The 72,089-nt window shown below is 36.0% G+C and overlaps 2 protein-coding genes across 2 annotated transcripts in view; one reads left to right on the forward strand and one right to left on the reverse strand.

Annotated features, from left to right (window-relative positions):
• The first annotated feature begins 13,841 nt into the window (after positions 1-13,841).
• On the forward strand, positions 13,842-41,461 carry LOC121421602 (potassium voltage-gated channel protein Shaw-like). The gene is made up of 5 exons (XM_041616356.1): positions 13,842-14,619; positions 16,709-16,867; positions 36,037-36,928; positions 38,327-38,614; positions 39,969-41,461. The coding sequence occupies exons 1-5, from the start codon at positions 14,170-14,172 to the stop codon at positions 40,037-40,039; spliced, it is 1,860 nt and encodes a 619-aa protein (XP_041472290.1). The 5' UTR covers positions 13,842-14,169; the 3' UTR covers positions 40,040-41,461.
• A 20,400-nt stretch (positions 41,462-61,861) lies between these two features.
• LOC121421889 (nuclear receptor subfamily 1 group D member 2-like) overlaps positions 61,862-72,089 on the reverse strand; it is a 17,145-nt gene continuing 6,917 nt past the window's right edge. Inside the window, exons 4-8 of the mRNA XM_041616690.1 lie at positions 71,540-71,727; positions 70,297-70,381; positions 68,325-68,417; positions 64,408-64,677; positions 61,862-63,363 (exon numbers count right to left, since the gene is read on the reverse strand). Coding sequence (XP_041472624.1) covers positions 62,828-63,363; positions 64,408-64,677; positions 68,325-68,417; positions 70,297-70,381; positions 71,540-71,727 — 1,172 coding nt within the window. The 3' untranslated portion in view covers positions 61,862-62,827. The remainder of the gene's footprint in view (positions 63,364-64,407; positions 64,678-68,324; positions 68,418-70,296; positions 70,382-71,539; positions 71,728-72,089) is intronic.

The raw sequence follows: 72,089 nt of genomic DNA on the forward strand, positions 1-72,089 counted from the left end.
AATTCGATCACTCGATCCATCCCTCAACCGAGCGGGTTATCTTTGCGGTTTGATCTAACTTTCGATTGCACAAAGAGATCATCTACTAACTCAATGCCTACGAGCTTTGAAAATATTTCGCCACTCCAGCACAAGATAGAGAAGATCGTTAAAAAAAAACCACAACTTAACAGCTGATGTCGTTTCAATAGAGTGTACAAACATATTAGAATAAACAATAATATAAATGATAAATCGTTAGATACACATAAAAATGATAAAATCACCACAGAATCGATTTTAAGTATACTTAGAAACATTTAAGCTAACAATTATAAATATTTTTGGGTAAAAAGTCAGGGATAATTTTGCTCTGATTTTTTTTCTGTAAGTGGTATAATTAAAGTGAAGCAATATCAAGTCACATGTAGAATCGATTACAAAATATGTTCAGATCATATTGCGAGATTTTTTTCCGTATTTTTACACTACAATCTACATTCATTTGTCGGGATTTGATTTCCGTAAAAATAAATAAATTTCTGGATTAAAATCTTCCACGCATATATTTCTGTAGGTGTATTAAGTTTAAAACACGACTTTAAAAGCAAATTACTAAAAATTTAGATATCTCCAGTCTTTTCGCCTAACCATGTAAACGTTAATACCTTGGTCACATTTCCTCTATGGCGGCCGTATGGTGAGTCGAAAACAGCCGTTTTATTCATTTTTATTCAAACCACCTATATTTAGCTGGTACAAAAATGTTAAAACGGCTGTTTCGACTTGCCGTACGGCCGCCGTAGAACAAATGTGACCATGGTATTAAGGACAAATCCACCCCACCAAAAAGTTGATTTGAATAAAAGGAGAAAAATCAATTTAATTCAAACATATCAACTGGTACTGTTCCCAAATATTTGAAGATTGCTAGGGTCACTCCCATACACAAAAGTGGAAGTCGAGAAAATATGAACAAATATCGTCCAATATCTGTATTAAATATATTTGCTAAAATACTTGAGAGATGTGTGTATAACAGGGTTATTAGTTTCATTGATGAAAATGATATAATATTTGACAACCTGTATGGATTCAGGAAGGGGCACTCCACATCGTCAGCTGTCTTGGAGCTCACACATAACAAAACAATTATCCTATATGCACATCCGGGTTAGTAAACAAATGAGGGGACTGACATTGCAAGTTTATTCTTATGCTTGTTTGATTTTTCCCTTTTTAATCAAATCCACTTGTTGCTAGGATGGATTTAACCTTTAATACCGTCCGTCTACCCGGGGGGCCACTTCCATTGACGAGTCGATACCATGCGCGACCAAAAAAACACGTAAAAAGGATGTCTTTTTCATGATAGGGCACGTACGTACGTAACGTGATAAGGGTGTCAAAAACACAAAAATAATGAAAAAAGGGTATCTATTTCGCTAGGAAAATTACGTGTTTAGGGTCGAATTTGCGGGGATGATTAAACAAAATTAAAATGTTTTATAAAGGATGTCCTTATTGCCCCCAACACTTCGTGTTTAGAGTCCGATTTGCGCGAGGTGCAGAAGGTGGGGTTGTAGTAAACCAAATAAGGTAAAGCCGACAACCGAAGGACCCGTAACAATAAAACATTCCTGTACTTGTTTAGGGGTTCATTTCAGGGAATATTTGCCAAGAGTATCGTTTTGTTTCCAATACAGTACTTGTTAAGGGTAGGGTTTCACACGCCAATACTTGTCAAGGGGTGCTTTTCAGAATATGGAAATTACGTGTATAGGGTGCTTTTCGAGACCCAATGGTCGCGCATGGTATCCACTCGTGAATGGAAGTGGCCACCCGGGGTCCGTCTGTGACGATTTTCAGCACCCCCTTTACAAAATGGGCCAATCCAGACTTTCGCTCTCTTACCCCAGTACACCTTAAAATTAAAGTGAAAGTAGAAAATACGGTTTTTTTATTAGTAGAAAACATTTAATTCGATCACTCGATCCATCCCTCAACCGAGCGGGTTATTTTTAGGGTTTGGACTACCTTTCGATTGCACAAAGAGATCTACTTCTAACTCATTGCCTACGAGCTTTGAAAATATTTCGCCACTCCAGCACAAGATAGAGGAGATCGCACAAAAAGAAATATATCATTATACAGGTATGTTGTACCAACAGAAAGTAAGAACATATTAGAATAAACAATAATATAAATGATAAATTGTTAGATAAACATAAAAATGACAAAATCACCACATAATTGATTTTAAGTATACTTAGAAACATTTAAGCTAACAATTATAAATATTTTTGGGTAAAAAGTCAGGGATAATTTTGCTCTGATTTTTTTTCTGTAAGTGGTATAATTAAAGTGAAGCAATATCAAGTCATATGTAGAATCGATTACAAAATATGTTCAGATCACATTGCGAGATTTTTTTCCGTATTTTTACACTACAATCTACATTCATTTGTCGGGATTTGATTTCCGTAAAAATAAATAAATTTCTGGATTAAAATCTTCCACGCATATATTTCTGTAGGTGTATTAAGTTTAAAACACGACTTTAAAAGCAAATTACTAAAAATTTAGATATCTCCAGTCTTTTCGCCTAACCATGTAAACGTTAATACCTTGGTCACATTTCCTCTATGGCGGCCGTATGGTGAGTCGAAAACAGCCGTTTTATTCATTTTTATTCAAACCACCTATATTTAGCTGGTACAAAAATGTTAAAACGACTGTTTCGACTTGCCGTATGGCCGCCGTAGAACAAATGTGACCATGGTATTAAGGACAAATCCACCCCACCAAAAAGTTGATTTGAATAAAAGGAGAAAAATCAATTTAATTCAAACATATCAACTGGTACTGTTCCCAAATATTTGAAGATTGCTAGGGTCACTCCCATACACAAAAGTGGAAGTCGAGAAACTATGAACAAATATTGTCCAATATCTTTATTAAATATATTTGCTAAAATACTTGAGAAATGTGTGTATAACATAATAATTAGTTTTATTGATGAAAATGATATATTTAACAACCAGTATGGATTCAGGAAGGGGCACTCCACATCGTCAGCTGTCTTGGAGCTCACACACAACAAAACAATTATCCTATATGCACATCCGTGTTAGTAAACAAATGAGGGGACTGACATTGCAAGTTCATTCTTATGCTTGTTTGATTTTTCCCTTTTTAATCAAATCCACTTGTTGCTAGGATGGATTTAACCTTTAATACCGTCCGTCTACCCGGGGGGGGCCACTTCCATTGACGAGTCGATACCATGTGCGACCAAAAAAACACGTAAAAAATATGTCTTTTTCATGATAGGGCACGTACGTACGTAACGTGATAAGGGTGTCAAAAACACAAAAATAATGAAAAAAGGGTATCTATTTCGCTAGGAAAATTACGTGTTTAGGGTCGAATTTGCGGGGATGATTAAACAAAATTAAAATGTTTTATAAAGGATATCCTTATTGCCCCAACACTTCGTGTTTAGAGTCCGATTTGCGCGAGGTGCAGAAGGTGGGGTTGTAGTAAACCAAATAAGGTAAAGCCGACAACCGAAGGACCCGTAACAATAAAACATTCCTTTACTTGTTTAGGGGTTCATTTCAGGGAATATTTGCCAAGAGTATCGTTTTGTTTCCAATACAGTACTTGTTAAGGGTAGGGTTTTACACGCCAATACTTGTCAAGGGGTGCTTTTCAGAATATGGAAATTACGTGTATAGGGTGCTTTTCGAGACCCAATGGTCGCGCATGGTATCCACTCGTGAATGGAAGTGGCCACCCGGGGTCCGTCTGTGACGATTTTCAGCACCCCCTTTACTAAATGGGCCAATCCGGACTTTCGCTCTCTTACCCCAGTACACCTTAAAATTAAAGTGAAAGTAGAAAATACGGTTTTTTTTGTTAGTAGAAAACATTTAATTCGATCACTCGATCCATCCCTCACCCGAGCGGGTTATTTTTAGGGTTTGGACTACCTTTCGATTGCACAAAGAGATCTACTTCTAACTCATTGCCTACGAGCTTTGAAAATATTTCGCCACTCCAGCACAAGATAGAGGAGATCGCACAAAAAGAAATATATCATTATACAGGTATATTGTTCCAACAGAATGTAAGAACATATTAGAATAAACAATAACATAAATGATAAATTGTTAGATAAACATAAAAATGACAAAATCACCACAGAATTGATTTTAAGTATGCTTAGAAACATTTAAGCTAACAATTATAAATATTTTTGGGTAAAAAGTCAGGGATAATTTTGCTCTGATTTTTTTTTTTACTGTAAGTGGTATAATTAAAGTGAAGCAATATCAAGTCACATTTAGAATCGATTACAAAATATGTTCAGATCACATTGCGAGATTTTTTCCCGTATTTTTACACTACAATCTACATTCATTTGTCGGGATTTGATTTCCGTAAAAATAAATAAATTTGTGGATTAAAATCTTCCACGCATATATTTCTGTAGGTGTATTAAGTTTAAAACACTACTTTAAAAGCAAATTACTAAAATTTTAGATATCTCCAGTCTTTTCGCCTAACCATGTAAACGTTAATACCTTGGTCACATTTGCTCTACGGCGAGTCGAAAACAGCCGTTTTATTCATTTTTATTCAAACCCCCTATATTTAGCTGGTACAAAAATGTTAAAACGGCTGTTTCGACTCGCCGTACGGCCACCGTGGAACAAATGTGACCATGGTATTAAGGGCAAGTCCACCCCACCAAAAAGTTGATTTGAATAAAAGGACAAAAATCAATTTAATTCAAGCATATCAACAGGTACTGTTCCCAAATGTTTGAAGATTGCTAAGGTCACTCCCATACACAAAAGTGGAAGTCGAGAAAATATGAACAATTATCGTCCAATATCTGTATTAAATATATTTGCTAAAATACTTGAGAAACGTGTGTATAACAGGATTATTAGTTTTATTGATGAAAATTATGTAATATTTGACAACCTGTATGGATTCAGGAAGGGGCACTCCACATCGTCAGCTGTCTTGGAGCTCACACATAAGATACACAACTCTATTAATAACAAAGAACATACTCTAGCAATATTCATTGATCTCTCTAAAGCCTTTGATGTTATTGACCACTCTATTCTGTTAAAAAAACTAGATTACCATGGAATAAGGGACTTGCCACTCAAAATAATGTATCACAACAAATTACTACATTTAACAAATGTGAGTCAAGCTCCAGGACAGTGCGAAATGGAGTGCCCCAGGGTTCAGTCCTCGGCCCACTCCTTTTTCTGTTATTTGTAATGATATACCCAAAGTTCAAATATGCTAAATTTTGTGTTATTTGCTGATTACACGTGTGTCTCTATGTCTGGTAGTAATGCTGATTTTCTGTTTACAGATATGAATTCACAGCTTAAAAAGATCAATGAGTTGATATCAGTCAATAATTTAATTGTGAATACTTCAAAAACCAATTATATGTTATTTAGTACATGCAGCCATAAGATAGATAACTTGAAATTATACTATAATAACTTTGAAATTACCCAACTTCACAATATAACATTTTTAGGGATTTATTTGGATGACAATTTATCTTGGAATTTTTCATATTAAACAGATCTGTAATGAAATTGCCAAAAAGATTGGGGTAATAGCTAAACCTATTTTTTCCCAACTTCATTTCTAAAAATGTTATCATGCTTTTATCAAATCGACCATTAACTATGCAGTGATTGCATGGGGATTTACAACTAAAAGAAATATACAGAAAATCTTTACCTCTCTTAAAGTGCACCTCTTTTCCAACGAAACAATATCTTACCGATTCAGAATATCATATCGTTACAGACCTCTTTATTAATGTACCAATGCCACAACCATAATGTTACCTATAAGTCTCTTCATGATTATTTTTAAATAATTATACTTGCTTATATAGCGCTTAATACTTACTTTGTCAGAAGTCTCTAAGCGCTCTACAGTATATGCAGCATAATTACCCTGGCTTTAGCAGTGCAGCTGTTACGCGCGCTGCGTTTCAAGGAATAAATTCCTGCCAGGTACTCATTTACCTCACCTGGGTTGAGTGCAGCACATTGTGGATCAATTTCTTGCTGAAGAAAACTACGCCATGGTTGAGATTCGAACCCACGACCCTCTGTTTCAGAGTCCGGAGACTAATCCACTGGGCCACAACGCTAAATGAATAATTTGTATCACTCATATCAAACTAGAAATTATAACAGTTACCACACTCCTTTGCCACGTATAACTTTAACTAGACGATCTGTTTTTTATTTTATTTTTGACCATTCTTTTGGAACTCATTATACCTAATTCTTTTCAATTATCAAAATCTTTAAATCAATTTAAACGTGCATGTCTCCAAAACAAAGCACTTTTAAACACGGCTTTCCATTTATTGTAATGATTTTTTTTACCCCCCCCCCCCTTCTTTCTCTCAGACTTATTTGTAATTATGTTATAATTATGATTATATTGCTATTGTATCTTTGTTTGAATGCTAAAAAGTTGCTTCTGAATGTCACTCCGGATTTATTCTTACACTGTAAAAACTGTGGCGTTAAAACTGACACCAATTGGTGTTGATAGAGGAACACGCCCTGAGGTGTTAAAAGAACACCCTAGAGATTGAACATAACACCAAAGAGTGTAAATGAAACGACCATAGGTGTTATAATAACACCTATAGGTGTAAAACCAACACCACCAATTTAACACCGGTGTAAAATAAATGGTGTGGTCCTCAATGTACACCGGTTAACACCACAGTTTTTGCTGTGTACTTTGGGGCCAATTTATACAAGCAGTTGTGCTTTCTTTGACCCTCCACGTCTAATATATCTCTTAATGTCAATGATTTGTATATATGTATATTTTTAACTGTTCGAAATGAATTTGAATTCGAATCTGAATTTGAATTTGAATCTGGATTTGAATTTGAATTTGCATCTGAAGCTGAATTTGAATTTGACTCTGAATCTAAATTTGACTTTGAATTTGAATCTGGATTTGAATTTGAATCTGGATTTGAATCTGAATCTGAATTTGAATCTGGATTTGAATTTGAATCTGAATTTGAATCTGAATTTGAATTTGTATTTGAATCTGGATTTGAATTTGAATTTGAATCTGGATTTGAATTTGAATCTAGATTTGAATTTGAACTTGAATTTGAATCTGAATTTGAATTAGGATTTGAAAACCGACTGGTTATAATAGGGGGTTCCGCAACCACGACGCAGACATTTTCTGGAACGTAGATCAATCTATTGTAAAAAACCCTTCATTACAATAGAGTTAAAGTCTTTCCTTGACTCTGGACAGACGACAAATTTGCAATTTTTCGCGAGCTCCTATTATCTTACCATGATCACCTGTCCCAGTTCACCATTCGACGACAAAGACCTCATTTCTTTTCAATGTGATATGTCGGGCATTTTCAATAGATTTTGTTGCGTTGTAGAATCCATCCCGGTGGGTGTTTCATAAAACTATTCGTAAGTTAAGAGCGACTTTAAGAAAGACTGGTGATCCCTTCTTGTGGAAAATGGTATATTCATTGGCGATGGTTAAATGCATAAGACAGGTTCACCAGTCGTTCTTAAGGTTGCTCTAACTTACGAACAGATTTATGAAACGGCCCCCAGGACTCCCCATCACGACTGTGAAAACTCACAAACATAATTATCTCAAACGCCGTAACACAACGGTAGAGCGATTAATCGCTAAATGAAATGACCACTCAAGATCCTCGTTGCATGCGCATTTTGCTAAGTAGACTTACTATGAACCAATCAGAATCGTCCTTTGAAATTAGCGATCAATCGCTACGGAACCCAGGGGCCATTTCATAAAGCTGTTCGTAAGTTAAGAGCGACTTTAAGAACGACTGGTGAACCCTTCTTGCGCACTGAACCATCGCCAATTCAATATACCATTTACCACAAGAAATGATCACCAGTCGTTCTTAAAGTCGCTCTTAACTTACGAACGGCTTTATGAAACGGCCCTCAGGACTGATGATGATGTGTGTATGACACGGAGTCAAAAATGCGGTATAATAGCTTGCCATATTTGCATGTGAAAGAGCACGGAGTGACACGCAAGAGAACGAATCAATGAGAAACACCTGGCATGCTTTCTGCAGGTGAATTTGAAGAGCGCATGCGCTAACCCAGTCTCCCTCTCCCACCCACGCTCCACTTCTCTCCCTGTCTCCCACTCAATATCCCCTCTATATCCTCCCCTCCCCCTCGCTCTACCACTCTCCCTCGTCCTCTCCCCTCCCTCGCTTTCAACCCTTTCATCTCCCTGCCTGTCTACCCCCCCTCTCTCTCTTTAAACCATCCCAACCCTCTTTCAATTTACTTTACCCGAACCCCCACTCTTCTCCTACTAATTTACAACCCTTTTTATTTTAAATGCCTTTCTGCAATGAATAATGTATCTAACATAGACCTTAACGTGAAATTTCATTGCAGAGACCGGGGGAGCGTTTCATGAAAGTTGTCAGCACTGACAAGTTGTCTTTCTCCGACAGTTACCATAGTAACAGTCTGAGAGGCAAGTGCTCACAGCCAATCAAAATTAAGTATTTCACTGAAATTGTCAGCACTGACAATTTAGTCAGTGCTGACAACTTTCATGAAACACCCCCAAGTCTTTACTAGCCATTATGATGAAAAATCATTGTCAGACAAATTTGTCTGTCAATAAGAATTTTCCTTTTTCATCATTCGTTTGTTTTAATGACATTTCCATCTTAAATGTTCTTTTATTTTATGATAATTGTTCTGGTGTGTTGGCTCAGTTGGTAGAGCGTCCGTCTCACAACCGGGAGGTCGGGAGTTCAAACCCCGGCCGCGTCAGACCAAAGACGTTAAAAGATGGGAGTTGCTGCTACCCTGTTTGGCGTTCAACGATTAAAGGGATAGAGCCTCGTCGATCTGGCGCTGCACAGTGGCTGCCGGGCCCACGATCAATTGGGCAAAGCAAATTTTCGGAGTATTTCATTTCATGTCTATTTCGAACAATGAATTATGGATTTTCATTTTAAGTCAGTTATTTCTTGCTCTAAGTCACAGTGTAGACCATCAATCCCGTCCTTCTCCAACTTTTTGGCTATTTATTTATTTATTCATCGATCGTATTAATACTGCGTAATTGACCAACAGATTATGCTTTTAATAATTTTGTTCGACATTATTTATGGTCTTTTTCTTTATCCACACCGCTGCACTTCTGGCTATTGATGTGATGAAATTATTGGTCATTTCACTATTTTTCATACGTTATCAACCTAAAAAAAACATCACAAGTAAAGAGAGTGCTCCTTGGTAAACACACGTGAACCCATTTGCAGTTCTGCCAGTACACGACTTCTTTGGATATAGCAAATACGATCAAAGCATGTAATAGCTCCATGATCAAAGTGAAGTGCCCTTTTTAGTTAATGACTTAATTTTCGGAGTGGACGAAATCCGTCTCGTTTCACACCGCTCGAAATGAGTTTTGCGCTTCCAAGGAGAACGCCCTCTTAATCATAGCTTCGTGAACTTGACATATAGTTCAAAGTCATAATGGGGGCCCGTTGCAAAAAGAATTGCATTTAAACACAACTATAAAATATCAAATGCAAGTCACTAATTCGTGTATTCATTGGTTGAAAATCGAGTTGCTATTGATTTTATTTGGAGAATCTCTGTGTGAAACAGGCTCCATGATCATGCACATGCATGGGGAAAGTTGAGAAAGCGTCAGAGCGGAACAATGGTTTGTACGATAATAATAAAGGGGAATGAAACCTTTGGAACAAGTAGGCTTGTGTGGAAACAGAAAAATCAAAGAATAAGATAAAAGAGAATTTGAAAAAAAATCGGAGAAATAATGAGAAAGTAATGAACATTTGAATATTGCGACCACTATTGCTCTGAAGATCCTCCCATTGACAATGCGACAAGGATGTGTGATGTCACATGTGAATAACTGTCCCTTTGATGGACACTAAAATACCCCCAAATGTATCTTTTTGCTCTTTCTTATGGTGATACAATCTCTTTATCCATAATGTATTCTGTGAAAATCTGTATTGCATACCCGCCTATGTAAGGAATACATGATCTACTGATAGATGTGATAACCATAACAGAGGCAGTTCAAGTGAAATATATACAAAAGTAAGGGGAAAGTTGTTCACATGTGACATCACAAATCTTTGTCGCATTGCCAATGGGAGGATCTATACATTAAAATGATGATCCAAACTTCAAATGCTTAATTTCTTATTATTTATTCATTTTTTCTCATACTTTTGTTGATCTGTTTTTACTGTTTTCAAAGAAGCTATCTTGTTCCAAACGTTTCGTTTTCCTTTCAAGAGAGGAGTAGATGGAAAAAGGATTCGCCTCGAACAATAATTCGCATGATTATAATCCTTAGCCAAGACTCGAACACCAAATAAATACTTGTGATTTTCATGTTTACGGCAAACATCTGTAAGGGGGAATGATATGACCAAATCTGAAAAGTAGCATCAATCTAAGATCATTTATTCTATTTATTCCGTCTTCTTTATACAGGGTAGCCCTTTCAATATCGAGTATTGTTCTGCCAAGGGGTCCAGTCTGTACAGATAAAAAACATTAAAATACACAATAAAATTACAAAGTAAAACCTAACGTTATATACACAACATATTAGAATTAGACTTTGAATTTTATTATCACATTGATAATATTAATAATAATATTAATAATAATAATAATAATAATATAGGGTATTTATATTGCGCACATATCCCCCTTGTTAGGTGCTCAAGCTAGGCGCTCCTATATTACCCGGCTAAGCTAGGCGTTCATAGCGCACACAGCTTTTTAAGGAATTGCTTCCTACCGGTACCCATTTACCTCACCTGGGTTGAGTGCAGCACATTGTGGATCAGTTTCTTGCTGAAGGAAATTACGCCATGGCTTCACACATTCACGTATATACATCCACACACACCCACACACATACGCAAATTTAAATATATTACGTGAACAAAAAAATTCAGAAAACAACAACGATTGAACCCATGCTATCAAAATGAATGGTGCCTCAAACCAGAGAGCTGCAACCCCTCCCCCTGAGGGGGACCCGACCCCCCCTGCACCAACCTCTGACGCATGATGGTAGTTTTAACAAGACATTTGTAAACTGACAACAATGTGCGGGTTTAAGCCAGGTCTAAGTGATTGATGCGCCGACGTTTGATGCCACATGGAACCCATGAAGGTATAAATGACTGCAGAGCTCGGTCAAGTCCCGCACGTGTGTTTCCAAGGTTTTCTCAGAACCATCAGATCTCAAGTTGAGAGCATCTTTAAAGGACAAGTCCACCTCAACACAAGGTTCATTTGAATAAAAAGAGAAAATCCAACAAGCAAAACACTGAAAATTTCATTAAAATCGGATATAAAATAAGAAAGTTATGACATTTTAAAGTTTTGCTTAATTTCACAAAACAGTTGTATATAGGCACATCCTTATTGGAATGCAAATGAGGAGACTGATGACGTCATCCACTCACTATTTCTTTTGTATTATATCATATGAAATATTCTAATTTTCTCCTCATTGTCAACATGTGGAATTAGCATTGTTTTATACTATATGGTTCAGTCATGTTGGTCCTTATTGTCAAATCTGTAAAAATAAATGAAATATTGTATAATTAAAACAATGAAAAACGAAAGAAATATTGAGTGAGAGACATCCTCGACTGTCTCATTTGCATGTCATGAGTTGTGCATATCACAGTTTTGTGAAAAATAAGCAAAACTTGAATATGCCAGAACTTTCTTATTTTACATCAGATTTTGATGACATTTTCAGCGTTTAATTAAATGAAAAATTTCCGGGGTGGACTTGCCCCTTAAGGATTGACGCTACTCACTGGAATTAATGACTGTTTTAACTTACACTTAATTTTTACTTTTATCTTTCATACTCGTAGTAGTAGTCGTTAGTAGTAGTAGTAGTAGTAGTAGTAGTAGTAGTAGTAGTAGCAGCAGTAGTAGTAGTAGTAGTAGCAGTAGTAGTAGTTAGTAATAGTAGTAGTAGAAGTAGTAGTAGTAGTAGTAGTATAGTAGTAGTAGTAGTAGTAGTAGTAATAATAATAGTAGTAGTAGTAGTAATAGTAGTAGTAGTAGTAGTAGTAGTAGTAGTAGTAGTAGTAGTAGTAGTAGTAGTAGTAGTAGTAGTAGTAGTAGTAGTAGGACTTTATTTTCTTTTAAAAGAAGGAAAAGAAGAAGGGGAAGGAGAAAAAGAAGAAGAGAAAAAGGAAGAAAAAAAATTAGGGATTACCTCTATTTCAAATGTTGTGTTTTTTCACTTTTGATTTGTCTCATTTCTGACAGAAAAATATATTTCAAAGACATAATCATACAAAGGATGATTATATATACATCATAAATATTTGATCACGTTTTGCTCGAGTCATTCAGTTCGTTCACACCCCCTAATGGTTGTTTAATACACCATGTTGGAGTAGAAGCAACACCAGCGAAACGCCCCCATCAGACATGGCCAAAGCCCAAGCAGCACATACACTGGTTTCCAGCCGAATGAGAGACAGGTGCTCTTCGTGTTACAAGTCATCGCTATGGTGACACTAGTATTGACCAATCAGGTGGCAAGATGTCGGAGGAGCGGGCATGGGTTAGTTCTCCCGCCGGCCGCCATCTTGGATCCGTCAATATCTACGTTAGATATTGGATAAATAAACTTTTATCGGTTTTTGTACTCTCGTCTGGAATTTTCTCTCGCGTAATTACCAAGAATTTCGGAATATATAATTATGGATATATTGTTGCATTTGCTTTGATTGTTTAACTTTATTCACACTAAGAGTAATATTCCTGTGGAATTACATTCTAGTGGTGACATTTTTGAAGGATTTTAATCAAGAAAATTCACTTTCATTAATGAATATTTCGTGGTGCGTATATGGCCTGCGGGTGTAAACTTCAGTCGCGTTTCGTCATCGTATACTTTGTGCCGAGCTGAAAGATTTTAAGAAAGGATCTTACCAAAGTTTCATTTCTGTCATATTTCTCCAATAAAAGCGTAACGATTTATCAAAAAGTGCACCGGTTGGTAAGCTGAAAAGTTTAAAAAGGAAAACGGTTTATAGTATACTTCGAATTCGACACTACACTTCGTGTTGTTGTTTTCGTTTTGTTTGAGATAAAGAAGATAAAACGTCCCTCAGGTTCAAAGTACAAGAAGAAATTCATCAAAACAACCCTGATTGTTTTGCCAAAACTGCCAAAACATTATAACAAGAAAGTACAATTGAGTTTAAATAATAATAGTTCACTTTAGATACTGACGCGTTAGCTGAAAACATATCTGATAAGAATCATATATAGGTTCATAATCTAAACGATTTATTGACAAGGCGCTTTACAAAGAAATCTTGACATATAAAACTACAACCATCTGAAGTTCAGCTTTCTCTGTTTCTTTTTGTTTTTCAAGTGCGCCCGTCATAATTTATGAAGGTATGAATTGATTAAGTGGCATCGCAAAGACAACCAATATCTATTTGATATTTGGGTTGTCTGTTCAAGTTTATGACATTGATGACGCTCGAAATTTAATCCTCCAGCAGCCCATCAAATCGTAAATATTAGGCTTTCTGCCCTTGTCTACCCGACTCGTTAAGAATTGCTGGTAGCTTCGCGTCGAAGAGCGGAGTTGTTTCTTTGCGACAATGCGGTATTTACTTCGAATTGGTTAGGCCTACATTTCTAGGAGTATTTTTGGTGACGAGTACGGTGGAGGTGGTGGTGGTGGTGGTGGTATTGCTGGCTATTTGCAATGGAACGCAGCAATATTGATTATGTAATTGTGGATTAAAGCTGGTTATATACCATTCTGGGATTATAAATACTTCAGTAAGCCTCTTTAACAACTCTCTTATGGATGTGAAAGTGTATTACTATCTGATGTACATTTTCTGGGTCGTGTTTGATAACATAGATCATGAATAATAATGTTTCATTCTCAGTCGTTGAAGGAATCATGGTCTGATTTAGAGCACTTTATATAGAGAAGGATCCGTTTTGATTACTACAAAAGAAAAAAAATAACATCTGAGATAAATTTTGAGGAGTTATGCATGTCGCATTGGATAGGGTAATGGAGGAAGACGAGGATGGCGAGTCGGCGGTTGAGAGACTCGTCTCCATGCGGGCAGCCCAGGCGGCTCAGGACAACAAAGTCCGTATCAACGTCGGCGGCATCCGCCACGAGACGTACAAATCGACGCTGCGCAACATCCCCGACACCCGCCTCGCGTGGATGACGACGGTCTCGATCACGAATACGACAGCGGATTACGACCCGATCACGTGTGAGTTCTTCTTCGACCGGCACCCGACGATGTTCGAAGCGGTGTTGAATTACTATCGAACGGGCAAGCTCCACGCGCCGAGCAACGTCTGCGGCCCGGCTTTTGAGGAGGAACTTCAGTTTTGGGGTATTGATGAAAAGCAGATTGAACCGTGCTGCTGGTCGCATTACACCCAGCACCGAGATGCGCAAGAAACACTGCAAAAACTACAGGTAAACGGTGTTATGTTTCGGTGTTATTTGGGGAGCACTGTAAAAACTGTGGTGTTAACACTGATACCAGTTGGTGTTTATAGAGGACCCTGAGGTGTTAAAATTACACCCTAGAGATTGAACATAACACCAAAGAGTGTAAATGTAACAACCAAAGGTGTTGTAATAATTTAACACCGGTGTAAATCAACTGGTGTGGTCCTCTATGTACACCGCTAACACCACAATTTTTGCTGTGATGCTTAGTGTAAGGTGCACCCAGAAAATGCAGAATGTCAGTATACTTTACCCATGAAAAAATACACTAAAATTACAGGTTAACTATGTTATGGTTCGGTGCTATTTTTAGGCTAAAGTGCAATTAACAAAACAAAACATACAATCGCTACTACATAGAAATGGTGTTATGTTCAGTTTAAGTTTAGGTTTAAGTGTTAAGTGATATAGGTTATTACCCATGACAAACAACCGATTCAGACTACATGTATTGAGACGCAGTTTTTTCATAAATACACAAACTGTTAAGTTCTTCTTGACCATGTTTTATTATAGGCATAATTTCCCCTTTTGATTTGATTTTATTGTTTACTTCTGCAATTACATCATTCGTATATAATACATTTTCCATAACATAACAAACATAGTATATTGAGAACTTTTTTTGGCATGAATTATAACTAAATGTACTAAAATTATCATTACAAACAAAACTGATCTCATACCAAATTAGTTAACATTTACAATTTGCAGGAGAAGGATTGTCATCATAAGCAGATTGCTTGAAAAAATGACAACCCCAGGTTAGAACTCATTGATTAATACAATACATTAATACAGCAGAATCGATAAACAGTTCATTTCATGAAAAACAGCAGTAATGTAATTTGAGCAATGAAGATGATAAGGATGAAGATGATGGTGAAATGGTGAAGATGAAGGCGATGGAGAGGATGATGGTGATGATGCTTTAATGATGACACATCGACACAGAAATTTTACTTCAAATATTCTGATATCAACATAGATTTAACGTTTGCCTTAAATGAGTAAAGAGACGTGGATCTTTTTATAGATTCAGGTAGAGAGTTCCACAAATCAGGACCATGGTGTCTTATGGATCTCTGCGCAATAAGCAATTTGGGGTTGATTAAATGGAAATTAGAAGAGTTCCGCGTAGGGTATGAATGGATAGATGTGTTCATAGTATAAAAATTGTGGAATGAAGGTGGGAGCATGTTATTTACGTATTTGAACATAAGCAGTAAGCTTTGAAATGAGTTTATGTCAAAAATAGTTAGAGTCTTTAGTTTATGGAATAATGGATTTGTGTGTGATAAATATTGCGAATTAGTACAAATTCGAATTGCTTTTTTCTGTAATAAGTATATTATATTAATTTTAGTTTTTGCACACGTTGCCCAAACTATATTGCAGTACGATATATACGGCAATATTAATGAATTGTATAGTAGAACGAGTGTAGTATGAGGAATTATGTTTTTCATTTTGTAAAGTACACCTACGTTTCTGGAGATGTTAGTAGTTATACAACGTATATGTTCATTCCAATTTAAATGTTCATCTATTGTGACTCCTAAAAACTTTGTTTCTTTTTTCCTTTTGAGTGGAATATTATCTATGCTTATGTCGTATGGAAACTCAGTAATATGTGAACTTGTATGCGTAAAATACATAAAGTTTGTTTTGTCTATATTAAGTGAGAGCCTATTACATTTAAACCATAAAGATAGTTTAGGTAATTCACGATTAAATGTATCTACTAAAGTTTCTAAACTAGTGTTTGAACAAAAAATGTTTGTGTCATCGGCAAATAATACAAATGATAATAAAGGCGTTACAGTAGTCAAATCATTAATATATATAAGGAAAAGGAAGGGGCCAAGGATCGATCCTTGTGGAACTCCGCATTTTATTGACTGAAAGTTAGAAGAAATATTGTTGGGAGTGACATATTGTTTTCTTACCAACAACGTGGTGCCAGCGACATTGCCTTAATTCAAGAGTGTAAAGAACACATCATGACACCGTTACCCAGTAAAAATTGTTTGTCTTATACTGTCTTATCCAGGGTGCTGGATTTGAAAGCGAGGAGGAGGAGGAAGAAGACGTAGCTAAAATCTTCGGAATCGAGGAAGTTTCAGAAACAGAGAAGAACCAGTGGTACAGGAAATGGCAACCCAGAATATGGACCCTCTTAGAGGAACCTTACTCTTCCCGAGCGGCTTTGGTAAGAACAAAGTCTCGTTTCGCTCCGCGGCGCACGAGGAATACAAGAACACAGTAAATGTATTGAAAACCTCCGTCAAATGACAATGAACAGCTGGGAGGTCTGTGTCGAAAATTGGTGAACAGGAGCGACAGGTTCGTCCTAAGTTTCGGAGCTGACGAAAATTGCAAATATGTCCTTCGTCCATAGTCCAGGACGACACTGCTGTTTTGATTGGGCAATTTCCGACAAAGACTTCTTGGTTGTTCATTGTCATGAAGGCATTTGGCGATACGATTTTATATTTCTTGAATCCGTCGTTCGCCGTGGAGCGATAACTCTCTATATGCTATGTAGTCACACCAACGAAACCTACTCCAATAAGACCGATGGTATGTCATTGGTAATAACATAATAGCTTTGATCGGTCTGAAGTCGGTTTCGTTGGTGTGACTGTAACCAAAACCGACTCCAAACCGACCGATGGTATGTCATTGGTATAATAACGTAATAGATTTGATCGGTCTGGAGTCGGTTTCGTTGGTGTGACTGGAACCGAAACCGACTCCAAACCGACCGATAGTATGTCATAACGTAATAGCTTTGATCGGTCTTGAATCGGTTTCGTTGGTCTGACTGTAACCGAAACCGACTCCAAACCGACCGATGGTATGTCACTGTTAATAACGTAATAGCTTTGATCGGTTTGGAGTCGGTTTCGTTGGTATGACTGTAACCGAAACCGACTCCAAACCGACCGATGGTATGTATGTCATTGTAACGTAATAGCTTTGATCGGTTTGGAGTCGGATTCGTTGGTATGACTGTAACCGAAACCGACTCCAAACCGACCGATGGTATGTCATTGGTAATAACGTAATAGCTTTGATCGGTCTGGAGTCCGTTTCTTTGGTATGACTGTAGTCATCTGATGATGTAGCCGATAACCAAAACATTTCATTCATTCTCCTAAACTAGAAGTGCTTCTTTCGACACATCCAGCACTGAACGCGATCGTTTAAAAGCATACTCGAATACGCAGTGCAAATCATAATTTGCAGTGTCGGAAAGGAGCATTCGTTAGAATGCATTATACAAGAGTGGAAGTAGTCTTGTATTCACATCGACTAATGACAATAATGATTTAGTACGCCTATTACTATTTTGTTAGAAGTGATGACGTCATTTCCAGTTGTTATTATGATGACATTGCTCGAAAAAATGATTAATTAACTATTCATCCCACTAGCGTATTAATCCCCTAAAACACCTCAAAGGGAATGAGGTCATTGTCCGTTTATATTATGATGACATTGCCCAACAAAATCAAAGAAGAAAAACAAAGCAAAAAGGAATATGTATTTCGTAATTGATAAATAAGGGAAACAAAAAAATTATGTTTATTCAATTTATTTCGATTCTTTTATTTCATTTCCATTCCATACATAATACAAAGTAATATAATGTAATACAAATCAAGTACAATTTTACAAAAGGGCATTCTTACTTCGTAAAAAAACAGTATTATATAGATCCACTAAAAAGCAATGCTTGTAAAGTGTGAATCCGACTTGGAAATGAAGAAAGTATAGTCGACTTATTCTTATATGCGTACATGTATGTATTACAGGAAATAAAAAGAGAACAAAAGAAATCATATTGATGCAAACATAATTACTGAACAAATGCAAAGCTTTTCACACAAAGAGGTCTTTATTGTAAAGGATATGTTGCGCAAAATATAATTAAAAATTCATCCCCTAGCGTACAATATTAAGCCCCTAAAACACCGATGACGTCATTGTCAGTTGACGACATTGCCCGACAAAAACATAGAAGAAAAACAGAGCCAAAGGAATATGTATTTCGTAATTGATAAGTAAGGGAAACAAAACACAATATATATATATGTACAAATACAAAAATATGATTAATTAATAATTCATCCAACTGGCAAACGATTTCAAGCACCTAAGACCACCTGCTCGACTGGTGGCTATCGTTTTATCATCATAATAAGGTCGTGGTACCGTTTATTTCCATGTTGGTCAACGATAAAACCCTTCAGGAATGGGGTCTCAATGACCACTTAAGCAGAAGTGTCGTTCGAGTGCTTATTGGTATTTAAAGAGATTATTAGGGGAGGCTTGCCAAGACAGTATTTCTTTTTGCTGCTGATGACGATGATGGTGTTGATGATATTGATGATGAGGATGCTGATGATATTGATGATGATGATGATGATGGTGGCGGTGATGGTGGTGGTGATGAAGATGATGGTGGTGGTGGTGATGATGATGATGATGGTGATGGTGGTGGTGGTGATGATGGTGGTGGTGGTGGTGATGATGGTGGTGGTGGTGGTGATAATGATGATGGTGGTGGTGGTGGTGATGATGATGATGATGGTGGTGGTGGTGGTGATGATGATGATGGTGGTGGTGGTGGTGGTGATGGTGATGATGATGGTGGTGGTGGTGGTGGTGGTGATGATGGTGGTGGTGGTGGTGATAATGATGATGGTGGTGGTGATGATGATGATGATGGTGGTGGTGTTGACGATAGTGGTGATGATTATAATGAATATAATGGTCACCAGTGTGTTGGCTCAGTTGGTAGAGCGTCCGTCTCACAACCGAGAGGTCGATAGTTCAAACCCCGGCCCCGTCAGACCAAAAGACGTTAAAAGATGGAGTTGCTGCCGTTTGAAGTTCAACGGTTCAAGGGGTGGAGCTACTTCGATCTGGTGCAGCACCTTGGCTGCAATTTATAGCAATGATGATGATGATGTTGGTGACAAATGAAATATTAACTTTTTCATTTTACTATCTTAACCTTTCCCTTTGTTTGATAAATAATTTAAAAAGCGCCTTCACGATATTGAACACATTTTTTTTGCCCGTTTCATTCTTCTGCGTAACACTGAGAATGTGGCAGAATGTGAGGGTGTGTGTGTAAACGAGTGAAAGTGGACTCCATTCATTCATTTCAACTCTTAATTGAAATCGCTCTCCCGGATACGAAAATATGTACACAATCTGCATTTAACGCGCCATTTTCTCACGCTCTAATGGACCCTTTGACACGTTTCGCGCCAAAACTCCGGCAGAGACTTTGACAAAATGTCGTCTGCAGCCGAATTCTAAGCTGAGCATAACCCATCGTAATTCATATAAGACATATTCCAGGCATGAAAATATTGAAATAAAAATGATGGAGTGGTAAGATCACATATAGCTCATTGAATCCTTCACTCGCCACATCCTAAAATATTGTTCCTACTTACGAAATTGATAGATCAATTTATATATTTTTTAATGTCCGCGGTGGTAAATGTTTCCTTTTTTTGCAGCAATAACTATTTTTGGGGTGAGAGGGGAGGGAAGGCTTGTCGAAATGCTTTTTTGTATCATACTCTTAGGCGGCGGAAGCGGGAGGGAACGTACCCCCCCAAAAAAAAATTAGGTGGGAGGGACGACCCCCCCCCCCCTAATTTTTTTTGTTGGTAACCCTTTATTTTGTATTTATTTTTGCTTGTCATTCAATTTTTTTTCCTGCGTCCCCCCTAAAATTTGTGGTTGATAACTTTTTTTTTCGCTTGTCAAAAAAATGTGTGGTGGTCGCCCTAAAATGTTTGGTTTCCGCCGCCAATGATTATAATTATAATAGCTTACTACTGCTGCTACAACTACATACTATTACCACAACTACTACTACTACTACTAACTACTACTACTTATCCTCCTTCAACAACTACTACTTCTACTACTTTTTCTCATTCTTCGACAACAACTACTACTACTACTACTTCGACTGCTACTACTACTGCCGCTGCTGCTGCTGCTGCTACTACTACTACTCCTACTACTACTGATGCTGCTGCTACTACTACTACTACTCCTACTACTACTGATGCTGATGCTACAACTACTGCTGCTGCTAATACTGCTGCTGCTGCTACTACTACTACTACTACCACTACTTCTACTACTACTGTTTCTCATTCTTCTACTACTGGTTCTACTTAAACCACTTCTAATACTACTTTTACTTTAATTAGTAATTTCTAAAATAACTTATTAAAATCTAGAGCAAAAAACTAGTACATTAAAACCGCGTGTTCAACATGTTTAAATCTGCACGATACCAATCGTTCAATATCGTCCATTACTTATGCGTGCAATATGACGAGTACAATATTTCTGCTTTCCCAGTCTTCGTCATTCAATATATGATATGAATATAATTTTGAAACACGAGAATTTGATCAATGAGTTATTCACCCCCCCCCCTTCCTTATCATTTACAACTAAACCAAATCTAGTTGTATGTAGTTATGCTGGTAAGTAAATTCAGAAGGAAAAAAAGGTCACAAACGTACTCAATGGGGTAATCCAGGCTGAAAATAGATTGATTTGAGCAGATAAAGTAAAATCAGCCAAACAAAACACTGAAATGCATAAAAATTCGATAAGGAATAACAAAGGAATAACAAAGTCATGACAACTAAAAATTTTGCAATATTTCGGTGAAACCGTACTAAGCATGTCTTCATGAATATGCAATGAGCAAGCTGATGATGTCATATTCCTACTTATTCTTTTGCATTAATATAAAATCAATTTTAATTTGATTTGATTTGATTTATTGTTTTCTTCTACATTCATGACTCTCGTATACAATACAATTTTCATTACGTAACAAACACTCAAAAAAATCGGTAATTAATTTTGGTATGAATAATAAAGAAAAAAAAATAAAAAGGTAATTCTAGACAAACATGATCTCTATATACCAACAAAGAAAAGTTAACATTTACAGTTTGCAGGAGAAAGATTGTCATTATAAGCAGATTGCTTGAAAAAAAAATGACAACTCCTGAATAAAACCCATCAAATTAATTTTACATTTATAAAATCCTCTACGAATGAAACAATGAGTTGACTGCTGATGTCATGGGCAAGACAATCTTGGCCATACTTATTTTGTTATAAGGTATCATACACACACATATACAAAAAATTATTATAAATTTATGAAATAATGATAAATAAATAATAATATAGGATTGCTTCCCCTAGCTCCAAAACCTATTCTGAGTTTGTAAAACTGATCCAGATCACATTATTGATATCTCAACAACCGGTGAGTGACTTTACATGAGCATCTTCATTCTATGTTTGGTGTTTGGTGTAAAAATTGACCTAACACCAACACCAAAATGTCAACGCTGAACTTGAAATCACCCAATATGAAGATTAAACTTTTTTAAATTTGCTATCACCATTATATATTCATAACAACTTGACACTCAACTGTTCAATATCAAGGCAGTCTTCCACATTTTCTGTTCTTCCATGTATTCCCTCTCTTCCTTTTTCTCCTTTCTTGACGGTTTTTATTCTCATTGTATTTTTTCCTTTGTTTTTGTTAGTTTTAAGTGATACTTATTAAGTTTAAAGGTGGTTCAACCAGTCAAGCTATAGGCTTATGTTGTCCTGTCTACTTTTCATGTTTTATATACGATTACATATTATCCATGCAATCTTATTTACATTGTATTCATATTGTGACATTGAAAGCATGAATGAACGAATGAATGAATGAATAAATGAATGAATAAATAAATATATATATATATATAAATAAATATATAAATAAATAAAGGAATGAATGAATGAAGAATGAATGAAGGAATGAATGAAGAATAAATGAATGAATAAATAAATAAATAAATAAATAAATAGATAAATGAATAAGTAAATGAATGAATGAATGTATGAATGAATGAATGAATGAATGAATGAATGAATGAATGAATGAATAAATAAATGAAAGAATGAATAATTATTAATAAATAGATAAATAGTCTATCACCTTACTCCCAGATAGACGTTCGCATTATATCTATATACCATGTATACTACATGGTTGGTCTATATGCTACAGGAAATCTGCACATTATTAATCAGGAGAAGATAAAAAAATGAGGAAATGAATAACTATTAAAAGTGAGATAAGGATTTTGAAACTAAAGAAAAATAACTCCAACACTAGCTTTGCGGTAAATTGCAGCAACGGTATCTGATTATTTGAGAAATCAATTTATCAACGTAAGAAATAAATTTTCACATTTATTTCTATTTTATCTAAATTAGATATTGGAGTTTGTTGGGCAATTTAGTAACATAAGCTAGTTAATTCTCGTATAGCTAGGAGAGAAAACATGCGGGGGTGGGTAGGGCAAAGGAAAGTACACTGTAAAAACTGCGGTGTTAAAACTGACACCAATTGGTGTTAATAGAGGACCACACCCTGAGGTGTTAAAATTACACCCTAGAGATTAAACACAACACCAAAGAGTGTAAATGTAACAACAAAAGGTGTTGTAATAACACCTATAGGTGTAAAACTAACGCCACCAATTCAACACCGGTGTAAAATAACTGGTGTGGTCCTCTTCGTACACCGGTTAACACCTCAGTTTTTGCTGTGTATAAATAGCCAACATGGCAAGCTGAACCATTTAAAAACGTCACAGAATTTGCAAAACTATCTATATAGGCCAATCTTTTACCCTCTTTTTCTATTTGCCATGGGATTTGCACTTTCATGGATGTCATGTATAATATTGACATGAAATTTCATTCACTACCGCTCCTATATAAAAATGAAATCCAATCCTGGAGAAATCATTTGATCATATTGACACTAGCAACATGTGTGCATGGTTTTGTGTTGACTTTGAAGGAAAATTGACAAAATCGACAACAGATGTGTTGCAAAACAGAAAAGGCAGCTCTTTCATTACTATATAGGCATAGCAATCACTCATTTTTTTTCATTAATACCATTTCTTTCTGTTAAAAGGAGGACTTAGCCCCAGTGACAAGTTCTTATATTGATAAAGACAGTGAAATGATATATATGTATGAATGGAAGTTTGAGAATACGTCCATAAAACAATATATATATATATATATATATATATATATTCTGTGAAAAATTCAAATATCAGCACTATAGTGCAGTCACTATACAAGCATATATATATATATATATATATATATATATATATGTTTATCAATCAATATCATGTATTTTCACATTTGTATCACATTTGTATTTCTTCTCTCATACGTGTACTGTATATCAAAGCAATAGCTTTGATCCAGCTGAGGCATGGCGGCTTGTCATTGTTCAAAACTCACCTTCACCCGACAAAGGAAAATATAATTGGTATAGTGTCGAAAATCTGTCTGACGGTCAATCGGATCGGGCTCAGCGTAGCCACTAACCCGTCTCTGTGGTCTAGTGGTTAATGCACCGGTGTTCAAAGCTGGGGGCCCGGGTTCGATTCCCGGCAGAGACATTTTTTCGGCATCACCAATTTTTCCAAAGGGTAGATAGCTCTGGGGAACCATGATTTAAGCTATGCCTACAATTGTTCTCTTCATCCATTTCTTTATATATATATATATATATATATATATATATATTATATATGCATAACTTTAGCTTTGTGAATTAACATGTGAGCAGTCAACACGTAACTAATTATCATGTACATGTAGAGCATTTATAATGTTTTACGAAGTCTGTTTATGTGTCGGTATATAGAGATGCAATAATTCCATATTATATTATAAATTAAAATCACATGGAATAATCCACTTATTTTGAAATATATGATGGATTTTTCGCCAAACCTAGATTAGATTTCAGTTCAGTTCAATTCAACTTTATATATTACATTACAGACGCAAATCTGTAGAGAGACTGGCAAATATGAAGTTTAAAGAATATAGAAAACACAAAACAAATAAACGCATTGCAAATTAACAAAATATAATCAAACAAGAACTATCAAAATTACAAAGAAGGTAACACACGAGTCCAATTGATGTTGCACTTCAGGTTACACAATTACATGAGGGGTAAAAACAAATAGGCCCTAAAAAATAAAAAGTGAAAACAGAATGACCGAGACATGTTCCTCTCATTCTCTGTTTTCATAAAGCCCAATTTTTTGCGTGAACTCTTAATTCTTTTTAGTTTTAATGATTTTAAAATTTGAATGACACACCACTTATAATAACCATTTTCAACCAAACTTACTCTGAGAAGAAATTAATTTAAGTGACTTTTATAGTTAGTTGAGTGCAGCTAAAATGACCTTTTGAGTAGCGTTTTTTTTTATTTCGAATGACCCCCCCCCCAGTTTTTAATATTCCCTCCTCCCCCTAATTCATGTAGTCACCGCCCCCCCCCCCTTCCTTGTTATTCAACCCTATTTTGCCGTTCTTCATAATATGGTCAAGATTGTCCTACTTTACTTTTAATTACATACAATTAAGATTACTATATATTTATCCCAAGGGACTTGCCATTACAAGCTTTGCTTTTTAATAAGTCCCTCATTTTCATTTTCACATGCTAACTGTAATCTATAATTTGTCTTATCATCAAAATGTGCTTGGAACAAAAAGAATTATATATACTCCGACTCTTTCCTACAAATTGGTTAATTAATTATTGAAGTATTCTTTTGACACTTATATTCTATGTACATTCAAAAACATATGTTTATAATTATGTTTGTTATGTTTATTATCAGAATATGGAAGTGAAATAAACTAAACTGAACTGAATTATAATTATAACGCTTGGAAGAATTTAAAATTTACTCAAAATATGAACTACCTGATAAATTTAGGCCATGATTTCCTATTGTATATACAACACTGATTAACATAAGAATGAGACAAAAAAAAGAGTATGAATTTGATTATAAAGGAGAAGGAGACGAGATGATTTTTAAAGAAAATCCGGAAATCGGCCGTTGCTATTAGAATCGTATCCGGTACGTCGAACGAGTCCTTCCCCGGCACCTGCCCGAGGTGTGAGAGCCATCGAAAGGGTAGTGTTGTAGTCGTTTTGCATGTTAGCGCGGGGTTCATGTTTTTGCTCCCTGCATGGACTTTCGGCATGGTCGTAATCAGGAAAAAAGTTTAAAGACTGTCTTGTCTCAGATTTTTTTTTTATTTTTTGTATGGTTCCAGAAGGATCTTGCTTCTTTTAAGTGAAAAAGTTTTCGCGCCCCTTTATAAATTATGTCCTAAAACGACCCCTTCTCCGTTTTTTCTGATCCTACTTGTATTTATTTATTTTTCTTTCATTTATTTATCTGTTTATTTATTTATTTCTTAATTTACCTATTTATTTATTTATTTATTTATCTATATCTATATTTATCTATTTATTTATACAGTCTACGAGGTCTAATACTTGTATTATTTTTAATTTGTATTTTCTTTATATATATATATATGTACACATATATATATATCAACCATTTGTAAACACATTTTTTATTCAGCCATTGGCTGTCAATGTGTCTTGTTTTTGGTATAAATTAACCATGGATATATATATATTTATTTATTCATTTATCGATTTATTTACTTAGTTAGTTTTTATTTATTCATTTGATTAATTATTTATATATCTTTCTTGATTATTATCCACTGTGATATTTCGTGACATAAACACCTTTATTCGGGAGTGAAGACCTTTTTTATTCCTCGTCAATTTTTGTTATCTCAACAAAAATGTATCCCCCATTTTGGGAAATCCTACATCCACCCCTGACTACATTTATGCGTATTCATTCTACCCCCCCCCCCCCTCAGGGGCCGCGGAACCGGGGGGCTGGGCCCCCCACACACACTTTTTTCCCATTTTCCGTGTACAAAATTTGAAAAATGACCATACGATTGTGATTTTTTGCATGGTCAGCCCCCCCCCCCACTTTGAAAACCGTTCCGCGGCCCATGCCCCTCCCACATTGACACACCCTTCGCCGTCGTATAATTCTCAAAATATGGAATTCTATTAACAAGACATCGACAAGATAATTGCTAATACACTCTAAAAATGAAGTGCTAATTCAGCTCTTAAAGAGCGTGTATAGTGACTGCACTTCGGAGTGCTGATTTGTCTAGTTCAAATTTGAACGAGAAAAATCAGCACTCCGAAGTGCAGTCACTATACACGCTCTTTAAGAGCTGAATTAGCACTTCATTTTTCAGAGTGTACATTTTATTTGCAATAGTACGAATATACGCTCGATAATGAAAAATTATTATTATTATAATGAATATATAATCATATTTCATTTCTTGTTTTGCCCTATGTACTTTCTATAAATGTTAAAGTCACACTCGTGAACGTACCGACTCCAGATTGATCGTAATACCTATTACGTTATTTCGAATGGAATCAACGGTTAGTGCCCCCAAATTCTGTTTCGAGAGGTCAAAGCGTGATAATTGGTGTTAGTTTAGCGAGCTAAGCGAACGAGCTAAACACTCAATGAAAAAATATGAAAAGTTACTTTTTACCGCCAAAGTTAATTCTTGGTTTATGAAATATTCAAGTGATTGGTTTTGATTACAATTTGACATTTTAGCTTTAAAACAGCAAAATACATTAAGCTTAAAATTCGAAAATAGGAACGATACCCTCACAAAAACGTGAACCCCCATCCCGTTTCGCCGCCAATGCTATATAATTGCATTTCCCCTCTCACCATATTGGCTTAATATACATGGCTATTCCCAGAGGGGCATTTATAATGTTTATTCTAAATTCCCGTTCTCTAACTAAACATTTTCCTGCAATATAATGCTCATTTATCATACGTTTTCAGCACCCCCCCCCCCTTTCCCGCCATCACGCGATTCCTCCATATCCGCCATGTACATTAGACACGTACACGACTGAAGCAGCCTAGTACTTGAAGAGCGTATAATATCAAGAGTGTTTTAATAATTAACCATTTAGTATCATAATCTTAATAATCAGGCCAATTAACCATTATTATTATGTGCTCTTAATCGGAAGTGTGACATGGAGTGGGGTTAAACAAACCATCCCTTTTATGATTCTTGAAAAAAAAATGTGTTGTTTCTTGAAATGCGAAGAGAATAACTCGGTTGTTAGGTGCATGAAACACCTCTCTACCGTGTGTGTTTGTGTGTTTAACCCGAAAGCTGAAAAGGCGCCAGCCCCGAGCAAATATTATGAGAAAGAGCTCTGTTTTAGGAGCACTAGCGTACCTACGGGGGGGGGGGCAGTCTGCCCCCCCTGAAGAGCCACGACCAATGCAAAGGGCGTATCCCTGCACCCCCCCTGACGAGCTTGAAAGACCACTAACCCTAACCTTTTTTTTGCCCCCCCCCCCTGTGGAAAATCCTAGGTACGCCACTGTTTAGGAGGTAGGAGTGGCATGCAATATACTCTTTAAAATCGAGTGAATAATTCACTCATGGGAAGGAGTGAATAAATCCACTAGATAAGAGTGACTTTCACTTGCTCTTGAGTGAACTTTACTCTTTTGAAATGAAGATTTTTTTTTTTTAATTATGTGTTTTATTGGTATTCAAAATCACATATAATCACAATATTTACAGGTAATTGGAATGATTTGAAACAGTTCAAAAGCAGTAAAATCACAAAACAAAGATGAAATAAAAAAATAAATGGAAAAAAAAAATAAAAAGGGTGACATAAATCAAAATAAAACATTGGACGATACAGGTTACTCTAAAGGGAATACACATTGAAATGAAGATTTTGAAAAATTACGTTCAATCTAAACTCACTCTGAATCGAACGATCCTTGACCTCACTCCCTAGCGGAGTGAAAATTCACTCATATCTTTTTTGGAGATTTTTAACGATCAAGAAATTTCTTGTACAGCAGATTACATCAGATTACATTGAAATTTACGTGTATATACAGGCGTATTTGTTTGTTTGTTTTGTCTATTGTTCACCATGCAAAGTAATATTGATATTAGACCCCCCAAAAAAAAAAATGAAATGAATAAATGAATAAAAATAAATAGTTAAATAGTGATTAAAAAATCTGTAAGAATACATGAAACAAAAGAGCCCGCATTTACGAAGAGTCCCTTTAATAACATTTTTATTTCGTTGAACAGAACCTTTCTTGATATAAATAAAACATTTAATGTTTTGCAAAGAGAACAGAAACAAAACTATTTCAAATATAAATTAAAACAAAATGAAATGATTCATTTTATGGCGTATTAGGGCAAAAAGCGATCGCTTCCTTTGACTTTCCATGTAGTCCAGAAAAAAAAGAGCAGAAAAAAGGGAAAACGGGGAAGAAAATGGGAAAAATAAAGGATTAAAAAAAGTATGAGTTGTATAACTTCATTATCCCCTGTATTTTGATTGGAAAAATGACGCAATTTATTTGTCTCAGGCGGTGTGCTCCTTATCGAATGAAAGTTACCATGGCACATCGAACATTAACATACAATCATGCTAGGTAATTATTGTCGACCATGTAAGCAAGTTTATGAACGTTTTTATAGTGCGGAAGAAAATGATTGACCTGTTTCCGTGTGAGAACAAATAGGAAAAACCATCTGCCATGTCGGGGAAATGGAGAAAATGCGCGTTTATCACTTTTAATGATTTTAATCGTTGTATTGATTGATCACAGGTCACGTGACGTCCATTTGGGTATCGTTTATCAAAGTGAGTATTTGCATTTAGCCATTACGTCTGCCCATTTTACATAAATTCAATTTGGCGGGCTAAGATCAGTTTGAAAGTCGGCTGCCCTTTTCCAGCTCTTCGTTTTATTTTATTCATAATGTTCCATCCGAAAGTTAAAACCTATTTACATTTCAAATGAAAAGAAAAAAAATATATAGGCATATTTCACAATACATCAGCTTGGTACCATTGTAAAAAAATTATCTTGTGTAATCTTGTATTCAATTTTCAAGATAATCTTTCTGCTGGTATATTAGCACACAATGTTCCTCAGAGTGTGTCCCGCAATCTGTTCACAGCGTATAGCATAGTGTGTTTATGGTGTGGTCACAGACTGTTCACAGTGAGGGTTCACAGTCTGTTCAGTTTATACACAGTGTGTATCCAATGCGTTCATAGTCTGCTTACAGTGTGTTTATAGTGTGTTCATAGTGTGTTCATGGTGTGTTCATGGTGTGTTCATAGTGTGTTCATGGTGTGTTAATGGTGTGTTCATAGTGTGCTTATAATGTGTTCATAGTTTGTTTATAGTTTGTTCATAGTGTGTTCATAGTGTGTTTATAGTGTGTTCCCAGGGTTTTCACAGTGTGTTCATAGTGTTGTCACAGCCTGTTCACACTCTGTTCACGGTGTGTTTAGAGTGTGTTCACAGTGAGTTCATAGTGTGTTTACAGTAAGTTCATAGTGAAACCACAGTGTGTTCCCAGTGTGTTCATAGTGTGCCCAAAGTGTGCTCATAGTGTGTTCATAGTGTGTTCAGTGTATACACAGTGTGTATGCAATGCGTTCATAGTGTGCTGATAGTTTGCTCATAGTGTGTTCATAGTGTGTTTATAATGTATTCATAGTGTGTTCACAGTGTAGTCACAGCAAGTTCACACTCTGCTCACGGTATGTTTATAGTGTGTTCACAGTGAGTTCATAGTGCGTTTACAGTGTGATCAAAGTGTGTTTACATTGTGTTCATAGTGTGTTCACAATGTAGTCACAGCCTGTTTACACTCTGCTTACGGTCTGTTTACTGTGTGGATCCCACATATTCATACTGTTCAAATTAATTATGAATTATAATAGTGGAAATCGCATTATTCACATAGTTCCGTATGTGAACAATCTGTGTATACTCACACTTACTCTACAGATGAGGTGTCCAGAGCGTGGAATAATTTCACTCTCTTCAATCTTGAGCATCTCTACAGTGTGTTTGAAAATTATCTTCATTTAGTCCAAAATGTATGAGCACGTTGTGGACATTTATACTTTATAGAATTCCACAGTGTCAAATCGACTTAACGTTGTTAAAAGTGAGCATTGTAACATTGTGAACGGCATCTTCATATAGTTCATGTGAACGAATGTGATCACACTGTGCACAGCAAAAACTGTGGTGTTAACCGGTGTACATAGAGGACCACACCAGTTATTTTACACCGGTGTTAAATTGGTGGTGTTAGTTTTACAACTGTAGGTGTTATTACAACACCTTTTGTTGTCACATTTACACTCTTTGGTGTTATGTTTTATCTTTAGGGTGTTATTTTAACACCTCAGGGTGTGGTCCTCTATCAACACCAATTAGTGTCAGTTTTAACACCACAGTTTTTACAGTGTGAACAAAGTGTGTAACACTGGGAACATTAACACTGTAGAGGTTTTCACAGTTGTTAAGTTTAAGCATTTTAACCGTGTGAATCTAATCTTCACACAGTTTACTATATGAAACATACTGTGAAAACACTGTATAACAATGCGTTCATTTCAAATATGCACCATTAAAATCTGCATTTTGTATAGGCATTCAACTGCTTCTTATGATTGTATTTCTATGGATTTGTTAATGTTCCGTTGGAAATGAAAATAGAATAAAGAATGACAACTGAAAACGGCTCGATATCAAAAAATTATTTTGAAAAGGCCTCTTAAGCCGTTAAGCCATTCGATTTTCAAAATATATTAACATCATTCTCTACATAGATGTATCACATTAATCCACGCATGACGATTTCTTTTGTTCTGCGATACCGAATCAAATATCGATCACTGCTTGTCACTTTTCAACTCGAACGCATTACGTCAATATGTATGCGGTTTTTTAATTAATGCCCTGCAAAGAATGAGGTCTGGGAATATAAAATCCACATGAGTTGCTTTGCGGCAAGAAAACATGCATCGGGTTGTATTAATCTTGTACTTTCTAACCTTTTTCTTACGGTGCGGCCACACCGGCGAACCTGACCCCAGATCGATCGCAGCTATTACGTTATTACCAATGTCATATCATCGCTCAGTTTGGAGTATGTTTATTTGGTGTCACCCGGGCAGGTATTCGAAAATACAGATTAATTTGACGTGTTGGGTCATGGCCGGTTAGTGTAGAACAATTAAGGTGTGATGTGTGTTTTATAATGATATAATACAGGTCCTCTCTGTCAAAAGATATCTGTTTTAAAGGTGGTACACTGTAAAAACTCCGGTGTTGATTTAACACCAGCCCGGAGTCTATATCTATGTCCACACCAGAGAAGTATTGAAATAACACCAGTTTGGAGTCAAACCGATGCTGTTTTAATACTAATTGGTGTTGTATAAACACATATCTGGTGTTAGACCAAAGCCAAACTGGTGTTTAACACTTCTCTGGTGTGGACAGATAGAGATTCCGGGATTGTGTTAAATCAACACCGGAGTTTTTGCAGTGTATAACTACATTCATTAGCGTAACGACCCCCCCCCAAAAAAATAATAATAATAATATTCGGCCAATTAAAATTAAGTATCGTGGCATGTTACGGGTCAATGTCATACCAGTATTCAAGGAGCAACAAGTTGAGGGTATGTTATATACAGTGTCGTGTTTCAAGGTAAAGTAATTTTGTCTTGGTTTATGATACCATTCAAAAGTAGTAATGGAAGCCATAGTCATTTTTTTTACATGCTTTATAGGTTCATCAAAAGGGCCCAGCTGAAAAAAAAAACGCTCTTAAAACCGAGAGCGAGTATCATAATCCTTTGAAAGCGCAATTCGAATCACAAAGGATATCTGAGAGCTTTTTGTCTCAAAGGAAACCAAAACCCAAGAAGAGAAGCAATCTTATCGGAAAGAGTAAAATGAGAGGAACAATTTAAAAAGTTTCATCAAAATCGGTTATGAAATAAGCAAGTTATGGCCGTTTAAAAGTCTTGTTGTACTTTCTATGGGGATCCTCAAATTGGCAAATGTGCTTCAAAATGGCTGATATTGTACACAAATTTTCAGAGTTTCCCCTGACACATTTCACATTATCTCCTTCTGACCTTGACATATGAGGTGTGAATTATATTTCCCCATGACATATGTTGTGCTCAGAAGAAGGCATAATTCAATTTGAAAGATAATGAGGAAAACTTGAGTACAAACAAATGGAGAGTCGTCCACCAAATCAGCCAATTTGAAGCACGTTTGCCAATTTAAGGATCCCCATAGAAAGTACAACAAGAGTTTTCAATCTCCCATAACTTGCTTATTTCATGACGGATTTTGATGAAACTTTTTTTAAAATTGTTCCTCTCATTTTACTCTTTCCAATAAGATTGCTTCTCTTCTTGGGTTTTTGTTTCCTTTAAGTTTGTGGACTGGGATAGCAGATCGTCCTAAGATTCGGACAGGGCGGGAAATGCAAATATCTCGTTTGTCCAGAGTCCAGGACGGCACTGCTGTTTTGATCCACCAATTTTCGACAAAGATTGTTTTTGTCATTGAATGGCTTTTGACAAAGATTTATCTGTGTTATATGAAGTGTCTGCGTTGTGATTACGAAAAATGCCCTATATTGACATAAAATCTCATGGCACAGTCACGCTTGTCATTGCGCAATAGACCAGTTCGTAGTTACTTCAGGGACAATTTTGGTCAAATGACCTTTCATTTCTTTTACTATGATAGGCAGATTTCAAAGCAAGATATTACGCAAGCTTGCCTTACATAGCAGGATGAAGAAATTGAATAGACCAGGTGACTAGAATAGCACACCAATGAACACTTTATGAAGGTATCTGTTGCATTCCTACTTTGAATGCATATTATAGCATGTTGTACAATGTATACTTGGCAAACTGTGAATACCAGTCGTTCGTGGACGCATTGTCTTTTTGTGGATGTAAATGAAAACCACAATCAAAAGAATATAAGCATAATCAAGACATCAAAGTTGGTGCTTGTCTCATTAGATTTTAAACCACCATGTCACTTCAGTACAAATCAACTTCCTCTGATCATGCGTAGAATCTTTTGATCATGCGCAGAAAGGAACTACGAACTGGCTTCTTACCAACGACAAGAAGAACAACAAATATAAGATTTTTTTTGGGGGGGGGGGGTACGTGTAAGGGCAGAACGAGAGGGGGTGGCTGGTTACATTTCTGAAAAGGTGGGTCATGAGAGAGGAAAGAAGCTTCGAGAGTATTAGAATGAAAAGGGAAGAATAGAAAATGAAGGATACCGATAACGTTATGGAGTAGGACTAGAGGGCGGGGAAGAGAGAGAGAGAGAGCGAGAGACAAAGACAGACATGTGAGATTGAAGGGATGGAGAATGGCCTGAGCGGACTTAGGGTGTGTTTATGCTTCCATTGCGAGGACAGAATCAGCGATTTCAAACGTCGATTCAAAACGCCGATCGTAAACGTGGTTCTGGGAGTGCTGTTTATGCTTAACTTTTCAGAGCAAATCATGATCTCCAGCTGGCTTCGCATCGTAAAGCGAGGTCAAATTGGGCGCGCCTTTTTTCGAAAGTTTTTTTTCCGATTGTTGTTTTTACGTAGAGATAACAAGGAGCAATACGACTGTATTTGCCCGCGGATTTTCATCTCACCGGAAGCATGTACCAAATGACGTCATTTAAACACGTTTACGATCGTGGTTCTGTTTATACTTCCCCAGAAAGCCTGATTCTGGTCAAACGACGTTTACAAACGTACCTTTTTGTGAGTTTACGATCGGCGTTTTGAAACAGCGTTTAAATGAAAGTAAGCATGGACGCAACTGTGTTTTGGACTAATCACGTTTGGAAACGCTGATTCTGGCCTGAAAAGTGGAAGCATAAACACGGCCTTAGTCTTCTTTGTAAACCCTTCACTCGAGTTAAGGGGTCTGAATACAAAGCCTACAGTGAAGTATGTAATATGTGCTAGTCTTTGTGTGAAAACCCACTTGTTGATAAAAAAAAGAAATTAATCAGTGTCTAGGGCATGCAGACTATATCTGAACCTATGGCAAATACATGGAGAAAAAATAGTTTCGATTATCATTTGGATATACAAACTTAAAATCAAGATCGTGTTTATTCCATTTCCAAAAAAAGAAGTTTCAAAATTACATGTTATATAATATTCCGCCCTTTCACAGGAAAAAAAATCGCAATTATTTTGAATGATGATTCCAGTGAAAAATACGGCTCATGACGAATATTTAGCACGTGTGAAACCAAACTAGAACATGATTAGAATCACGAACGCTAATCACAGTCAAGATAACAATAGCAAACACCATCACAATGATGATTCAAGATTCACGTGTGAAAAGGCCCCTAATCATACAAACATTAAAATCGAAATAGAACAGTAGAATTGAAATTAAACGAGATGATATTGGCTCTCAATGATTATAGCTGTTCTTTACTAATCCTATCATAGCTTAGTTTATAATACACCACAATCATCATCGCAATTAGCATTATTCCACCTCCATATATAGCAATTCTACATCCAATTCGACAGGAAAATGTCGTCAATCCTTCCCGATAAAGCCAGGTGGATCCGAGCACGGCCTTTTGTTTCGACGGGAAAGGGGTCTGAATACTGGCATTCGATGAACAGGTCGATATTGCTATGCCTGCATGAATATTTTATCAAGTTTGAGCTTTCGAATGACTTTAGAAGCGCGCTTAACACATTCGTCTTTACAGCTTAATGGTCTTTTTGTGGCGGGGCCAGAGGGTGAACAGAGGGGGAGGGGGTTAAGGAAGTTCCTCCCTACTGCCCTTTACATCGTAAAAAACTGTCATTTTGTAGAGCCAGAGGGGATAGGGGATATTGATAGAATAGTCCCCCCCCCCCATCTTCTCCTCTTTCTATCAACCATCGTCAAAAGTTCGTGCGATCCCTAACTTGAACTAGGATGCTACATTCCTACCAACGAAACCGACGCCAAACCGACCGATGGTATACCATTGGTAATAATAATGGGATAGCTTTGATCGGTCTGGAGTCGGTTTCGTTGGTGTGACTGCAACCGAAACCGACTCCAAACCGACCGATAGTATGTCATTGGTGATAACGTAATAGCTTTGATCGGTCTGAAGTCGGTTTCGTTGATGTGACTGTAACGTCAGGCAAACTACAGGCAATACAAATAACTTGGTTTTCTTTCAACCAAGAGAGTGGTGCTATGTCGGGGAGGAGATGTATACCCTTGGAAACCATGCAAGAGTGGTCCATTTTCTCGACTGAAACCTTGTCTTTTGCATCGTATTTCTAATATCATAATTCTGTGGTATTTCACTATAGATAGGCCTGCCTATAAATTTTTAACGGAATTTTTTTTGTTTCATTGCTATACAGCTTACAGCTTCAATATCCTTCATCTTCGTGATGCTATCCATTATGTCCTTCTGCATGGAAACAGCGGAATCTTTCACCGTCATAAACAACGGGACGAACGGAGAAGAATACAGTGAACCCATCGAAGCGCTCTTCATCCTTGAAGGCATCTGCGTGGCCTTCTTCACAATCGAACTCATCGTCCGTCTCGTCTTTTGTCCGAACAAAGTCAAATTCTTCCTCGAAGTCCTGAACATCATCGACATCGTCGCCTGCATTCCCTTCTACGTCGACGCTGTCGTCAAGATCGCCGGTGAACACCTTACCGGGCAGTGGAACGAAATCCTCGGCTTCATGAGGATCGTCCGTATCTTCCGAATCTTCAAGCTAGCGCGCCACCTAAGTGGCTTACAAATCCTCGTGCATACCTTGAAAGCGTCCGCAAAGGAACTTGTGTTGTTGATAGTGTTCTTAGGTCTCGGTGTGCTGATATCCTCCAGCCTTATTTACTATGCAGAGCGGTGGGTGGCCCAGGATGGCCAGAGGAATGACTTTCAGAACATCCCGGTTGGGTTCTGGTGGGCCGTCGTCACGATGACGACGGTCGGATACGGTGACCTGGTGCCGAGGACGTGGCTCGGGATGGTCGTCGGTGCGATCACGGCCATCATCGGCGTCTTGACGCTGGCTCTGCCCGTACCGGTAATCGTCAACAACTTCGCGCTGTACTACACGCACGCGCAGGCCAGATCAAAGCTACCCAAGAAGCGGAAGAGGGTCTTGGTCGGCGCTGCGGATGCGTTGAAGACACAAGGTGCTAACATCTCGTCGAGTATCAGTGGTTATTCCACCCAGTCAACTACCGAGGATGATGATGCTAGTATTAGGAGTGATGATATGCCTTTGAAGACAGGTGAGTCGGGATATACAAACAATGTAGGACTACATTATTGAGAGCATTGTTTATAATTACAGGCACGAGGTACTTTTTAAACAACAGTGCTTGTAATTATCATCATGCCCGAGCAATTATGATTATTATGTGCTAAATACAAGCCGATCCCCCTTATTTTTTTCTTAACCATCAAAATTAATCATATGTCACTTTTTTTCAAGTATTGGTACATTTCTAAACAGAAAACAGTTCTTGACAAGCGTTCGTAATATGGAACATACGAAACAGTTTTTCGACAATTTAAAGAACAAGGGTTAGGTGGAAAATGTAATGGCTGGCGTTTTGAGCAACTGTTGATCAAAATCAATAGAGAAACTGTGAAAAACAATTTTCACAATGTTTACCCCAATCATTGTTGATGAAAAAAAAACCTCGAAGTGTTTTGTATTATGTTCTATTGGTCAATAGTATCAATATTGGTCAACAATTATTTTGTCTCTATTATTACATTGTCGCGTTTAGGTAACTTGTATGAATACATTACATTATTCTTTATGTCTTTGATATATGATAATCATTTTCAGATGATGTGAAAAAGAACTGGAAAGATTTCTAAATAAAGGAATACTATTATCAAAAAACCTATGAATCAATCTTAATCTTTCAATATGTGGTATCGTAATCATAGGCCTAGCTATCTTTCTTTTTTTTCGATGGGAAGTCGACACGATCAATAACCATCAATGCCAACAAATGTAAACAAGTGACGCAATGATCTACGGTAGATGAAGAATTAGTGGCCTATATTATATTCACAGGAAAGCGAACCACATCAGTAGATATTAGAGGTTTAGATGAAAGATGAACCGACATTATGTTAAAAAATGAAAAATGGAAAATGATGAAAATCCTATTTTATTGTTCGAAATATACATGAAATGAAATACTCCGAAAATTTGCTTTGCCCAATTGGTCATGGGCCCGGCAGCAGCTGTGCAGCACCAGATCGACCAGGCTCTATCCCTTTAATCGTTTGAACGCCAAACAGTGTTGCAGCAACTCCCATCTTTTAACGTCTTTTGTTCTGAAGAGGCCGGGGTTTGTTCGTGTTGTGTACAGAGATATTCGGCACGGACCCTTTTTCTTAAAGGCTTTAAATTATTTTCTTTTCTGTTATGTTTCAAGATGACAAGGACAAAATGGCGCATGTACAAAGAATATTATTTTCTTATATACCCAATGATATTCTCTTTTCTGTCAGCCTTTCCCTCCACTACTTAAAATAAGAACCAAGGGGCAGCCGCCACCCCTGTCCCCCCCCCCCTGTGGCGTCTCCTCTGGTGTTTCTTCCAAAGAAACGTAAATTTATTTCAATTTTAACCATCTTTCTAATATCACATCCTCTATTTCCCTTAGTATCTGGAACGGTGCAAGCTGCGGGAGAGAACAAGAAGGACACCCCAGCACATCTCTTCACCGCCGCCTCGGCGAAGGGGGAGAAAACCAGCATCAGCGTCACCTTCACCGACGAGTGCGCTGAAACGTTCGCCAGTCCCAAGAAGACGCGGTCGCCGTCGCCGACATCGCCCGCGCCGAAGGAGCCCGGGGGAGAAGGGGGCGGCAAGCCCGCGAGGAGGATGGTCAAGAGGATGAGTCTCATGCCGGCGGCGAGGAGAGAGAGCTTCATGCCGAATGGTAACAGCGGTGAGTAACTCTCAATGAAATTATCAATATCTTAGCTCAGGCTCCCGTTTCATAAGGACTTGTCAAAATGACAGACGCACAATTTCTATAACAAATTTACTATTAGCCAATCAAATTGAATGATTTCAGCATAGAATTGAATTGAATTGAATTTATTCAAACCAGTCAAAAAAGTACAAAGTAAGAAGAACAAACAAAATAAATGGTAACATTATAAAGAACTGATGAAAATGACAGGTTTGGGACCCCAAAGAAACACACCTTGTTATCAGGGGCCCCTGCATATGATATTTTACTGAAACATGGAACAACTATGAGAAAAAAAATTACAAGGTATTTAAAGATCACAACAGGAACATGACCCACACGCAAGCATTCGTACACTCACACAGGCAAACACACACAGTCACGCTCCAAACATGTCACCCCCAGGTGCAACTAACAACTAGTCTTAAATTTATTAAGTATGTATTTATGACTTAATTTCTTAAACCGAGACAGGGTACTGCTATTTGTTATATCAACAGGACACGTATTCCATTCTTCAACAAAATTTGTGCTGAATGATAATCTTATTGTAAATTTGTTATTGTAGCGATTTTTTATGAATCGGGCCCCAGATCTGACATCTTTCATTGATTCTGATTGGCTGAGAAGCACTGTTCCTATGGTAACTGTCTGATAAAAAGGGGACTTGTAGGATGAACCGTCCGACATAGCCTTTCATGAAAACGGACCCCTTCTCTCTTTGAAAATTTAATATCAGTCAATAATTTCTCATAAAAGGAAAACATTTGGCCATTTCGGAAGCATTTCATGAAATAGATAATCAGTGATAATCACTGACTATTGTTATAAGCAACTGCAAATCCTTGCATCTGATTGGCTGGAAACGAATTAATCGGTGAAAAAAATCATTGATAAATCTTCCCGTGAGACGGTCTTCAGGGGGCCGTCTTACAAAGAGTTGCGATTAATCCGATCAATCGCAACTGTGGAAAGCCCTGCAGCAACATCAGCATCTAAAATACATGTTTGTTCAAAGTATTTTCTAGAAATGACACAAGTTCATATTTTCATTGTTTTCTTGACAATTCAGCTTCTCTTTGTTTTCAAAGAACATTGAGCCAATTTCCTAAAGAAAAAAAATGAGACCAATCTGATCAATCGTAACTCTGTAAGACTTTCCGATTATGGTAACTTTGCCACGACGACCATGGTAAAAGTGCCCCGCAGCCAATCAGAATCAAGGTTTCCATGGTCTTCTAATCATAAATCGTGAATATTCATTAAACATCCCACATATTCAAGTATCCGTTATTCCGAATGACATCGTTCTCTGCTTTCCCAACAGGTCGAACACGGTCGCTACCCCACGGACGTCGACGATCACGAATGCCTTCGATGCCGGAAGTAGAAACGTAACCGGAAGTACTATGAGAGGTCAGCTGGTCACACCACTGATCTGCTAATACACAGAGCCGTGGGTCACACCTATCATAATACAATCGAAACACAGAGAAAGCATATTGTGAATGTGATAATGTAAAGAGAATCACATTGACAGAGGATATGCCGACATAGCGCCGGTAGAGGCGGAATGGAGTCAACCAATGTGGACTAGCGATAGCGATGAGTCGACTCCTTTTGCTTTTTGGCTGAACATCGCCATTTACCATAGTTATTGTCTGACCAGAAACAATGTGTCAAGAACAATTTGGCAAAGGACATGCCGACATAGCACCGATGTGTAGGCGGAATTGGATCAACATAATATGGCCTTTAATGAATTCGTTGAATCGACTCACTACGCTTTTTAGCTGATCAACGCTAAGCAGTTTTCTGACTATGGAAAATAAAAAGACAGATTGTTCCAGGCTATGTAAATCGCCGTGAGATGCCTATACACCTAACAATAATTATTCTGTGACTATTTTGCGCATTGGACGCATGTACAAAATGCAACGTCGGGAACGTGACGCAAGCTTCGGATTTTGGCCTATTTTCCATAACAACTGCAAGTCAATGTGAAAATATAAAGATATTGATGAACTACTTGACCGCGTTACGGAGTAAGGTGACAGGAAGAACAATGGGAGAAACATAAATAAGCCGGTAACATACATGGGCTGATTTTTTTTTTGCAGACGACACAGGTTCAATATCACCATGACAACGCTTCTAGAGGGATCGATTGACCACGATAGTCGGGCAGCGCCAACAGCTGGTAACAAGACCGATCGAGAGATGACTGTTGCCTTGGATACCGCGTCGGTTGTCGATCTTTGCCGAGGCCAGAGCTCTCCCAAAAGGAAGCAGAGCTCAGAAGGACAACCATTTGGTGGGGAGGGAGAGAGAATGTCGTCCATGGGTCAATATGTTTCAGTTTTGTATTTGTCACATAATTATGATGATGTTGATAGGGATATATTTTACCTAACAAACAACTCTTTTTTTCGTGTATTGTGTGTATGCTGATATGATCTTCCCTTTACTGCATGAAGGCCTATAGAAAGCTCTGAAATGAAAACAATTCTAGATTTTCACTTCTTTTTAAATCGCTGACGCTTTTTACGATTCATTTTGAGAAATGCCGAACGTTCGAGCATCTAGATGTTCCCCAAGTTGATCTTTGTCTTGGGAGAAGACACTTGACTTATATCGGAGTTGTCGTCTGGTCGAAGTATCACGAACATTGCCGAACTTTTCCCAGTTAAAGAAAACCACATCGGTCGCTCGAAGTTTATACGAGAAGTGGCGATTATTTCCGAGAATAAGACGTTTACGGAACTGCATACGAGGAATATGTCTGGAGATGTCACCCAAAACATTATGATTTTTTTTAATGACAATATTCTTCCGAGCACGCGATGATTTATTTTGGCTAATTGCTCTCTTTGCCTGAGAAAATAAAGTATATTGTTCGTGGATAATATATTTTGATGCAATTACTTTAAACGGTTGGGTCTCCTTTGCTCGTGGAAATATAAATTCAGTTGTTTACCTGTAAAAGTTATTAACTGATAAAAAATAACAAAATGCAAACTACAGCGTCCTTAAATGCAAGCAAAGTGATAGCAACATATTGAATAAATGTAAGAAATATTGATGACAATTTTAGAAGGCTATCACCTGTAACGAGCTTACCTTGTTTAGGTAACACGACATAATTATGCTCACTGCGACGTTTCCTAGATTTAGGATATAGGGTTTGGGGTCAGGATAAAGATAATGATTAGGGTTTATTTAGATTCGGAGGTGAGGTTTCAGGATTTCCGTCGGAGAAATTGTCGCCGGAGCAATTGTCACGGAACCTTTCCTGTTACATACGTACATACATAACAGAAACTTGCATTTAAAAACCCCGGTGTTGATTTAACACCAGCCCGGAATCTATATATGTCCACACCAGAGAAGTGTTAAACAACACCAGTTTCGTTTTGGTCTAACACCAGATAGGTGTTTGTACTACACCAATTAGTATTAAAACAGCATCGGTTTGATTCCAAACTGGTGTTGTTTCAATTCTTCTCTAGATTCCGGGCTGGTGTTAAATCAACACCGGAGCTTTTGCAGTGTATACATGTATAGCGCTTTACCAAAAATATGATTAAAGCGCTTTACAATAAATAACTATAATGAGGAACCTATTAAAAAAACATAGCTTGTAAGTATTGGCCCCCAAAAATAATTCTCTTATCTAACTACCCCCCCCCCCTTCTTTTTTGTTTTTACATATTATGAAACCCTAGCTAAATTGTGATTTCCAGTAGTATTTATGCCTAAAGTTGTTCCAGTATTCAATCTACCGTAGACCTATTGCTGATGAGGAATATGCATGACGAATTCGAATAGTAGGAATTTAAAAAAAAACATGCTGCGTCTATTTTATATCTTTTACTGCTATTAAATCAATTCTATTCCAGCACGCCGTAATTTGCCAAATATTAATTCAGTTATCTGCACCAAATAGGTACACAGCAAAAACTGGGGTGTTAATCGGTGCACATAGAGGACCACACCAGTTATTTTACACCGGCGTTAAATTGGTGGTGTTAGTTTTACACCTATAGGTGTTATTACAACACCTATTGTTGTTACATTTACACTCTTTGGTGTTATGTTTAATCTCTAGGGTGTAATTTTAACACCTCAGGGTGTGGTCCTCCAATAACACCAATTGGTGTCAGTTTTAACACCGCAGTTTTTACAGTGTAGAGGTAATGAATTGTTGTAAAAAAGACGAGTTTTGAACTATACATTTATTACGTAAGGTGCGTGTACATAATTGGACAAAAGGAATATTATATTGTAAATATGTACATATATGTGACTATCATTCATATTTTTGCATAAACCATGTAAATAGTTCTTCAAAGATTATAAACTTTAACCTATATTGCCTTCATCTTTCTTGCTTTAATAAAATAGGGATATGCAAGTCATTTCTACACTGTAAAAACGCTGTTTTTAAATTTAGCATGCTGTTTTAGCCCGTCGCTCTAACGACTATTGTTGAAGTTTTAAACAATTTTTTACAATTTGTTTAAAGATCGTTTACACAATTGAAAAAAGGGTTTAAACACTCGTTTTAAAGTTTAAACAACTTGTTAGAGTGACGGCCTTAAAGAACGTGCTAAAAATGACTGAGTATGCTCTGAAAAATCCAGGCTTAACAGGGTTAGATTGACCCGTAAATCGGGTCACTTGGTGCCACACCCAACTCCGGGTTGGTAAAAACAAATAAAATGACTCGGAATAATGTCTAACAAGACCATTTTTTGGTCAGATCTGACTATTTATTAGTCACATCGGACCTCATTCCGGGTAATTTCTTTTTGGGGGCCCAGAACGGGTTGTAGCAACCCCGCCAGTAATGTCAGGTCCGGATTTTTTTTTCAGAGTGTACCAATGTGTTAACTACTGATGTGAAAACTGTGTTTCAGAAGGGACACTCCTTCATATTCATTAATGAATTAAAACGTTTACCAACAATAGGGGATGAAAACCGCTTCATTGAAAATGATGGTGTTTTGAAAAGCGAGTGTTTTGAAATTGATGTTAAGATGACTCCTTTTTTATAAAAAGTATTTTAGAATTACATAGTCGATTTAAATTGGTGACACCACGAAGACTACTCAGATTAAAAAAAATGAAATTATTGCATATCTTCGAGAAGTGGCTTATTAATTCTTTCTAAAAAAGCTAGTCTTTCAATTTAGATTCAAGGCAATAATCATTCCCCTCCTGATTGAAGAATTGTGTAGTTATTCTCACTCGGTTAATCAAGAAATATGTCAAATGTGAGGCATTATGTCGATAGATGGCAGCATTGCACTGGACATTTCGATAGAAACGAACCGCCTTGTAAAGTCACAAACCGAGACTGTTGCGTAATCTAATTGTTTTAACTCTCCGGGTCCCGTTGCAGAAAGAGTTGCAATCAATCGAAACTCTAAAAATCATGCGCAACTTGATTTTCAACCAATCAGCAGAGCACATTTGGGACTTGCGATTGATTTTTTGACTTGCGTTTAAACGCAACTCTTTCTGCAACGGGCCCCAGGAAAATTTGGAAATCAAATCAATTTGGGGATTTGGGCATAGGCGGCGCAAGTGGGGGAGGGAGGGGGGGGGACGGGGGACCCCTTAATTTCTTTTTGATAACCTTTTTTGTTTGGTTGTTTGTTTTTTTGCTTGTCAATTCTGTTTCCACCGTCCCCTCTAAATTCAGGTGGACCCCTCTAAAATTTTGGTTGATAACCTTTGTTTTTGCTTGTCAAAAAACTTTGGTAGTCCCCCCTAATTTTTTTGGCTTCCGCCGCCAATGGATTTGGGCATAACAATTCAGGCTTTGTTGTACTAAAAAGTAGAAATATAATGAAGCAGATATAAATGAATGTGGATGATTACAGTTTTAAATGGATACGATAGCTGATAAATCATTATAAAGAGGGGGTATGAAAATAATGTATTGGAATAGTTAATTTTTTTATGTCAATTTTTGTTTTACAAAAAAAGACTGAACGCTTTCAAAACACAGATCTACTCCATTTATGTTCGGGGCCGTTGTGGAAACAGCTACGCTTTTTAATCACAACTAAAAATAAATTATGTTCAAAATACGAGGCTCTCACTTGTTTAAAAACAAGTTTAAGATTTTATTTTTGGAGTTGCGTGTTGTCGCAACGCTTTTAAACACCGAGATTTTTATTCAGTTTCGTCAAATTCCAAGATTGCGAATCATTGTTTATATTTACCGTGAAGAGCATGTAACAAAAGATGTGAAAATAAGATTTAATTTAACACGAGTAGAACTTACAGCAATCAAAATCTCAAAACACACACACACAAAAGAACAAAAATCGAGACACCGCCTATTAGAAGTATTTGTTCTCCTTATAATTTTTCTCCTTGATATATTTCCTCCTTTGGAAATACCATTATTTTAATGGGTACGCATTTTTTTTTTTGGGGGGGAGGACTATAATCGTGGGAGAAGGGGGTAGTCATTTTATTCAAACAATAAAAGGGAAAAAAATATGTTCATGAACTAACGATTATATCATCTGACATTTTTTTTCCAGTCGGTGAAATAAGTCAAGAGTTGTAGTGCGTTTATGATAAACGTAGCGTTCAATGTGCTTTAAAAACTGATTTTTAGAATTCCTGATACTCTATTTGAATGTAAACTTTAAAGGTAGAATATTCAATATGAAATATGAATGTTCACTTACTTTTCCTTTGTTTTGTAAATACCTATCACTGTAAAAATGAGGAAATAAACAATTTATTATGCAAAACGATCTATGACTGTTTTATTGGTATTTTCATCTACATTATCATCTTAATTGAAGTCATCTGATTAATACATGCTAATATTGATGAAGACAAAGATGATTATCATCACAATCATCATCATCATCGCCACCATTACCACCACCACCATCATCATCATCACCAAAGCAATTGCCACTATCATCGTTATCATCATCATCACCAAAGTAATTGCCACTATCATCGTTATCATCATCATCACCACCATCATCATTATCATCATCATCATCACCATCATCATCATCACCATCATCACCATCATCACCACTATCATCATCATCACCATCATCATCATCATTATCATCATCATCATCATCATCATCATCACCACTATCATCATCATCATCATCACCATCATCATCACCATCATCATCATCACCACCATCATCATCATCATTACATCATCATCATCATTTCTACCACCATCTGTAGTGTTCCACCTACAACAATACATAATACAAAAGAACGACCATAGTTGTATCAGACAAACCAAAATTGGACCAATTTTCATTCACATTTGTCAATAGAAGCATTATAATGTTCTTTTACACATCCACATAGACAGAAGAAAACCAGATTTCTTTTCTCCCCCAGACGATACACAATAATAACTCTTCATTTTATGCTTTTACATATCAACACATCAAGAAAAATATGACCTGACATATTTCTTATATATAATATATATATATGAGAATATTGAATAGAACAATATACGAAATGATTAAACATTTGTACACTTTGCACGAATATGTAACACATTTCTGCTTCATAACCTCCAACGCAGAAAACTCTTCTTAAAGGTGCAGACATTTCAAATTCTTAAAATCTTCTTTGGAGAAAGACCCCCCAAAAAGCCATCTAATCTAAAACAAACCCAAATTAATTTGGTGATAGTTTACTTTGAAAGTTGAATAATGAAACAGAATATAAAAAAGAGAGAAATAGTCCAACCCCTAAAAACAGAAATTTGTTCATTAAATGAACACCACCTTTTCAGACTAATCATCTGTAATCACACGTGTAACAATAAAGTAAGACAAAAAGAATAATAAATGGGCACATCGCAAAACTATTATTTACAGCATATATATTCAACATGCCCTAAATCCCTGATTGGTTTTATATTACAAGCTATATGACAATGAAATATCAACTTAAAAGAGGATAACACAAGATGAGGCACATTCTCTTCATAAATTTGTTTTAAAAAGAGAATTTAATTACTAAAGATTGAGATCTTTATCAACCGACAAAATAAAATATTCTGAATAGAGTAAAATAGATGCAAGATAAAATGAGTTGAAAGTGGGATTAATTAACGCAAATTCTTGGCAGTACTAAAATTTTGTTTAACTACAAATGTATATTTCCATCCGCATTTCACAACAAAAATGTGATAGTTGAATCAAGTTGGTATCACAGGGAAAAAGATAGAGCTACACAAAACGACAAAAAGTTTAGACTTTGTAAATAAAAAGCAATTCCACAATACAAACCTACTTTTTACAGGCAAGCGATTCAAACAACAACTTAGCAAAAGTTTGAGAAAAACTGGACAAGGTAAAATAGACAGTGTGATCTGCGTGAACAATCAACAATTCTTTAAAAGCGAGGCATTTGTTGAGGTAGCCACGACAGGAGCCTGTATTCTGAAGTCAAGTTTAATTTAGACCTTGGTCTAACTTTGTGCTAAGATTTTGGGGAGCAAAAAATTCTAAAATTATGTTTATATTGTAAATTAGATATTTTTTCCAATTTTGTTTCATTTGCTTTCATAACAAAGAAAAATACTTCAGTTATCGTTCCCAGACAATTATGAACAATTTGAGCATCATATGAGTTCATACTTGAATGTTCACTGTTCGGGATTCGTGCCCCGTTGGCACTCCATAGTTAAACCACAACTTTAAACCAGGGTATAATTTAAACCAGAGTTCAGAATACAGGCCATAGAGTCTATTTATATAAAGTCTTTCTATATACTTTCCATGTTTTTACAGTGTAGCGATGTCGCTGGTTTCACTTTTATACAAATACATGCAGTGAGAAACACTCCACTGAGAATGTACACTGCGCTGAGCAAAAATTTATGCGCAGTGAAGTAAAAGAGTTGAAGCTGTTTAAGAAGAGGTAGTAGAACTAGAAGTGAATAATGCAACAAAGCCCTTCTTGCATGATTGTTCACATAATACCTTCTGTAACTGATCACTATCGGAATCATAAATAACATGGCTGCATGTTAGCTTAACAACATGCATGTTTTTAAAAAAATAGATATCATTGGCAAAATGAAGGTAGAATTCATGTTAATGCTGTTCTATGTTTGTGAGAATGTTGCAAAAACTTGTCAAGCAAATCAAAAAATATCAATTAATGATTAAAAGTAACCAGGCCCCTTTTCCGAGAGAAAATTGGCAACTTTGTTTCTATGGTAACTACCACTAAAACCTTGGTTTTGATTGAATAATGTACTCTGTTGCACTAGTATGTCAAATAAACAATAAAAAAAAACTTATCAAGAAAAAAAAAACTATTAATGAACTATTCAAGCCATGACAAAGCATGCCATATTATATGATATTGACCTGAAAACAAGAAGAGGATATATCATGTTATATTGACCTAAAAACATGAATGCTAAAGACAAAATATTTTCCCTGTGAATTGTTGGTGAGTTAGATGCTATTTTGTGCTCCTTAGATAAGATCTGATAGATACTATTATTTGAATCTTAGAGACGAGGTCTGTTCCATTTAAAATGTAAACTAGGAATGGGTAAAGGGAGAGAGATAGATTGGCAGAGAAAAAGAGAAAGAAAGAGAAAACGAGCATTACATATATCCCAATACTCTTCAAAGATAAAAATCAATATACATGTATATCTGAGGCAGATGGACATTAAAAGACTGACCTGTAAGAGACATGATTACCTGATTAAAAAAATTGTATCTGTTTTGCGTATAATACTCCTACTTATATTCATAATTTGTTAAATGGTAAGTGAACATCTGGGACAACTTTTGGAAAATATTTTTTATGGAAATGGCACAAAGAACATGTTTGAATTTTTAGAGGTATAATATCATGAAGTATTAACGTCAATACATGTACATTATACCTAGGACGAAGCAGTAATAAGCTTAACTTGTTAACCAGAAGAAAATGAAAAACATCTCTAAGCAAAATCTTAAAAGTTAAGAACAATCTACGACAAATCAAATGACCTCTGACCTCCCATCCCTACACTGCTCAGCTCATATAATCACGTTATAACATAGACCAAAAGCTTCAGACTCTGTATTTGGGTTGTTCCACTGAACCGCGTCGGCTCCTCTCACCAATACATATGAATGGGGATGAGAGTAAAATGTCAGAAATTGTCAAATAAATCCCCTGAAACAACGGTTATTCCTGTCTAGTTATGATAATGATTTTGGCCATTCACGAGAAATCATCCCCTTAAACTGAGCATATTCCTCAAAAAGCTATGTGTGACAACTTACTGTAATACAACAAAATAGGCAAACATCAATGTTCTTATGCAGACAATTGCTTGAGAAATGCTATGGTTATCAACATTGGTTGAGTATAGGCTAAACAACTTGAAGCTATACACTGTGTCGTACATACATATTACAGAAGTAGAAAAAAAAGATATTGATCGCTTGGCAAATGAGCTATGCTTATACATACATTAAATGCTAAGGAAGCTAGTTTTTTTCTTGAATATTTCTTGGCTAAGATATCACGCGACCCCTACACAGCAAACGAAAAACCAGAAAGAAAGAAAATAAAAAAAATACACGACAAACGGTCAGTTAATATTTCAGATGAAGCAACTGGCAATGGTCCTCCAAGCTTTTCAACATAGAGGGCAGTATTTCATGTTCAGGAAAGAAAAGTGAAAACACTGATATGTTAGGGTTAACAAACTACTTTTAGGCTTTCAAGTTAATTACGCTAGTGCATGGAAGAGCCAAATAATGTTTTTTTTTTTTAATGTAAATTGACATTCATATGAGGTAAGGCAAAACTGCAGTGTTTTAATGTCAAAGTCAAGCAGAACATGTACTACACATTCATATATCTGATACTGAGTGAGTTTGCATTTTCAACCACAAATAGTTCAACGTACTTGAAAACATACGGCACACTCTCAAGATTTTTCCAGCCACAACTTTGGTTTTAAACACGTAGCCAAGACTGACCACAGAAGTAGCAATGTTTCATAAAGGCGCACTTGCGAAGTTCCCGTTAACGAAAACACGGCGGGAAGTTCAGTCTATATTATGACACAGAGTTCGTTCAGACACTGACAGCAACGCTTTGACATTTTGTGGCAGTTTAAGCCGGACATATGACAACAAATCTACATAAGGCTTTGTACTTGACTATACACCTAGCATATAATGTACAATGCAAATGATGTTCATTGTTACAAATACTTTTCTTTTCCTAGTATGAGGTAGATGCGGTATGTCATTTTAAAATAAAATAGTCTGTGAAAAAAGTAATACATCATTCCTTCAAAAAAAAATTGGTGCTTTAATTCTATGTGTGTGTAACAAACAGGCTTTATCACTTGTTAGTTATAACTGATCTATAATATTGGGGATTTTATATTCAAAGCCAAACAAAATAAAATTCTTATTGAAAAGGAACATTAAAAAAACAGCCTAGGTTTTGTATGATTACTTTAGAGAGCACAAATGTTAAAATGGGAGAGAGGGAGAGGGAGAGAAAGCCAATTTTTTCAGAGATTTGACGAGATTTACATCCACCACATCTGCATACAAACGGAAATTACCTCTGCAATTGATGCAGTCTAAATTGTGCGTAGAGAACATCACCCACATTTTTTCCTCCAAAAATCACACTTTTTGATCATCGTTTCAATTCTTTCAGAAGTGTTTATACACCAGGCGACGCAGCTAGTGCTCATGAAAATTATACCACATAAAATACATATTTCAGAATGGAATATTTCTATGTATGGCTGACAAATTGATTTAAGAAAATTGGCAATAAAGCACATAATGCACAGGATCACAACATAATGTAAAGGTTAATATTATGTTTTGCCATGATCTATGGCATTACATATAATAACACAAGCAATAAGAGAACATAGTATGAAGGGCAATGGGGATATATCCTGTTGAGGCTAGAGGTTAACATACAACCAGGAAATACAAAAAAAGTTGACACTTGCAGAACATTATAAAACTTACTGTAACTTATATATTTGTGCAACTGCATCAATGATGAATTTGATATCAAACAAACGAGTATGTCATGCCCCTTCATCATTTTGCTTTGTCATCAGGAGCTGAACCATATTTAGGTGTCATTTCCCCCCAAATCTTCATATTTTAGACAAATTAAAAATTAAAAACTTGACCAAAACAGTTCATATTTGTGCCATTACTTCTCAACACAAACATTACAGATGAGGCTACACTTGTTTGTTCAGTAGTGACATATCATGACAGAAAATGTAATACAAATCATAAATTTGACATTTATATATTTCTATGAAACAATCTTTGAAAATATAATAACAACAGAATACATTTGACACAAATGTTACTTTTTTCTTCAAAGAAAATTCCGCCTGAAATATAATCAAATCCCAACGGCATCCCAGTCATTTGAAAGAGCTTAATACACTCTTTCATTTGATACCAAATTTTTCATGGTAGTATTTATTTTTCTGAAGATATAGTAAATTTAATGTTTGACAAGTGAAAAACAAATTTCACTGAATTCCATGGGTGTATGTAAACTTTTGGCCTCAACTGTATATATACTTCAAAAGAAAAAAAAAAGAATTTACCAAACATTTACCCTTAAAAAAAGATATCTAAAAGAATTTATAAACACAATTCAATGCCTTGATGACAGATGTGTATATTACTATCATAAACAAAAGTAGGTCGTACTGAGTTACCAATTTGAACTATAAATATGATACTTACAAAAAAAAAGAAAAAAAATTGGCACATGTATGTTGAGTAATATTACTATGAAATCTTATCTCTCAGTGTCTGTATTTTTATGAGGGCCTGAACGAATCATTACTAGAAGGATCCTTACTTTGTAATGTAGTTCTTTTTTAAGGGTAGGAGGTCATTATCATTATATAAAAATATATATTTTCCTATCAGGCCATTTTTAGTCTGTTTTTGTAATGAAATGAAAAATGTTGTAATGAAAAATAGAAAACTGTAGGTTGTAGAATATTAAAGCTTGTTTTCTTTAATCAAAACAGATTGAAAAAAGTAACAAGCAAACAAGTTATCAAAATACTGTTGAAAATGTTCTTATAAGCCTAACCGATATAAGATTATTCCTTATCATCATGTATTGTTTTACATCTAGTATTTATGATGATAATAGAATATTCAGTACTAAATGACTCCCTGTTATTTCCTTTCAGAAACTTCAGTAAAAATTGATTATCTCAATGATAAAAGCAATGAAAAACAAACAACGAAAGATATTGTTTTAATACAGGAAAAAAGGAGTCACTCAAATTTCAGGTAAGCAAACATTTCAGTAGAAGGGTATTGAAATAAAATAAAGAGCTAAATATTAATGAAAATGTAAAATGGTGTAAAAGAAATTTGTAAACAACAGAACACCATATTCAAAATTCCATGTGATGTACATGTAGTATTGTCATTATTGATAAAATGCTAAAAGTATAAATTATATAAAAATAGAGCGAGGTACTTTTAAGATTGGTTAACTTTAGGATCAATGTAAATACCAATAGTAAAATATTGAGTCATCTGATTAATACATGCTAATATTGATGAAGACAGATGATTATCATCACAATCATCATCATCATCACCACCATTACCACCACCACCACCACCATCATCATCATCACCAAAGCAATTGCCACTATCATCGTTATCATCATCATCACCAAAGTAATTGCCACTATCATCGTTATCATCATCATCACCACCATCATCATTATCATCATCATCATCACCATCATCATCATCACCATCATCACCATCATCACCACCATCATCATCATCACCATCATCATCATCATCATCATCATCATCATCATCATCATCATCATCACCATCATCATCATCATCATCACCATCATCATCACCATCATCATCATCACCACCATCATCATCATCATCACATCACATCATCATTTCTACCACCATCTGTAGTGTTCCACCTACAACAATACATAATACAAAAGAACGACCATAGTTGTATCAGACAAACCAAAATTGGACCAATTTTCATTCACATTTGTCAATAGAAGCATTATAATGTTCTTTTACACATCCACATAGACAGAAGAAAACCAGATTTCTTTTCTCCCCCAGACGATACACAATAATAACTCTTCATTTTATGCTTTTACATATCAACACATCAAGAAAAATATGACCTGACATATTTCTTATATATAATATATATATATGAGAATATTGAATAGAACAATATACGAAATGATTAAACATTTGTACACTTTGCACGAATATGTAACACATTTCTGCTTCATAACCTCCAACGCAGAAAACTCTTCTTAAAGGTGCAGACATTTCAAATTCTTAAAATCTTCTTTGGAGAAAGACCCCCCAAAAAGCCATCTAATCTAAAACAAACCCAAATTAATTTGGTGATAGTTTACTTTGAAAGTTGAATAATGAAACAGAATATAAAAAAGAGAGAAATAGTCCAACCCCTAAAAACAGAAATTTGTTCATTAAATGAACACCACCTTTTCAGACTAATCATCTGTAATCACACGTGTAACAATAAAGTAAGACAAAAAGAATAATAAATGGGCACATCGCAAAACTATTATTTACAGCATATATATTCAACATGCCCTAAATCCCTGATTGGTTTTATATTACAAGCTATATGACAATGAAATATCAACTTAAAAGAGGATAACACAAGATGAGGCACATTCTCTTCATAAATTTGTTTTAAAAAGAGAATTTAATTACTAAAGATTGAGATCTTTATCAACCGACAAAATAAAATATTCTGAATAGAGTAAAATAGATGCAAGATAAAATGAGTTGAAAGTGGGATTAATTAACGCAAATTCTTGGCAGTACTAAAATTTTGTTTAACTACAAATGTATATTTCCATCCGCATTTCACAACAAAAATGTGATAGTTGAATCAAGTTGGTATCACAGGGAAAAAGATAGAGCTACACAAAACGACAAAAAGTTTAGACTTTGTAAATAAAAAGCAATTCCACAATACAAACCTACTTTTTACAGGCAAGCGATTCAAACAACAACTTAGCAAAAGTTTGAGAAAAACTGGACAAGGTAAAATAGACAGTGTGATCTGCGTGAACAATCAACAATTCTTTAAAAGCGAGGCATTTGTTGAGGTAGCCACGACAGGAGCCTGTATTCTGAAGTCAAGTTTAATTTAGACCTTGGTCTAACTTTGTGCTAAGATTTTGGGGAGCAAAAAATTCTAAAATTATGTTTATATTGTAAATTAGATATTTTTTCCAATTTTGTTTCATTTGCTTTCATAACAAAGAAAAATACTTCAGTTATCGTTCCCAGACAATTATGAACAATTTGAGCATCATATGAGTTCATACTTGAATGTTCACTGTTCGGGATTCGTGCCCCGTTGGCACTCCATAGTTAAACCACAACTTTAAACCAGGGTATAATTTAAACCAGAGTTCAGAATACAGGCCATAGAGTCTATTTATATAAAGTCTTTCTATATACTTTCCATGTTTTTACAGTGTAGCGATGTCGCTGGTTTCACTTTTATACAAATACATGCAGTGAGAAACACTCCACTGAGAATGTACACTGCGCTGAGCAAAAATTTATGCGCAGTGAAGTAAAAGAGTTGAAGCTGTTTAAGAAGAGGTAGTAGAACTAGAAGTGAATAATGCAACAAAGCCCTTCTTGCATGATTGTTCACATAATACCTTCTGTAACTGATCACTATCGGAATCATAAATAACATGGCTGCATGTTAGCTTAACAACATGCATGTTTTTAAAAAAATAGATATCATTGGCAAAATGAAGGTAGAATTCATGTTAATGCTGTTCTATGTTTGTGAGAATGTTGCAAAAACTTGTCAAGCAAATCAAAAAATATCAATTAATGATTAAAAGTAACCAGGCCCCTTTTCCGAGAGAAAATTGGCAACTTTGTTTCTATGGTAACTACCACTAAAACCTTGGTTTTGATTGAATAATGTACTCTGTTGCACTAGTATGTCAAATAAACAATAAAAAAAAATTATCAAGAAAAAAAAAACTATTAATGAACTATTCAAGCCATGACAAAGCATGCCATATTATATGATATTGACCTGAAAACAAGAAGAGGATATATCATGTTATATTGACCTAAAAACATGAATGCTAAAGACAAAATATTTTCCCTGTGAATTGTTGGTGAGTTAGATGCTATTTTGTGCTCCTTAGATAAGATCTGATAGATACTATTATTTGAATCTTAGAGACGAGGTCTGTTCCATTTAAAATGTAAACTAGGAATGGGTAAATGGAGAAAGATAGATTGGCAGAGAAAAAGAGAAAGAAAGAGAAAACGAGCATTACATATATCCCAATACTCTTCAAAGATAAACATCAATATACATGTATATCTGAGGCAGATGGACATTAAAAGACTGACCTGTAAGAGACATGATTACCTGATTAAAAAAATTGTATCTGTTTTGCGTATAATTCTCCTACTTATATTCATAATTTGTTAAATGGTAAGTGAACATCTGGGACAACTTTTGGAAAATATTTTTTATGGAAATGGCACAAAGAACATGTTTGAATTTTTAGAGGTATAATATCATGAAGTATTAACGTCAATACATGTACATTATACCTAGGACGAAGCAGTAATAAGCTTAACTTGTTAACCAGAAGAAAATGAAAAACATCTCTAAGCAAAATCTTAAAAGTTAAGAACAATCTACGACAAATCAAATGACCTCTGACCTCCCATCCCTACACTGCTCAGCTCGTATAATCACGTTATAACATAGACCAAAAGCTTCAGACTCTGTATTTGGGTTGTTCCACTGAACCGCGTCGGCTCCTCTCACCAATACATATGAATGGGGATGAGAGTAAAATGTCAGAAATTGTCAAATAAATCCCCTGAAACAACGGTTATTCCTGTCTAGTTATGATAATGATTTTGGCCATTCACGAGAAATCATCCCCTTAAACTGAGCATATTCCTCAAAAAGCTATGTGTGACAACTTACTGTAATACAACAAAATAGGCAAACATCAATGTTCTTATGCAGACAATTGCTTGAGAAATGCTATGGTTATCAACATTGGTTGAGTATAGGCTAAACAACTTGAAGCTATACACTGTGTCGTACATACATATTACAGAAGTAGAAAAAAAAGATATTGATCGCTTGGCAAATGAGCTATGCTTATACATACATTAAATGCTAAGGAAGCTAGTTTTTTTCTTGAATATTTCTTGGCTAAGATATCACGCGACCCCTACACAGCAAACGAAAAACCAGAAAGAAAGAAAATAAAAAAAATACACGACAAACGGTCAGTTAATATTTCAGATGAAGCAACTGGCAATGGTCCTCCAAGCTTTTCAACATAGAGGGCAGTATTTCATGTTCAGGAAAGAAAAGTGAAAACACTGATATGTTAGGGTTAACAAACTACTTTTAGGCTTTCAAGTTAATTACGCTAGTGCATGGAAGAGCCAAATAATGTTTTTTTTTTAAATGTAAATTGACATTCATATGAGGTAAGGCAGAACTGCAGTGTTTTAATGTCAAAGTCAAGCAGAACATGTACTACACATTCATATATCTGATACTGAGTGGGTTTGCATTTTCAAGCACAAATAGTTCAACGTACTTGAAAAGGCATACGGCACACTCTCAAGATTTTTTCCAGCCACAACTTTGGTTTTAAACACGTAGCCAAGACTGACCACAGAAGTAGCAATGTTTCATAAAGGCGCACTTGCGAAGTTCCCGTTAACGAAAACACGGCGGGAAGTTCGGTCTATTTGATGACACAGAGTTCGTTCAGACATTGACAGCAACGCTTTGACATTTTGTGGCAGTTTAAGCCGGACATATGACAACAAATCTACATAAGGCTTTGTACTTGACTATACACCTAGCATATAATGTACAATGCAAATGATGTTCATTGTTACAAATACTTTTCTTTTCCTAGTATGAGGTAGATGCGGTATGTCATTTTAAAATAAAATAGTCTGTGAAAAAAGTAATACATCATTCCTTCAAAAAAAAATTGGTGCTTTAATTCTATGTGTGTGTAACAAACAGGCTTTATCACTTGTTAGTTATAACTGATCTATAATATTGGGGATTTTATATTCAAAGCCAAACAAAATAAATTCTTATTGAAAAGGAACATTAAAAAAAACAGCCTAGGTTTTGTATGATTACTTTAGAGAGCACAAATGTTAAAATGGGAGAGAGAGAAAAAGCCAATTGTTTTCAGAGATTTTACTAGATTTACATTCATCACATTTGCATTCTATACAAACGGAAATTACCTCTGCAATTGATGCAGTCTAAATTGTGCGTAGAGAACATCACCCACATTTTTTCCTCCAAAAATCACACTTTTTGATCATCGTTTCAATTCTTTCAGAAGTGTTTATACACCAGGCGACGCAGCTAGTGCTCATGAAAATTATACCACATAAAATACATATTTCAGAATGGAATATTTCTATGTATGGCTGACAAATTGATTTAAGAAAATTGGCAATAAAGCACATAATGCACAGGATCACAACATAATGTAAAGGTTAATATTATGTTTTGCCATGATCTATGGCATTACATATAATAACACAAGCAATAAGAGAACATAGTATGAAGGGCAATGGGGATATATCCTGTTGAGGCTAGAGGTTAACATACAACCAGGAAATACAAAAAAAGTTGACACTTGCAGAACATTATAAAACTTACTGTAACTTATATATTTGTGCATCAATGAAGAATTTGATATCAAACAAATGAGTATGTCATGCCCCTTCATCACTTTGCTTTGTCATCATGAGCTGAACCATATTTAGGTGTCATTCCCCCCCCCATCTTCATATTTTAGACAAAATTAAAAATAAAAACTTGACAAAAACATTTCATATTTGTGCTTTTACTTCTCAACACAAGCATTTGAGATTAGGCTACACTTTTTTGTTCAGTGGTGACATATCATGACGAAAATGTAATATAAATCATAAATTTGACATTTATAAATTTCTATGAAACAATCTTTGAAAATATAATAAACAACAGAATACATTTGACACAATGTTACTTTTTTTCTTCAAAGAAAATTCCCCCCTGAAATATACTCAAATCCCAACGGCATCCCAGTCATGTGAAAGAGCTTAATACGCTCTTTCATTTGATACCAATATATATTTCTGAAGATATAGTAAATTTAATGATGTTTGACAAGTGAACAAATTTCACTGAATTCCATGGCTGTATGTAAACTTAGGCCTCAACTGTATATATATATATATATATATATATATATGTGTGTGTGTATATTTAAAAAGAAAAAAAATGAATTTACCAAACATTTCCCCTAAAACAAAAGATATCTCAAAGAATTTATTAACTCAATTCAATGATATGTATATTACTATCATAAACAAAAGTAGGTCATACTGAGTTACCAATTTGAACTGTAAATATGATACTTTAAAAAAAAAGAAAAAAAATGCCACATGTATGTTGAGTAATATTACTATGAAATCTTATCTCACAGTGTTTGTATATTTACGAGGGCGGAACAAATCATAACTCGAAGGGCAATTACTTTGTAATGTAGTTTTTTTAAAATTTCGTTTATGGGTAGGAGGTCATAATTATTATATAAAAATATATAGTTTTATTAGGCCATTTATAGTCTGTTTTACTGTAGGTTGTAGAATATTAAAACTCGTTTTCTTTAATCAAAACAGATTGAAAAAAGTAACAAGCAAACAAGTTATCAAGATACTGTTGAAAATGTTCTTATAAGCCTAACCGATATCAGATTATTCCTTATCATCATGTATTGTTTTACATCTAGTATTTATGATGATAATAGAATATTCAGTACTAAATGACTCCCTGTTATTTCCTTTCAGAAACTTCAGTAAAAATTGATTATCTCAATGATAAAAGCAATGAAAAACAAACAACGAAAGATATTGTTTTAATACAGGAAAAAAGGAGTCACTCAAATTTCAGGTAAGCAAACATTTCAGTAGAAGGGTATTGAAATAAAATAAAGAGCTAAATACTAATGAAAATGTAAAATGGTGTAAAAGAAATTTGTAAACAACAGAACACCATATTCAAAATTCCATGTGATGTACATGTAGTATTGTCATTATTGATAAAATGCTAAAAGCATAAATTATATAATAAAGTGAGGTACTTTAAAGATTGATTAAAGGATCAATGTAAATACCAATAGTAAAATATTGAAATAATATTAACAATAAGAATGTAACCTAATACCAAATTCATAAATTGATTGAATTCGGATTTTTATAAAATGCATAAACTGAAATTGAATTTTATAGTTTGGAGAATTGTCAATAATTGATTCAAATTTTATGGAAAATGTAATATCCAATTCATAAACTGCATTCTAATTTAATTGAGATTGGAAATTTGATTCATTCTTACCTGTTGCTGTCAAAATGTTACATCAAGTCCATAAACCATGTATGGAATTTCTCTGTCCAGATTCCCATTTAAAGGAAATGTTGTCTGAAATTCATTAACTGTATTTAATTTTCTTAGTTCAGAGAATTTGAATGATTCATGTTATAGGAAAAATGCAATATTAAATTCATAAAATGCAACTGAATTTTACCAAGGTTGATGACTTTGAATTCACTTGTTCCCATTTTCGTGAACATTAAGACTTCAGTTGACTTCATATATACATGGAGTGCCAAAATTACCAAATTAGGGAGGTTGTAAACATTTAAAAATAATTAATTTCATTTCTGGAAATATATTGAACTCGTGAATAGTATTTTGAATGATTTCTTTTAGTGTTTCTCTGAATATCCATGATACCAACAAAGGAAGAATTGTTAACCCATTGATACCTGGAAACATGTTAGCCACCATGTATTAAGCCTACAGGAATTACTTAATTCAGTTGTTAAAAGGTTAACCCATCGCTCACTAGAATAGGGTGATTCATGTACAAACCTAATTGAATGACAGAATCCAGTCATTAACAGGCTCAACAGACATTAGAAAGCTACCAGCCTTTCCACTTTGGCAAGACAATTTGACAAGACAAAATAATTCTGATTAATTTGTAGCCTTACTTTTTGTGACGATGTTTGATTGATTGCAAATACTCCAGAAATGGAGTATATTCCAAGAATTCATTCTAAGTTTATTTGTGTTAAGTGTTTACAACTTCTATATCATATAGTACATTATTTCAGCGTGAAATACATTACAGGAGATTAAAAAAATAAAACACAAATGAGTTTGACATTTTACAAGAACATTGGATAGACTCAATAACACAAATTTGGCAATAAATGGACAAAAAGAGTGAGTTGTTACTGATTACGAGTTTATATTACCTGTATATTTCATGACTTGTTTAAAAATATTTCAGAGATTCCATATTTCAAAAAGTGCTAGGGTAAAATCAAATTCAATGTACGTATATTGCTTATTGATTGAATAACAAATTTCTTCAGAAGATAATGCAATGTTACAATTAGACAGACAAGAATTGTGTTTAAAATTGACCTGACCTAAATTTATTTATTTATTTATTTATTTACTTATTTATTTTTTTGGGGGGGGGGTGGGGCAACAACATAAGAAATGCAATCAGTACACAAATAGAGATTTAAGTGAAAAACAAAACTTCTTGTGAGAAGACTACTCAATATTTGTGATACATGAAAAACCTATGATTATCTAGCCAAAATTGTTTGAAACATACAGCAGTTACACATACTGTATAACGCTTGTATACATAAAGACATGACGATCGTGGTAGTAACAATTTTGTCATATATAAGCTCACATTTTAAGAGTAAATATAAATTTCTTGAATGAAAAAAAGAAATGGCAACAGTAGGTTGTGAATATATTGAATATATACATATTTCTCAAATGAAACACAGAAAAAGCTAATAACATTGTCTGCGTTGAATTAAAAGAAAAAAGCCCACTTTGTTTTGATGAATTAAAAAACTATATTAAAAATATGTAAAAAGCCATAGCTGACCCCTATAAAAGCAAACATAAATGAAATACATTGAATGAGATTTATTAAAATTACACATATCTTACAAAAGTAACGCTACATTTCTAAGTCAGAAGATCTGCCATGGTGTTCTTAAACAGTTTGCCTGAATGGAATTAATCATTTTAACTTCATTTAATGACCAAAACATTAGAAATAGTCTAATTTACAATAATTTTTTTTGATCAAGTATTAAATACTGGAGATCATTTTATCCGGCTTACAGCCTAACCGATGACTTTTGATATTACTGAAATCTAACTTGCACTTTTCAAGGGCAAGACGTGTTATCCTATTTTTTTCTTCTTAGGAAAGAATCTTATTTTATCATTTTCTTTTTACACAAAAAAGGTGGGAATTCTAGAGTTTGATCTCTGTTCTCTCTCAAGACTCACATTCAAACACAAACTCTGACTTTTACGATGCTTACATAAAGAAAATGATGAAACGTCGGTAAAGTGTTTGAAATTCATAGCTTTGGCGTTTGCTTTCCACCCTAGCCTATAATGGATAACACACATCATTGCGAATGACGTTTAAGACAAGATAACAATTACACCAATGCCAAACATTCAATGATAAACATCAATTTGATTGAAGATCACAAACCTGAGAAATGTCTTTACCACAGGATGAACTTTGACCTTGCGGAGCTCGTTGCGGTCCCCCTTTACATTCACACGGAAATACCTTTTGCATCACACACTCATGTATAACAACTTTTAGTTCAATCTATAACGATCATTTCTTTCTAAAACTATGTAACTACTGAATCCTAAAAATCTTCTGGATGTGGGTGCCCAGGGTGAACTGGAGGGGTGTTTCATAAAGCAACTTGACAGTGATCTTTCCTAACAAATTTGCTATGAGCCAATTAGATGCAAGGATTTCAGTAGCTTATAACAAATAGTCAGTGAAAATAACTATTTGTTTCATGAAACGCTCCTGAGATCTCCTCCGAATCAACCATACTCAGAGTTGCAAGAAATCATCCGCAATTGATTGAGCCCCAAGTTAAATACACTTCCAGTTTAAGATGATCTTTGAAGATCATCTTCCAGGTTACTTTTTGGCAGAGAGGAATAACTTGGTACAAAAAAACAACTTACTTATGAATAAAGCCCAAACCAATATTATAATACTTTGCCAAATAACACCAGCCGTGGACAAAATCTCAAACGATGAACTCTTTGAACCTGCACAAAACTTTCATGTTACTGACGAAAGGGGGCAGTACCACACCTATAGCATTTATCATGAATAGAATATATAACTTCAAATGTGGTCTCACTGGGCGAGACCTTCCTGATAAGGGGATACCAGACAGGATGTTCCAAAATTCATTTTTGTTGCTCCAGCTTCAGTTTCTCAAGGTGGATGTCACGTTTGGTGGACACCTGTGGTCATTATGGACCTCCACTGCCTCTGCACTTCTCTTACTGATGGGAGACACACCTTGTGGTGATTACAGGATAACTATCCACAGACACTCTTGCAAAAGCGGATATCCACAAACTCGAGGAAGCTTCCTAGGAGACAGCCAGGACACAAACTCTGTTTTGATTCAACTATGGAACTTCATATACTTGGTAATCAGAACCAATGGCTTCTCTGAGGGGAATTACTTTAGTTCCACTTGGAGGAACTGCAAGGTGTGTCGACAACTTTAAGGTACAAGGTTCCTGGGAGAACTGTGTTCTGCATCCTTAGAGGACAAAGGATGGTGATGATGATCCTTACTGGAAGACCACAATCCCAAGACGAGTCACACATCTTAAAATTCTGGCAGGATAGTAGTGTTGCTTGTCTCTTTGGATTGACCTGGAATCTGTTTTCTAAAACGTTTACTAGCCAGGGTGCATTACTGAAGTCTTCTAAAGACTTCTCCTAGGGAACTGCTGCGGTCTTGGACCACATAGTGCGTCAAATGGCATCACCCCTTGTATAAAGAGATGGCTAGATGTCCCAGTATAAGGAGGTGACTTGATATCCCTCTATAGAGATACAACTAGATGGTATCACCATGCAGGCCTTGAGACTGGTTAAAGTGAACAATGTGTCATCAGTAACGTGTCATTCTCTTCCTTGATCACCACGTTGCCATAGACAGCCTGCGATGACAGTTCCCGCACGGCTTGTTGCTTCCGTCCGCACATCGTCGGCTGCTTCATCTCACAAAGCGTAGGAGGTAGAGCGGTTGCAGATGCAGTCACGGCGGCTACCGCTGCTGCTTTTTTCTTGCACATCTTGAATTCATCATCACTTTCTGTAGTCTTGGTGGCCGCAGAGGCGGCGCCACCGTCTTCACTTTGGCTGCGGCTACTGCCATTGAAGGAGCCCAGGTCATAGACCTCCTTGTAGAGTTCGGACATTGGCAGGTTGCTGCTTCCCAGCTTGAGCCTGATGATGAACTGGTTATGGAAGTCATCCACTGTCCTGAGCATCGGGAGGAGCAGCAGGCACTTGGCAAACATGTGAGGGTCGGATCGGTGGTTGCGGATGATCTCGATGTGCAGGGCCGTCAGTAGGCGGGATTGGATGCGACTGACGCTGATGACGTCCTGCAGGCCCTCTCGATCTGTATCAACAGGAAGGTAGAGACAGATGGACACTTAGGTATGAAATATAATGGATTCACTATCTTCATTAAACAGCCACCTGATTTTCATTCAATACATATAATTAAATTCTATAAGATTTGCTCTGGCGACCATTCCTCTGTTAGAAAATCTGCAGATTAAGCTAACCTTGGAACACCACCTGCAAACCTAACCCTAAATCTTCACCCCAAACCCTATCAAAACACTAACCCTATGTTTCAGAAAGCTGAAGACGGGAGTAAATGGTGTGGGAGGAAGTATCATGTCTTTGATGGACTGCTAAGACCTTGTATCTCAATATTAAAATTCAAATAAGTTAAGCATTGTGGCATAGTGAATTAGTCTCCGGACTTTGAAACAGAGGGTCGTGGGTTCAAATCCCAGCCATGGCGTAACTTCCTTCAGCAAGTAATTCATTCACAGTGTGCTGCACTCAACCCAGGTGAGGTAAATTGGTACCGGCAGGAAATAATTCCTCAAGAGCTGTGTGCACCTGAATAGGTAGCCTAGCTTAGCCGGTTAATAATAATAGCAGGGCACGCTGAGAGAACAGTTTTCAGAACTGAAGTGGCTACCCTGGGTAAATATAACGTTATTATTATTATAAAATTCAATTTTGAAAAAAATCTCTAACATAGAGTCATGTCATGGGTGGCAACTTTCTTCTTTTGCATAAATAAGAGTTCTTACATGATTTAGAAATCTGCTTCCAGACAGCATGAGGTTGCCAGTATTGCCTTAATTGTAAAATTCATGTTGTTCTGAGCCATCTTCAAAATTTTTTCCGTATGAAATACAATATTGTAACATTCCACCAACAATGTGTAGAGTCACCCGGTTTGTCTTTCATAAAGCTGTTTGTAAAGTCGCACACATTTTATGCATGACTCGAACATGTTCTTAGGTGCAAGGTCATATAAATAGGCATCTATCATTTAGCACAAGAAACGGTCATCAATCGTGCGTAGTGTCATCCGTACCTTACGAACAGCTTACGGAGACACCTATCTGTTATCACTTACCATCTGCAAAGAGCACTACCGCTGATAGCAGGGCGATCTCAGTCTTGGTGAGTCTTAGCTTTACGTTGAGCCTCTCTGCAAAGGTGTAGATGCCCTGAAAGAGCTCCACCGGCATGAACTTCATGATGTTCTCCTTAGAGATGCGGATATCCTCGTTGAGGACAAAGGCATCGTAGAGGATCAGTTCTATGGAATCCTGAATGGTTAGGATCTCGAAGAGACCCGACTTGACAAGAACCATCTGGTCTTGCTGACATAATAATGCAAAACCTAGAAAGAAGGACAAAGGACAGAATTAGGAGCATTGTTTAGTTCCAACAAAACTTTGATGATCATAACAGCACAATAAAGGTTAAATGCAAGGTACTTGACTTTTAAAGCCACTACGAAGCCAGTAAGAAGTCACTAAGAAGTGATCAGACTTATCAAGGACTATCTGATGGTGAGCCTTTCCCCAGAGGTGCAGATACCCTGATAAAGAATTCCCCTGAAATCAACTTGATTTTTTTCTTTGAGATGCGGATATCTTTGTTGAGACCAAAGGCAACATTAACTCTTAACATGCCACACACACTACTAACCCAACGCCACAGTGCTAATCCCATGCTTATTCCCTGTGCCAGCCACAAACCCCCCCTGTGCCACATTGATTTTGGGATCGCGAGTCGTATTCACTCCTTTCAATAGTCATGATTACAATTGCTTGTAACTCTCTAACGATTAGTTTATCCAAAAAATATTGTGTAGTAAAGTTGTAGGAAATTTCATACCCCTTATAATGATGTCCTCATTTTATGGATTGGTTATTATCTTTACCGCTAAAATATGAGTTGTATCAAGTAGTTCCATTTTGTGGAGTGTTTTGTATGGATCAAAAAACCTAGGTCTCTTCCCTCTCAGAGGCAGAGCCATATCTTGTAAAAAATGTAGAAATACTCGAAAAAGCCAAATGTAAACCGCGTGAGTAAGTTGATCTGTCAGAAAGCAGAGTTCGCACTGCACACAATAGTGCTAATTACGGCGTGCATGCGATGTGCAATACAATGCAAAACGGCGTAACAATGATTGTAATTCCGAATGTGCGCAGTCATGCACGAAGCAGGCGAGGGTAGGAAACAATGCAAGCACAAAGCAATTAATAGTAGGCGTGCGAGCACGAGTGTGGCATGTTATAGTAGGATACGTAGCGTGCACGAAGCACTCAATGAGTTAATTCAACAGAATCCTTGATGGTTAGGATATCCAGGAGACCAAACCTGACAAGGATCATGAGAGTGATGTTTTAAAAAAAGTTAAATGTGGCTTAAAATCATGCTTAAACATCAACGCATGCATGATATTTAATGCACACTCTCATTGGTTTATCCGCAGAAGCATGCATCCCTTGAGCATAATCTGACCCATACGTGGATCCATCTTATATCTCACGCAATGGGATATCAAATTGCGGCCTTAAGGCCTGGTCACACCGCCCGAGCGTTGTTGGAGCGATCGTGGAGCGGTAGGGAAAGAGGGTCGAATTTCGCTCACAAAATTGGAAAAAAATCGAAAACAAAAACACCAACGATCGATATCGAAAATGGTGAACGGTAGCGAGCGGTGATGATTTTTTTTCTCTCCGCTCCAGGACCGCTCCAACAACGCTCGGGCGGTGTGACCAGACCTTTAAATTGCACTTAAATCTTTGAGAAACATCCCCGGTGGGTGTTTCATAAAGGTGTTCGTTAAGAGCGACTTCAAGAATGACTGGTGATCCTTTGTCTTCAGGTACCCCCTTTGTGGTGCCTGGATACATTACCTAGTTTTATGTTTGTATTTCTCCTTACTGAAATTAAAGGTAAATGCCAGTTGTGGTAACGATATCAAAATGAGTTCGTACAGAATCCAATGAAATTACCACCAAAGTGTCTGTTTGTATAAATAAAACGTATGTGCCAAAGGATTCTGGAAGAAATTGTGTAATTGCTGAGAAATTGGCAAATAAGCACAGGATTCGGGTCAAGCGTCCGGCCGACATTCAAAGCAATAATAATACACTGTCCCACGTGCGCTTATCTGTGTTGGTGATCTTCAGTGTGAAAATTTTTCAGCGTAGATTTCAAGATTTCACAAAGTTCAGTTTATGTAACTGTACCAGATCTAGATCCTCGATGACATACTGGCAATTAAGCCTGGTTTTACAGACTTTCTCATGAAATCAGTTTTTACTGCAACTACTGGCATTTCTCTTTAAGTGCACTGCGAGAGTGACCCTTTAATTTAATTTCCTATGTTAATACTGTATATTGTTTATTGTCTTGTAATTCTTTTTATCTGTAATTCAGGTTCATTTCAGTTTGTACTGCGAGACATGTTTTTAATAAAATCCATTTATCTATCTTATCTATCTATACACCAAAATGCTCACTGGTGATGGTGTAGCGCATAAGAAAGGTTCACCAGTCATTCTTAAAGTCGCTCTTAACACCTTTATCAAACACCCTCCAGGTGGGTGTTTCATAAAGCTGTTCGTAAGATAAGAGTGACTTTACGCACGACTGGTGATCCTTTCTTGTTCCAAGTGATATCCCTATGTAATTGAGTTATGACCTAAGAACATGTTCCAGTTGTGCATGAAGTCGTTCGTAACTTAACGAACAGCTTTATGAAACACCCACCTGGTGGGTGTTTCATAAAGCTGTTTGTAAGTTAAGAGCGACTTTAAGAACGACTGTTGATCATTTCTTGTGTTAAATGGTGTACACCAAAATGTTCATGGGCGATGGTCTAGTGCGTATGAAAGGATCACCAGTCGTTCTTAAAGTCACTCTTAACTTACGAACAGCTTTATGAAAGGGCCCCCTGGTTTTTTATGACATAGCAATACAAAACATGGGAATCAAGAAAAACTAGAAATTTGATGTTTCCAAAGGACACAGATGCCCCCACTTAACGCCATCAAAATTTCATTCAATATGACTGAAATTTAAAACGTGCAGAAACCAATATGCATATATATAGTGAACAAATTTAGACCTCTGAACCAACTCGCATATATAATGAGCTGTGACCTGCGGACTTAATGCGAACTGTATTTTGGTGTCATCTACCTACACAGTAAATATTTTTAAAATCCATTAAATATTTTTTGAGTTATTGCGCAGAAACTAACTCGTATATTTAATGAGCTGTGACCTTTGACCTGCAGACTCCAAATTCATACTTACCTTGTATTTTGGTGTCATCTACCTACACACCAAAAATTTTTAAAATCCATTAAATATTTTTTTAGTTTATTGCAAGGAAACAAAGTCATATATTTAATGAGCTGTGACCTTCGACCTTTAACCTGTGGACTCCAAATTCATACTTAGCCTGTATTTTGGTGTCATCTACCGAAACACCAAACTTTTTTAAAATCCATTCAATACTTTTCGAATTATTGCACAGAAACCAAGTTGGGGGACGGACGGACAGGGGCAACGTTTAATGCCCCCTCCGGACTTCGTCTGCGGGGGCATAAAAAGTTTACCAAAGGGTTTGAAGTGACCTTTGAAGGGTACATGAATGGTGACGTAACGCGAAGGGTTTTATGTTAGGATTAGGGTTAGGCTTACGGTAGGGCAGTGTTAAGGCCTGGTCACACCGCCCGAGCGTTGTTGGAGCAGTCGTGGAGCGGAGAGAAAAAATCATCACCTCTCGCTACCGTTCACCATTTTCATTTTCGATTTTTTTTTCCTGATTTTTTTACCCAATTTTGTGAGCAAAATTCGACCCTCTCTCCCTACCGCTCCAACAACGCTCGGGCGGTGTGACCAGGCCTTTAAATCCAGGGTCAAAGTTAGATATTTGATGAGCGTGTGGAATTTATAGCGGAGTAAATGCAGCCAGAGCGATAGTCGCCAAAGAAAATGTCATGGAACCAGAAGAACACCAACCTGGTATGTGTTTGCAGAAGGTGACGATTCTCTTGATATACGCTGCTAACGCCTGAGTGACTATGGAGCACCACATCTGAATACCATCCATACCTAGTAGAGAGAGAGAGAGAAAGATACACACAGAGGAAAAGAGAAAGACACAGAGGGAAAGAGATAAAAGATAAGGACCCAGGAGAGAGAGAGAGAGAGACAAGAACAGGAGTACAGAATGAGAGAGAAAGACAGAGAGAGAACAGAAATAGAGAGAAATCAAAAGACACGAACAAACAGAAAAAACATCACAATTCAATGTTGAAGATGAATATTATGTACATATCCATTTTATTAGTAGTCAAAACTATCCATATGTAACATTTCGTCTTTTAAAATATCCAATCATGTTTAAAATGACGTTATACCGTTTTCTGAATGGAGATGAGTATTCAATCATGTTTTTATGATTTCTATAAAGTGTTACCTGAATGCAGCAGAGAATTCAATCATGTTTGATATCATGTAAAACTGTTTAATAACTGAATGCAGCAGAGAATTCAATCATGTTTGATATCATGTAAAACTGTTTAATACCTGAATGCAGCAGAGAATTCAATCATGTTTGATATCATGTAAAACTGTTAAATAATTGAATGCAGCAGAGAATTCAATCATGTAAAACTGTTTAATACCTGAATGCAACAGAGAATTCAATCATGTTTGATATGTAAAACTGTTTAATACCTGAATGCAGCAGAGAAGTCAATCATGTTTGATATCATGTAAACTGTTAAATAATTGAATGCAGCAGAATATTCAATCATGTAAAACTGTTTAATACCTGAATGCAACAGAGAATTCAATCATGTTTGATATCATGTAAAACTGTTTAATACCTGAATGCAACAGAGAATTCAATCATGTTTGATATCATGTAAAACTGTTTAATACCTGAATGCAACAGAGAATTCAATCATGTTTGATATCATGTAAAACTGTTTAATACCTGAATGCAACAGAGAATTCCAATCATGTTTGATATCATGTAAAACTGTTTAATACCTGAATGCAACAGAGAATTCAATCATGTTTGATATCATGTAAAACTGTTTAATACCTGAATGCAACAGAGAATTCAATCATGTTTGATATCATGTAAAACTGTTTAATACCTGAATGCAGCAGAGAATTCAATCATGTTTGATATCATGTAAAACTGTTTAATACCTGAATGCAGCAGAGAATTCAATCATGTTTGATATCATGTAAAACTGTTTAATACCTGAATGCAACAGAGAATTCAATCATGTTTGATATCATGTAAAACTGTTTAATACCTGAATGCAACAGAATTCAATCATGTTTGATATCATGTAAAACTGTTTAATACCTGAATGCAACAGAATTCAATCATGTTTGATATCATGTAAAACTGTTTAATACCTGAATGCAGCAGAGAATTAAATCATGTTTGATATCATGTAAAACTGTTTAATACCTGAATGCAGCAGAGAATTCAATCATGTTTGATATCATGTAAAACTGTTTAATACCTGAATGCAACAGAGAATTCAATCATGTTTGATATCATGTAAAACTGTTTAATACCTGAATGCAACAGAATTCAATCATGTTTGATATCATGTAAAACTGTTTAATACCTGAATGCAACAGAGAATTCAATCATGTTTGATATCATGTAAAACTGTTTAATACCTGAATGCAGCAGAGAATTCAATCATGTTTGATATCATGTAAAACTGTTTAATACCTGAATGCAACAGAGAATTCAATCATGTTTGAAATGAAGTCAAGCTGTTGCCTGAAAACAACAGAGAATGCAATCATGTGTAAAATGACATCAACCTATTGCCTGAATGCAACAGAGATTTCAATCATGCTCAATGCACACTTCTGATTGGTTCACAAAAAAGTTGCATTCTTATTTTTTTTTTAAATATATATTTGATTGCAATGGCTTAGATTGATTTCTTACTATCTATTGAAAGTCTATCTGCTATTCTCTTCAGTTCTTCCGGATCCTTCTCCCATCTTCCCTCCCTGAAGTCATCAAACTCGGGCTAAAGATTGACAGAAGGAAAGAAAAGACAAGATCAAACATTACATCAAGTTTTAACCCTAAATAGAGGCTATTTCGAGGCTTAAGAAAACTCCCATTGCATAATCTACAAAACGATAAGATCAAATTCTGCAAAAAATCTCACTGCTAATTATTCTAATTTACGTGTAAAATCAAAAGTTTGCAGTAATCAACTAAATAATGCCCCTAAAAAGCCTTTTTTTCAGGTTTTGGGGGTTCAGAGACTTTTTATAGGAGTCTGATCAAATATACTTTGAAAATTCAACATCACATTTATGTTCTTATGTTTATTTATTGTTTTCTAGATTTCTTATGTACTTATTTGTTTTTTTATTGATTCTTCAATGGAAATTGTTGGGGACTTTATTTTGACCATAAATAGAATGAAATCAATTGATTTTAATCAGTAAAAGAAAAAAAAAACAATGATACATATATGACTTTTGGTTAAAAGCAATATTTGCATTGGATTTGTACACAAATTCACTTTTCTAAGCAATTTTGGGTTTGCATGTACTTGTGAAAAGTTATGTAATTTTGGATACACGTCCCAGGGGGGGGGGGCGCAATTTTGGTCTCAAATATGCGCGAGACTTGAAAGTAAAAAAACAGCGGGCAGCGCAGTCCAAAAAAAAATTTGTGGCGGATTTATTACAAAAAATGTCAAGGGGGGCTGAATCAGCCCCCAGTCTTATTAGGGTTAAGTTTGATTGTAATCATCTGATAGAACAAAAAGAAATGACAATTTGAAATGGTATGTAATCTAAATCAATCTCAAAAACAGCTTCAATTTTGCTAATGCTAATTCCCCCACTGTTTTTTTTTCCTTCTTGAAAAAAACCACACAATTAAAAGCTTGCCTTTTTATGGATTTCTACCTTTTTGTGGATTTCTCTTTCAAAAAATCGTTCTTATAGCATGGAGCAGACAAATGCATTGTTTGTTGATAAAGAAAAGCTTGCACAATTTCTTATCAAAAAAATATTCTTATAAAAAATTTTAGAAAAAAATGCACAATTTTTATAACAAAAAAAATCTCGGCCAATCAGACTGAAGGATTTCAGTAGCTTTTAACTGTTATTTGTTATTAGAAGTTTTATGAAACCGGCACCTGGATATGGCAATTTAAAAAGCTTACATAGAACTTTGCTGTGCTTTGGTGAGCATCTCTGACGGCAATGATTAGCTCCTCGGTTTCCGCATCGATCTTGATGTCTTTGAAAGGATCGAAGTCCTCATCATCCTTGATCTCCTCGTAGATGTAGGGTTCGATGTCGACGAACTCCGTCTCTTTCTGTTTGTTTGGAATTCTGCCGATTCTCACAGCTGTGCGGAAGGAAATGAATGAATGGAAAAAAGGTCAAGGTCAACAATAATAACGCAGTTCTTGTTTAGTGCACATCATATTATGTCATAACGTCCCTATGCGCTTCAAAAGGACTTGGATGTTATCATCCTGGCTTTAGCCCCGCAGCCTTTTAGAGCGCGGTGGCATTTCAAGGAATAAATTCCTGCCAGGTACCCATTCACCTCACCTGGGTTGAGTGCAGCACAAATGTGGATGAATTCCTTGATGAAGGAAATTACGCCATGGCAGGGATTTGAACCCAGGACCCTCTGTTTCAAAGTCAGAAGACTAATCCACTGGGCCACAATGCATAAGTTTCTCTGGTTCTTATACTTGGATA

Source organism: Lytechinus variegatus, chromosome 9 (genome assembly GCF_018143015.1).
Source record: "Lytechinus variegatus isolate NC3 chromosome 9, Lvar_3.0, whole genome shotgun sequence".
NCBI classification, from domain to species: Eukaryota; Metazoa; Echinodermata; class Echinoidea; order Temnopleuroida; family Toxopneustidae; genus Lytechinus; species Lytechinus variegatus.

What these genes read in the sequence shown, in the direction of transcription:
- LOC121421602 (XM_041616356.1), top strand. Translation starts at nt 14,170, where the DNA reads ATGCATGTCGCATTGGATAGGGTAATGGAGGAAGACGAGGATGGCGAG. An exon ending in AAACACTGCAAAAACTACAG is followed by an intron (nt 14,620 to 16,708) that starts GTAAACGGTGTT and finishes TGTCTTATCCAG; the next exon opens with GGTGCTGGATTTGAAAGCGA. An exon ending in TGATATGCCTTTGAAGACAG is followed by an intron (nt 36,929 to 38,326) that starts GTGAGTCGGGAT and finishes TATTTCCCTTAG; the next exon opens with TATCTGGAACGGTGCAAGCT.